At 47.7% G+C, this 56,232-nt stretch overlaps 1 protein-coding gene across 1 annotated transcript; it reads right to left on the bottom strand.

Annotated features, from left to right (window-relative positions):
• Positions 1-20,853: 20,853 nt before the first annotated feature.
• Positions 20,854-48,501, bottom strand: LOC147966536 (F-box protein PP2-B10-like). Its single transcript, XM_087528944.1, has 3 exons — positions 48,062-48,501; positions 47,846-47,964; positions 20,854-21,408 (listed from the first exon to the last, which is right to left on the bottom strand). Exons 1-3 carry the CDS (start codon positions 48,329-48,331, stop codon positions 20,949-20,951), a joined length of 849 nt encoding a protein of 282 aa, XP_087385070.1. The 5' UTR covers positions 48,332-48,501; the 3' UTR covers positions 20,854-20,948.
• Between the last annotated feature and the right edge of the window lie 7,731 nt (positions 48,502-56,232).

Raw genomic sequence — 56,232 nt, 5'->3', positions numbered from 1 at the left:
AATGGCGCACCACCCAGTGCGCCATCAGTATATAACACCATGCGCCATTAGTATGCCTCCCAGAGCCATATTTAAACATGTGCTTTGGCACACTAATGGCGCACTGCGGATGGATGCGCCATTAGTATACTTGGCATACTAATGGCGCACTCTTTAGTGATGCGCCATTAGTATGAATATTAGGTTTTTTTTACTTTTCTAATTTTTGCACAGGTTACAAAATATATTATTTGACAGAATATAGACAGTAGCACACAACAACAGCAGATTCATCGAATACAATAGAAGATTAGTCTCCGAATACAATTCATCATATTAGTCTCCGAATTCAAAAGACCGAACAAAGATAAAACATTACAAGTCTCGAGACCGCGAGTATCGAGTTTGTCGGAAGTAATACTAATCCTAACAAGTCCTACTAATCATCATCATACAACTTCTACTCGTTATTCATAACAAGTCATACGATCATCATCTTGATAGTCATCGAACCAACCCTACTTAATTGTTCTTAGCACATGATCATCAGTATTAGGCAAGACCTAAATACCCTATTTAAGCTAAAATAGCATAAAACAATATAGACCCTGACTCTCCATTATGGAGAATGGAGAACATCCTGTCTCCAATTCTTGCGCTTCGCTTCCTTTTGCTTCCAAGAAGCTCCTTATGACTGTTCATACATTTTTTCCATCCTTTGATTTTCATGTCTCCACTTCTTTTAGAAATCTCGTATGGACAGTTGAGATTCGTAGGACGACCTGACTCTATGTTCAAAACATTAACACTACCTTTCTGATACATCATATGAGGCACACAATTCTCTGGGATTATCTGTTGAAAAACATAGTAATAACTTCATAGTTAGCAATGATGTACTAGTTTTAGAAGTATGCAAAAGATGCACGGATGTCGTAATAGTAAAAATCTTACCAGGGTATCTCCATGGTAGTTACCATAGTTAAACACATGCACTAGTGGCACGTATTTACCATAATGTTGAGGAGTTTGATTGTGGATAATGTAATTCTCAATGTGAGTACAAAATCCGACCATATGATTTTTCTCCTTGTAAGTTGTTAATTCGGAGCCATCGGTGTAGTGTGTTTTGTCTACCATCTCCCGCACATTCTTTGAACAATAAAAATAAGCTGTCAATGGAAATAAGCTGTCAACTATTTTGAAATAAACAATATAAATTAGCTAATAACTATGTTTGAGAAACTCACATAGCGGTAGAACTGGAGGCGTATCAACAAGGACCCAAATGTCCATATTGTCTTGGTTGATGTCAGGATTACCAAGATCCATGGTGATAAGCATACCCTCATCAAACCATACATCTTGCGAAATGCTTCCCAATTTTTGCAACCAAAATGGGTTACGCTCTCATAATTATATAGATTTACTTCAAAGTCCAGATCGTGATGAGTCCTTAGGTGAATTTTCTTTGTTTCAGAAATTTCATGGTCTTCAAAATCCATCCTCTCCAAGACATAGCGTCTTGCATGGCATGGGATAAGCTATACTCGAATTGTAAAAGATGAAAATTACACGTTGAAATAGTTGAAGTCATGCTTAATTATGAAAATAACACTTGTCGTCGTTGTGTACCGTTTCAACTTCGAAGGTCTCCTCGAGCTTAATGCTGAAGCGTTGATCATCATCCATGTGAGGCATGTCGCACAGACCTCGATCGTCGTGGCACCAGTCGCACTCCGCCGGGAGACTTTCGTCGTCCCTTTCGTCGTCCGATGATGATGACGACATATCCTACATTCATAATTCAAAACTACATCATTTAGGGTTTGTTGACACCGAGGCATCCTAAAAGCTAAGCTTTTATCATTTAGGGTTTGTCGACGCTGAGGCACCCTAAAAGCCTAAGCTTTCATCATTTAGGTTCTTATCGACACCGAGGCACCCTAAAAGCCAAGGTTTTATCATTTAGGGTTTGTCGACGTCGAGTCACCCTAAAAGCCTAAGCTTTCATCATTTAGGTTTTGTCGACGCCGAGGCACCCTAAAAGCCTAAGCGTACATCATTTAGGTTCTCATCGACACCGAGGCACCCTATAGAAGCCAAGTTCAGTTTTCATCATTTAGGGTTTATCGATGCCGAGGCACCCTAGGTTGGGCCTAATCACTTGGCTCTATTGCCACCTATGTTGGGTTTATCATCTAGGGTTTAGGGCCTAATCACTTGGCTCTATTGCCACCTATGGTTTAATGCAACAAGAATGGCGGGGCAGTTGATCCTACTTAACTAAGTACTAAGATACCTCGGCCCATGCATTAGTCGCAAGTACCCCATATGTCCTATTTTTAGCAAAGTCATGCTAAAATTCACGGAAAATTTAAGCATGACCTTTGCTGAAAATAGGACATATGGAGTACCCGAATTTGCCGGAACGGAAGTTAATCGACATTCCGGCAAACTCAAGGCCTCTCGGGGTACCTGCAAATTCATCACGACACAATGGTCGGAGACAAAACCCAGCAACTTTAGAAGTCTTTCACAGATTTGCAAGTTCTGATATGTAATAAAGATGAGCCTCAAAGATGAGCCTCCAATGCTGATTTGTTTGCCTCAAGACAAGATGAACCTCCAATGCAACAAGTAATAAAATGTTTGCAAGTTCTGATATGTTTGCAAGATGAACCTCCAATGCAACAGTCTTAGACATTAGGACACTACAATGATCTACAACCTTATGTAAAGTGCCAACTCCACAGATTTCTTTTTCACAGCTTTTATATTATTTCTAGAAGCAACACAACAGGGTTAAACACCAGAATCTTGAGTCTAATTAAACCCTAAAATAAACATTTCTCTTTCCCCTCCCCCCTCCTATCCCTCTGTCTCTCTTTCCCAGCTCCAACCCCAAACACAAATTAAGTTAGCCATGGTTTAAACACCAGCTCATTCATTCTCACCTCTGGTCCAGGTGCTCTTCTCCTCCTCGTGCCTCTATCCTCTCCCTCAGCCCAGGAACACCTGCACATTCACAGCAAAAAGCAATAGCTTGTTCAGACACTTCTTTTTTACTGTGTTATTCCAGCTAGGAAAAAAAACTTTGCTTCAAAAGCAAATAAGAGCAGGAGTGCAAGCATCTAATGCTTGCTGCTCTTCTTCTTGCCACTTGCAGCACTGCAACTTGCCTCCTGATCCTCCTAATGCACCATCACAAAATTAAGTTCGGGTTACCTGAGAGGAGAGGAGGAAGAGAGGAGAAGAGAGGCAGAGGGAGGAGGGTTACCTGGCCACGATGAGGAGGCGCGGGGGCGGCGACAGAGACGGAGGCGCGGGGGCGGCGGCGGCGTGGGGGCGGCGACGGAGACAGAGGCGCGGGGCGGCGGCAGCGTGGGGCGGCGACGGAGACGGAGGAGCGGGGGCGGCGGCGGCGTGGGTTGGTGGCAGCGGGGGGAATTAGCTAGGGGCAGGGCGAGGGAGAGGGACGAAGGGGATCTGGCGAGAGGGAGGGAATTAGCTAGGGGGGAATCTTACTAATGGCGCACCTGCGGCTGGTGCTCCATTAGTAATCTTTTTTTTACATAGCAATGGCGCACCAGGCAGAGGTGCGCCATTAGTAATCTTTTTTTTACATAGCAATGGCGCACCAGGCAGAGGTGCGCCATTAGTAATCTTTTTTTTATATATAGCAATGGCGCACCAGCCAGAGGTGCGCCATAAGTAATTTTTTTTGTTGCATGTAATAATTTTTTAGAAAATGAATATGAATATGAAACAGTAATATTATTTTATAAAAACATTAATAATTGTTGTTTAACAACAATTGTAGTCTACACTTTTTATTATTATTTTTTTAAAAATGAAGAGGGGAAAGGAGGCGCTGGTGGGATCGAGATCGAGATGGAGGGGGATCGAGATCGAGTGTCCTCATGAATATTCAATATTTTATCATATTGAATATAAAAAAATATCGTCAAGTTTGGAAAAATATTCATGAATTCAAAAAGTGCCCATGAAATTTAAAAATATTCATGATATCAAAAAGTGCCCATGAAATACAACCGAGAAATGAAGACTACGATTTAAATACAATCGATTTTAGCTAGCTATCTGTTCATAATCTTCTTGCCCTTCTTTTTCACAAATGGAGTTCTTCTGTGGAACGGACGTCCTTTAGGTAGGGTGGTCCTGCTTCTTCTTGTGGTGTATGCTGCTACTTCGTCGTCGTCGTCATGTTCGATCTTCGGGTCGCCGTACTTGTCGAAGTCTTGCTCATTGGCTACTCCATCCATTCCGATGATCTTCCTTTTGCCTCTCCTTACGACAACACGACGGGGCTTTGACGGGTCGGTAATGAAGAAGCATTGGTCCACTTGGGAAGCCAGTACCCATGGCTCATTTTTCACGGTGACGTTTGTTGGGGAACGTTGCAGAAAACAAAAATTTTCCTACTCGTTTCACCAAGATCCATCTAGGAGTTCATCTAGCAACGAGCCATCGGATGCATCTACATACCTTTGTAGATCGCGTGCGGAAGCGTTCAAAGAACGGTGATGATGTAGTCGTACACGACGTGATCCAAATCACCGATGACCAAGCGCCGAACGGACGGCACCTCCGCGTTCAACACACGTACGGGACGGGAGACGTCTCCTCCTACTTGATCCAGCAAGGAGGAAGGAGAAGTTGATGAAGATCCAGCAGCACGACGGCGTGGTGGTGGATGCAGGGCGTCACAGTAGCAGGGCTTCGCCTATACTACGAGGAAGAGACGTAACGGGGAGAGAGGGAGGCGCCAAGGCTGAGGTATGAAGTCCCTCCCTCTCCTCAACTATATATAGGGGTGCCAAGGGGGGGGCTCCGGCCCTAGTAGATGGATCTACTAGGGGGGGCGGCGGCCAAGGGTGGGGGGCTTGCCCCCCAAGCAAGGGGGCGCCCCCTCTAGGGTTTCCCCCCAACCCTAGGCGCATGGGCCCTTGGGGGGTTGGCGCCCCAGCCCACTTTGGGCTGGGTCCCCTCCCACTTCAGCCCATGGGGCCCCCCGGGATAGGTGGCCCCACCCGGTGGACCCCCGGGACCCTTCCGGTGGTCCCGGTACAATACCGGTGACCCCGAAACTTGTCCCGATGGCCGAAATAGCACTTCCTATATATAATTCTTTACCTCCGGACCATTCAGGAACTCCTCGTGACGTCCGGGATCTCATCCGGGACTCCGAACAATATTCGGATTACTGCATATTCATATCTTCATAACCCTAGCGTCACCGAACCTTAAGTGTGTAGACCCTACGGGTTCGGGAGACAAGCAGACATGACCGAGACGACTCTCCGGTCAATAACCAACAGCGGGATCTGGATACCCATGTTGGCTCCCACATGCTCCACGATGATCTCATCGGATGAACCACGATGTCAAGGATTCAATCAACCCCGTATGCAATTCCCTTTGTCAATCGATATGTTACTTGCCCGAGATTCGATCGTCGGTATCCCAATACCTCGTTCAATCTCGTTACTGGCAAGTCACTTTACTCGTACCGTAATGCATGATCCCGTGACCAGACACTTGGTCACTTTGAGCTCATTATGATGATGCATTACCGAGTGGGCCCAGTGATACCTCTCCGTCATGCGGAGTGACAAATCCCAGTCTTGATCCATGTCAACCCAACAGACACTTTCGGAGATACCCGTAGTCTACCTTTATAGTCACCCAGTTACGTTGTGACGTTTGGTATACCCAAAGCACTCCTACGGTATCCGGGAGTTACACGATCTCATGGTCTAAGGAAAAGATACTTTGACATTGGAAAACTCTAGCAAACGAACTATACGATCTTGTGCTATGTTTAGGATTGGGTCTTGTCCATCACATCATTCTCCTAATGATGTGATCTCGTTATCAATGACATCCAATGTCCATAGTCAGGAAACCATGACTATCTGTTGATCAACGAGCTAGTCAACTAGAGGCTTACTAGGGACATGTTGGTGTCTGTTATTCACACATGTATTATGATTTCCGGATAACACAATTATAGCATGAATAAAGACAATTATCATGAACAAGGAAATATAATAATAATGCTTTTATTATTGCCTCTAGGGCATATTTCCAACAGTCTCCCACTTGCACTAGAGTCAATAATCTAGTTACATTGTGATGAATCGAACACCCATGGAATTCTGGTGTTGATCATGTTTTGCTCTAGGGAGAGGTTTAGTCAACGGATCCGCTACATTCAGGTCCGCATGTACTTTACAAATCTCTATGTCTCCATCTTGAACATTTTCACGAATGGAGCTGAAGCGACGCTTGATGTGCCTTGTCTTCTTGTGAAACCTGGGCTCCTTTGCAAGAGCAATAGCTCCAGTGTTGTCACAGAAGAGCTTGATCGGCCCCGACGCATTGGGTATGACTCCTAGGTCAGTGATGAACTCCTTCACCCATATTGCTTCATGTGCTGCCTCCGAGGCTGCCATGTACTCCGCTTCACATGTAGATCCCGCCACGACGCTTTGCTTGCAACTGCACCAGCTTACTGCCCCACCATTCAAAATATACACGTATCCGGTTTGTGACTTAGAGTCATCCAGATATGTGTCGAAGCTAGCGTCGACATAACCCTTTACGACGAGCTCTTCGTCACCTCCATAAACGAGAAACATTTCCTTAGTCCTTTTCAGGTACTTCAGGATATTCTTGACCGCTGTCCAGTGTTCCTTGCCGGGATTACTTTGGTACCTTCCTACCAAACTTACGGCAAGGTTTACATCAGGTCTGGTACACAGCATGGCATACATAATAGAACCGATGGCTGATGCATAGGGGATGACGCTCATCTCTTCTATATCTTCTGCCGTGGTCGGACATTGAGCTGAGCTCAATTTCATACCTTGTAACACAGGCAAGAACCCCTTCTTAGATTGATCCATATTGAACTTCTTCAATATCTTATCAAGATATGTGCTTTGTGAAAGACCTATGAGGCGTGTCGATCTATCTCTATAGATTTTGATGCCTAATATATAAGCAGCTTCTCCAAGGTCCTTCATTGAAAAACTCTTATTCAAGTAGGCCTTGATGCTGTCCAAGAGTTCTATATCATTTCCCATCAATAGTATGTCATCTACATATAATATGAGAAATGCTACAGAGCTCCCACTCACTTTCTTGTAAACGCAGGCTTCTCCATAAATCTGCGTAAACCCAAACGCTTTGATCATCTCATCAAAGCGAATGTTCCAACTCCGAGATGCTTGCACCAGCCCATAAATCGAGCGTTGGAGCTTGCACACCTTGTCAGCATTTTTAGGATCGACAAAACCTTCCGGCTGCATCATATACAATTCTTCCTTAAGGAAACCATTAAGGAATGCCGTTTTGACGTCCATTTGCCATATCTCATAATTGTAGAATGCGGCAATTGCTAACATGATTCGGACGGACTTTAGCTTCGCTACCGGTGAGAAAGTCTCATCGTAGTCAACCCCTTGAACTTGTCGATAACCCTTAGCGACAAGTCGAGCTTTATAGATGGTCACATTACCATCCGCGTCTGTCTTCTTCTTAAAGATCCATTTATTTTCTATGGCTCGCCGTTCAACGGGCAAGTCAGTCAAAGTCCATACTTCATTTTCATACATGGATCCTATCTCGGATTTCATGGCCTCCAGCCATTTGTCGGAATCCGGGCCCGCCATCGCTTCTTCATAGTTCGAAGGTTCACCGTTGTCTAACAACATTATTTCCAAGACAGGGTTGCCGTACCACTCTGGTGCGGAACGTGTCCTTGTGGACCTTCGAATTTCAGTAGGAGCTTGATCAGAAGTATCTTGATCATTATCATTAACTTCCTCTCTAGTCGGTGCAGGCACCTCAAGAACATTTTCTTGAGTTGCGCCATTTGCCGGTTCAAGAGGTAATACTTCATCAAGCTCTATTTTCCTCCCACTTACTTCTTTCGAGAGAAACTCTTTCTCTAGAAAGGACCCATTCTTGGCAACAAAGATCTTGCCTTCGGATTTGAGGTAGAAGGTATACCCAATAGTTTCTTTTGGGTATCCTATGAAGACGCATTTTTTCGACTTGGGTTCGAGCTTTTCAGGTTGAAGTTTCTTGACATAAGCATCGCATCCCCAAAATTTTAGAAACGACAGCTTAGGTTTCTTCCCAAACCATAATTCATACGGTGTCGTCTCAACGGATTTCGACGGAGCCCTATTTAAAGTGAATGCGGCAGTCTCTAAAGCATAGCCCCAAAAAGATAGCGGTAAATCGGTAAGAGACATCATAGATCGCACCATATCTAATAAAGTGCGATTACGACGTTCGGACACACCATTACGCTGAGGTGTTCCAGGCGGCGTGAGTTGTGAAACTATTCCACATTTTCTTAAGTGTGTGCCAAATTCGTGACTCAAGTATTCTCCTCCACGATCTGATCGTAGAAACTTGATCTTCCTGTCACGTTGATTCTCAACCTCACTCTGAAATTCCTTGAACTTTTCAAAGGTTTCAGACTTGTGTTTCATTAAGTAGATATACCCATATCTACTTAAATCATCAGTGAGCGTGAGAACATAACGATAGCCACCACGAGCCTCAACACTCATTGGACCGCACACATTAGTATGTATGATTTCCAATAAGTTGGTTGCTCGCTCCATTGTTCCTGAGAACGGAGTCTTGGTCATCTTACCCATGAGGCATGGTTCGCATGTGTCAAATGATTCATAATCAAGAGACTCTAAAAGTCCATCTGCATGGAGCTTCTTCATGCGTTTGACACCTATGTGACCAAGGCGGCAGTGCCACAAGTATGTGGGACTATCATTATCAACCTTACATCTTTTGGTACTCACATTATGAACATGTGTAGCATCACGTTCGATATTCATAAAGAATAAACCATTCACCATAGGAGCATGACCATAAAACATATCTCTCATATAAATGGAACAACCATTATTCTCAGATTTAAATGAGTAGCCATCTCGAATTAAACGAGATCCCGATACAATGTTCATGCTCAAAGCTGGCACTAAATAACAATTATTAAGGTTTAAAACTAATCCCGAAGGTAGATGCAGAGGTAGCGTGCCGACGGCGATCACATTGACCTTGGAACCATTCCCGACGCGCATCGTCACCTCGTCCTTTGCCAGTTTCCGCTTATTCCGCAGCCCCTGCTTTGAGTTACAAATGTGAGCAACTGCACCGGTATCAAATACCCAGGAGCTACTACGGGCACTAGTAAGGTACACATCAATTACATGTATATCACATATACCTTTTGTTTTGTCGGCCTTCTTGTCTGCTAAGTACTTAGGGCAGTTCCGCTTCCAGTGACCGCTTCCCTTGCAATAAAAGCACTCAGTCTCGGGCTTGGGTCCATTCTTTGGCTTCTTCCCGGCAGCTTGCTTGCCGGGCGCGGCAACCTCCTTGCCGTCCTTCTTGAAGTTCTTTTTACCCTTGCCTTTCTTGAACTTAGTGGTTTTATTGACCATCAACACTTGATGTTCCTTCTTGACTTCTACCTCCGCTGATTTCAGCATTGAGAACAACTCAGGAATGGTCTTTTGCATCCCCTGCATGTTGAAGTTCATCACAAAGCTCTTGTAGCTTGGTGGAAGCGACTGGAGGATTCTGTCAATGACCGCATCATCCGGGAGATTAACTCCCAGCTGAGACAAGCGGTTATGTAACCCAGACATAGTGAGTATGTGCTCACTGACAGAACTATTCTCCTCCATCTTACAGCTGAAGAACTTATCGGAGACTTCATATCTCTCGATCCGGGCATGAGCTTGAAAAACCATTTTCAGCTCTTCGAACATCTCATATGCTCCATGTCTCTCAAAACGCTTTTGGAGCCCCGGCTCTAAGCTGTAAAGCATGCCGCACTGAACGAGGGAGTAGTCGTCAACACGTGTCTGCCAAGCGTTCATAACGTCTTGGTTCTGTGGGACGGGAGGATCACCTAGCGGTGCTTGTAGGACATAATCTTTCTTGGCAGCTATGAGGATGATCCTCAGGTTCCGGACCCAGTCCGTATAGTTGCTGCCATCGTCTTTCAGCTTGGTTTTCTCTAGGAACGCGTTGAAGTTGAGGACTACGTTGGCCATTTGATCTATAAGACATATTGTAAAGATTTTAGACTAAGTTCATGATAATTAAGTTCATCTAATCAAATAATTAATGAACTCCCACTTAGATTAGACATCCCTCTAGTCATCTAAGTATTACATGATCCGAGTTAACTAGGCCGTGTCTGATCATCACGTGAGACGGACTAGTCACATCGGTGAACATCTTCATGTTGATCGTATCTTCTATACGACTCATGCTCGACTTTTCGGTCTTCTGTGTTCCGAGGCCATGTCTGTACATGCTAGGCTCGTCAAGTCAACCTAAGTGTTTGCATGTGTAAATCTGTCTTACACCCATTGTATGTGAACGTCTGAATAAAACACCCGATCATCACGTGGTGTTTTGAAACAGCGAACTGTCGCAACGGTGCACAGTTAGGGGGAACACTTCTTGAAATTATTATGAGGGATCATCTTATTTACTACCGTCGTTCTAAGTAAACAAGATGCAAAACATGATAAACATCACATGCAATCAAATAATAAACGTGACATGATATGGCCAATATCACATAGCTCCTTTGATCTCCATCTTGGGGCTCCATGATCATCTTGTCACCAGCTTGACACCATGATCTCCATCATCGTGTCTTCATGAAGTTGCTCGCCAACCATTACTTCTACTACTATGGCTAACGCGTTTAGCAATAAAGTAAAGTAATTTACATGGTGTTTCTCAATGACACGCAGGTCATATAAAAGAATAAAGACAACTCCTATGGCTCCTGCCGGTTGTCATACTCATCGACATGCAAGTCGTGATTCCTATTACAATAGCATGAACATCTCATACATCACATACAGATCATTCATCATTCATCACAACTTTGGCCATATCATATCACAAACCACTTGCTGCAAAAACAAGTTAGACGTCCTCTAATTGTTGTTGCAAGTTTTACGTGGCTGAATTAGGGTTCTAGCAAGAACGTCTTCTTACCTACGTTAAAGCCACAACGTGATTTGTCAATTTCTATTTACCCTTCATAAGGACCCTGTTCATCGAATCCGTTCCAACTAAAGTGGGAGAGACAGACACCCGCCAGCCACCTTATGCAACTAGTGCATGTTAGTCGGTGGAACCGGTCTCACGTAAGCGTACGTGTAAGGTTGGTCCGGGCCGCTTCATCCCACAATACCGCTGAAGCAAGATAAGACTAGTAGCGGCAAGAAAGTTGACAAATCTACGCCCACAACAAATTGTGTTCTACTCGCGCAAGAAGAACTACGCATAGACCTAGCTCATGATGCCATTGTTGGGGAACGTTTCAGAAAACAAAAATTTTCCTACTCGTTTCACCAAGATCCATCTAGGAGTTCATCTAGCAACGAGCCATCAGATGCATCTACATACCTTTGTAGATCGCGTGCGGAAGCGTTCAAAGAACGGTGATGATGTAGTCGTACACGACGTGATCCAAATCACCGATGACCAAGCGCCGAACGGACGGCACCTCCGCGTTCAACACACGTATGGGACGGGAGACGTCTCCTCCTACTTGATCCAGCAAGGAGGAAGGAGAAGTTGATGAAGATCCAGCAGCACGACGGCGTGGTGGTGGATGCAGGGCGTCACAGTAGCAGGGCTTCGCCTATACTACGAGGAAGAGACGTAACGGGGAGAGAGGGAGGCGCCAAGGCTGAGGTATGAAGTCCCTCCCTCTCCTAAACTATATATAGGGGTGCCAAGGGGGGGGCTCCGGCCCTAGTAGATGGATCTACTAGGGGGGGCGGCGGCCAAGGGTGGGGGGCTTGCCCCCCAAGCAAGGGGGCGCCCCCTCTAGGGTTTCCCCCCAACCCTAGGCGCATGGGCCCTTGGGGGGTTGGCGCCCCAGCCCACTTTGGGCTGGGTCCCCTCCCACTTCATCCCATGGGGCCCCCCGGGATAGGTGGCCCCACCCAGTGGACCCCCGGGACCCTTCCGGTGGTCCCGGTACAATACCGGTGACCCCGAAACTTGTCCCGATGGCCGAAATAGCACTTCCTATATATAATTCTTTACCTCCAGACCATTCAGGAACTCCTCGTGACATCCGGGATCTCATCCGGGACTCCGAACAATATTCGGGTTACTGCATATTCATATCTTCATAACCCTAGCGTCACCGAACCTTAAGTGTGTAGACCCTACGGGTTCGGGAGACAAGCAGACATGACCGAGACGACTCTCCGGTCAATAACCAACAGCGGGATCTGGATACCCATGTTGGCTCCCACATGCTCCACAATGATCTCATCGGATGAACCACGATGTCGAGGATTCAATCAACCCCGTATGCAATTCCCTTTGTCAATCGATATGTTACTTGCCCGAGATTCGATCGTCGGTATCCCAATACCTCGTTCAATCTCGTTACTGGCAAGTCACTTTACTCGTACCGTAATGCATGATCCCGTGACCAGACACTTGGTCACTTTGAGCTCATTATGATGATGCATTACCGAGTGGGCCCAGTGATACCTCTCCGTCATGCGGAGTGACAAATCCCAGTCTTGATCCATGTCAACCCAACAGACACTTTCGGAGATACCCGTAGTCTACCTTTATAGTCACCCAGTTACGTTGTGACGTTTGGTATACCCAAAGCACTCCTACGGTATCCGGGAGTTACACGATCTCATGGTCTAAGGAAAAGATACTTTGACATTGGAAAACTCTAGCAAACGAACTATACGATCTTGTGCTATGTTTAGGATTGGGTCTTGTCCATCACATCATTCTCCTAATGATGTGATCTCGTTATCAATGACATCCAATGTCCATAGTCAGGAAACCATGACTATCTGTTGATCAACGAGCTAGTCAACTAGAGGCTTACTAGGGACATGTTGGTGTCTGTTATTCACACATGTATTACGATTTCCGGATAACACAATTATAGCATGAATAAAGACAATTATCATGAACAAGGAAATATAATAATAATGCTTTTATTATTGCCTCTAGGGAATATTTCCAACAACGTGTGCGCCCGCGGTCTTGGATTTGGCTTCGGGTATAACCATGGTGGTGAAATACCGGTCTTCTTTTAGGACGCTCTTGGCCCATCTGACACGGAACATCGGGACCTTCTCTCCAGCGTAGCTCAGCTCCCAGATCTCCTCGATCCTTCCGTAGTATCTGTCCTTGTCGTTACCGGTGTAGGATTCCATCGTTACCCCGGAGTTCTGATAACCATCGCTCTTCATGTCCTTGTCCTCGGTGTAGAATGTGTAGCCGTTGATATCGTACGCCTCATAGGTCATCAGGTTGTGCTCGGCGCCCTGTGACAAGGCGAATATGAGTTGTTCTTCCGCGGAAGAATCCTCATGTAAAGGGTATGACAGAAGCTTCTGCTTGAACCAACGCGTGAAACATGAGTTGTGCTCTTTGATTATATCTCCGTCCGTCCTCTGTTGGCCTCGGTCATTGTACGTCTTCTCAATAAAGGTTTTGTGCTCTACCACCCAAGGATCGACCATGTCTATGTGTTGTAGCGCGACTAGGTTTGCTCTTTCAAAGTCGGCGAGTCGACCCTCGAAGTCGGCATGCATTTCGCGGCGACCCTCACGGTGACCCCATCCAGCGAGCCTGCCGAGGTGCCTGTTGACGGGCAGACCAACGGGGTTCTCGATGCCTAGATAATTCGTGCAGTAGGAGATGCACTCTTCGGTCAGAAAGCCCCTGGCTATACTTCCCTCTAGACGTGACATGTTGCGAACGTATCCTTTGATGACACCATTCATCCTTTTGAACAGCATCATGTTGTGCAGGAACGTCGGCCCGAGTTGGATGATACCCTCCACGATATGGACCAGCAGATGCACCATAACGTCGAAGAATGCGGGCGGGAAGTACATCTCAATCTCGCATAGTATCACCATGATCTCTTCATGTAGCCTTCTGAGTTGCCTCATGCCAACCGACTTCCGAGAGACGACGTCGAAAAAGTTGCATAGGACAAATAGCGTTTCACTGACGTGCGCGTCCGTGATCCCACGGATTGCAACTGGAAGTATCTGCGTCATCAGCACGTGACAGTCGTGAGACTTCATCCCGCTGAACTTCTGCTTCGCTGGGTCTAGGTATCTGCTTATCTTCCCCGCGTAACCGTAAGGAAGTTTTACTCCTACGAGGCAGGTGAAAAACTGCTCGATCTCCTCCTGACTTAGAGTGAAGCACGCGGGAGGGTAGTCATTTCCGGTCTTCTTGGCCTTTTTGCCTTTGCGGCGACTTTCTGTGTCCTGCTTCTCCTGCTTCGCCTCATCATCATCATCATCATTAGCGTGAAGCTCCTGCCTGATGCCCATTGATTTCAAGTCTGCCCTTGCTTTCGGCCCATCTTTGGTCCTCTCTGGCATGTTGAGCAGGGTACCAAGCAGACTCTCGCACACGTTCTTTGTGATATGCATGGCATCAAGGCTGTGAGGCACACGATGGATCTTCCAGTACGGCAAGTCCCAGAAAACAAACCTCGTTTTCCATACCTTCAGCAGCGGCTCTGGCGCCTTTCGCTTCTTTCCCGGCTCTGGCGCCTTTTGCTTCTTTCCCGGCAGTGGGCAATCTTTCCAATTTTTCAACAGCCCGTCTATTTCCTCGCCGCTCCTCGTATGCGGGCGTCTTTGGAGTTCGGTTTCACAATCAAACAGATCCTTGCGTTTCCTCCACGGGTCATCGTCACGAAGCCACCTTCGATGTCCCATGAACACGGTTTTCGAAGACCTGGGATCTCTATCTAGTCGGCGATACGTTGTGTCATCCATGCACCTGAAGCATCCAGAAAATCCGTGGACCACCTGCCCCGCGAGATATCCGTAACCGAGATAATCGTGCATCGTCGTGAGCAATGCGGCTCTCATAGGGAAATATTCTTTCTCTGCGGCGTCCCACGTATTGGCTGGCGTTTTCCACAGCGTGTCTAGCTCATCTTTCAGCAGCCCCAAATACAGATTGATGTCGTTCCCTGGTTGTTTCGGCCCTTCAATTAGCATACTCATGTGAATATACTTCCTCTTCATGCACAACCAGGGGGGAAGGTTGTACATCCACACAAACACAGGCCAGATGCTATGTGTGCTTCTCTGGCTGCCAAACGGATTGACTCCATCGGTGCTCGCGCCCAGCACGATGTTCCTTGGATCCTTCCCAAATTCTGGGTGTTCGAAGTTCAACGCTTGCCACTGGCTCCCATCCTTAGAGTGACTCAGCATCTTGTCTTTTTTATTTATCTCCGGATCATTTGCGTCATCTTCTCGCTTCTTCTCCTCCCTATCCGCGTGCCAACGCAGGAGCTTTGCTACCTTAGGGTCCGCGAAATACCGCTGCAGACAAGGAGTGATCGGAAAGTAGCACACCACTTTTCGAGGAGCTTTCTTCCTCTTCTTGTATCGAGTGACGCCGCACACCGGACATATGGTAGACTCCGCGTGCTCGCCCTGATAAATGATGCAATTGTTCTTGCACACATGGTATTTCACGTGCGGTAAATCCAGAGGACACACGACTTTCTTCGCCTCCTCGAAACTGGTCGGGCACTTGTTCCCCTTGGGAAGACGTTCGTGCCAGAATGACATGTTCTCGTCGAAGCATGCGTCGATCATTTTGTGTTTTACCTTCATCTCCAAAGCCATGAGCGTTACTTTCAGGCGGGTATCCTCGGGTCTGCATCCTTCATACAATGGAGTAACCGCGTCTATCTCCAGTTGATCCAGCTTGGCTTTCTCTCAGGCGGCAGCTCTTGCGTTATCCATCTGCTTGAGAAGCAGCTCTTGAATATGAGGGTCCTGCACCCAGCCCATTGATGGTCCATCGTCGTCTGCTCCTCCGGCATCTAGATCTTCATGATCATGCCCTTCGTCTGCTCCGGCATCTTCCTCATCATCATGTCCGGCATCTTCTACATGATGACTGTGTACAGCATCACCATCGTGATCATGTCCTGGAGATTCTTCGTCTTCTCGCTCGCCCGAGCCGCGGTGGTTGTCTTGCTGCCCTTCCTCATTTCTTGCCTGGCCCCCATGGACGACTTCATAGTCATCTTCATCACCTTGCCACCGATAGCCATCCATGAAACCACGCAAGAGCAGGTGGTCCCGCACCTGCCCGGAATCCGGGTCCGCAATAAGGCTCTTAAGCTTTCATCTTCGACACGGACATCTTATCTTCGTCTCGTTCTTTTGAAGCATCTCGGCCTTCGCGGAGCTCAAAAACCTATTCACGATGCCTTCGGTCATCGTGCGGACCATGGTCGCCTGCGGGGTTGAGCAAAACGATATTTTAGAACCAAGAAAAAATTTGGCATGACTTTCCCTAAAAATAGGACCAAAAAGAATGCATAGTGCCAAAATTCTCGCCGAAACGGAAATGAATCAACATTCCGGCAAAATATTGGCAACTATCGCATTTCAAATACCGGTACCTGCAAACACAAACATATATGCAACACCACAAACATATGCAACACCACAAACATACATAGATCTAGCTAGGCCACAAAAAGTGCATGTGCACGTTGTTGGAGCGAGCTAGGGAGAAAAAAAGTAGATCTACAACATGAAGATAGCTTTCCCCTTACTTACCTATCAAAAAAAGGTAATTTCAACACTTAATTTTGATGAATCTATGGTGCAAATGAGGTGAGGAGAAGGAGGCAGCCGACAAGCTTAGAGAAGGATGTGGGGAATGAAGTGGGGAAAGTGAGTGTGTAGGTGTGGCTGTTCAAAAATATCTAGCTGGTCCCAGGTTACTAATGGCGCACCACAGAGACATGCGCCATTAGTAACCCAACATACTAATGGCGCACCACAGACATGCGCCATTAGTAGTTTTGCAAAAAAGTAAAAAAATTATACTAATGGCGCACCGTGGCACAGTGCGCCATTACTAGTTTAAACTAGTAATGACGCACTATGCAACGGTGCGCCATTAGTAGTTTTGCAAAAAGGTAAAAAAAATACAGTAGTGGCGCACTCTATGGCTGGTGGGCCATTAGTAGTTCTAACTACTAATGGCGCACTCTGCCCGGATGCGCCATTAGCATGTTTGAAAAAATGAAAAAAACATTTTTGTTACTAGTGGCGCACCGTGTGCCTGGTGCGCCATTAGTGTCTTCCACACTAATGGCGCACCAATAGATGGTGCGCCATTAGTATATAGTAATGACGCACCACATGTCTGGTGCGTCATTAGTGTCATTTCCATCTATAGCCCTTTTCCTAGTAGTGTCGACTGTTGGAATCCAAATTGTTGGGCCCCAAATGCACGGGTTTGAGTTAGCAGACAAGTTTTCCAATATATCTTAATCAATCTGTTGAAGCAACACCCCTAGCTTCACTCAAGCAACACTTCAAAACAAATTAAGAGCTCCTTTCTGTCCTCAATGATTTAAAACAAATTAATAATTCACTTGTGCCCCCAATGGCTACTAGGTTTGCTAGTTGCGATAAGCTCTTAACATATATTTACTTGGAATTATTTCTATATTTTTGGATTAAATAGACACTGAAATATACAAGTGCTAATGGAAGTGTTTGGAAGAGGTTTCTTATGAAGAAAACTTCTATATTTCTATATTTTCATAGATTCACTAGCTAGCATCTCTTAAAGCATGTATGACACGCAAATATGAACATAGGTACACATAATTAGTGACCTAACAATCATGGTAAACTGTCACATATGTTTAGATTATATTATATAGGCATTACGCCCAATTTCTTCTTTTTTGAAAAGGAGGATAATCCCCGGCCTCTGAATCTGAATGATCCATGCGGCCATTTTATTAAAAAATCCAAACAGAACAAAGTGCCTAGTCCATTACAGCTTGCAAGAGGAACATAAAAATGAATGAAGATAAACAAAGCCACAACCAGCGAAAAACAGGACACGATGACTAAACACCTATCCTATTATTGGACCTTCATCCAAACCGATTATAGATATCCCGTGCCACCGTCTCCCATCTGTTGCATCCAGTAACCAAAAGCTCCCTGGAGTCTGTATGAGTGAGTAACGACTAACGACCACGTACGGATCCATGCTATAGCTCTGTAAATAACCTGCAAGAAGTTTATAATTTTTTTCTGTTAAATATCATATCATTTCTGCAGTTCCATATAGCCCAAATTAGTGCGCATATTCATAAATATTAATATAAATATAGAATAGTTTTAAATCATATATAATGTTTTTTGAAAGTAGGTTATTCATTTGTATGTACAATTTTTATAACACACAAATATTTAAAGATTATGTTTATTACTGAAATTATAATTTACATCTCAAATTTCTAAAATATCGAACAGGTGCAAAATGGGCTGCACGGGTGCCTTTGCCTTATTAAATTCATATCCTTCGCTAAAAAAGGAATTTAAATTCATATCTCGCTAGTTATCAATTATCGACATATACAGGTGCATGTTGTTGTGGCCAGGGTTTCTTTTGTGCTAGCCTCTGGTCGTGAGTTGGAGACTTGATAGCTACACTTATTTATATGAATTTTGATTATGTTAATTTCCATTCTATAATAACAGGTGGGACATGTACCAGCACATATAGACTTTTAGCAGGCATGTGAATGTGATTGGTGTAGTGTTTAGACTTGCTAGTGTGGTAATCCCCGGTAGTGCATTCCAGACCTTGTGCGCCCTATTTTTCGCGTTAATTTTCGTAATACAGTGTTTGACTTTCCTACAAATAAAAAACCATGAAGTGGTTTTGAGCAAAAATACATCGTGGTGGTCGACTTTTCCCATGAATAGAAAATTGCAAGGGTGTTTTGTGCAAAAAACTCTCGGTCAAGCACCTCCAATCAATGATAGGTGGGGCCATACACACCGATACATTAATATACGTATTTTGTGACCATATGTGCACGCTTGAGTCAAGTTGAGTGACTGCAATTTCGTATTTTCAAAGTTCTAGCACCAAACTGAACATCGAATGCAAGTTCTATGACTCCCCGTGATATTACCTTCAAATAAAAAGAATCTGTTAACAATCATAGCTTCAGGCGTCACTATAGACGTCACGTGAAGAACAGAGGCTCCACACCACACAATGGCGTGCGATCGCACGGCGCCTGACGCGGCTGACGAAGCCCCAAAATCATCCGGCTGTTTTTGAACATTTTTCCCTTTGATAACTGGGCTTCAATCGAAATGCTAGCCCATGCCACCAGTCGATGCCAATGTTTTTCATCAAAACTGTAAGAGTTGGCAGCTTCGAACTATTAAAACCCATATTTTCTCCTCAATTTTTTTAAATACCCATATTTAGTCATGTGTTTCCTTTTGCTAATTGCTTTATGCCTGACATTGGTAAGTTCGTGGCAACATGGTGACTATCCCGTCATGATTTTCCTGTTTGTTTAGTTCTTATGATTACCCGCTTGGCGCTAAAACAAAAGAGAATGATGAACACACATAAAACACGTGGAAAAAGACGTTGTACATATTTGGGAATTTGGAATTGACGCAGTAAGTAGAAGCCGTCTGGAAAAACAAAAGCAGTCCTTGTTGGGCGGTTGAGTGTGGCTATCCGACGGTGGTTACTAAGTTTTTTTGAACTTCAAATCGGAACGGATTTTATATCAGTTCTTGGTACAACATGCAACCTGGACTAGTGTAACTAGTACCTGAACGGTCATTCGCGTGGTGGTTCCATCTAGGAATCCAGTACCGGAGGTGTGCCAATACGACCGTCTGCAGGGGTGGAATACTGCCAGTATACTGCTAGTGTTTCAACAGCATATTTGCTATACATGGCATCTTAAATGCCGATTCATGATCCAGAATTCCAGATGCATATAAGTGGTGTGGATATGCATACAAGTGAACGCCGTGCGTAGAAGAAGCTTTTCTGCCTTTCCTAGCACCCAGGTCCAGTTAGTCACGGGATGAACAGTAAAATCATTTGGAATGGCAGAAAATTTTAAGAACTTCTGAAATATATTGTTGTGCAAGATGGTCGAATCGTGCCATATTTGGTGAAGTTTGGATATTCGTGGCAAAAAGGACAAATTTCAAAAATGTGAAAAAGTTTGAAAAACACACTGTTCTTAGTCGATTTCGTCATTTGTGGCACTAGCTCCTTGAATGTCATTTTCACATGAGCTTTTTTACCCACCAGGCACACTCAAGCATCTTGCGTGCAAAGAAGTTTCAGATTTTTTTTTAATTTTTTACTATTTATTGCGATTTTACTGTCGGGTGTAGATGAGCCCCGTTCTGAATTGAATTATCGGCTTTCCTAGTAAAATTCTGACCTTTTCGTTCCTTGTCTATTCCAGAAAAGCAGTGCATGAACTGTCGAACATGTAATCTATCTGTCCTTATAGGTACGCAACCCTTTTGTATATATTCTCAGTAAAAGGCATCCAGATGTGAGTGAAAACGTATGACATTTTAGCACTTCATCTATCTTTCTAGATAGAGAAGAACCTTCTGTGCATTGCGGACAAAAGAAACCAGATGCAAATTAGCCACAAGGATCTCAGCATAAACAGATGCCAAGTAGCCACCAGACACAAGCATCTCACATAACCAGATGATTCTTTTTTGCTTTTGTAAAGGAGGTTGACCTCCGGCCTCTGCATCAATCAATGCATGCAGCCATGTTATTAACCAGATGATGCAAATCTGCTTAACCAAGGCCTACGACGGCATGAGTCATCTAGCAAACCCTCATCACTTCATCAGCCATCTAGGTAGCATAGTATGTACAGATATATATGCTTTAGTAGCGAAAGGAGAGGTGTTCAAAAACACACATTACAGAAGATATGCTTTCCTTATTATTCACTTATATTGACCCGGGCGAGTTGACTCCTAGGGGCTCCTCACTCAGCCTGATTTCTTACGTCTGAACTCGATGCCCTGCACGATGAGGCCATGCTCCCAGATCCATCCGTTGGTCTCATTCATGGTGAAGGACACCTCGCCGTCGTCACCCCCCTCGTTGAAGAACTCGCCCAGCTCCAGCTCCATCCACCCGTCGGCTCTTTTCTGAGGAAACATGACATTCCCTTGATGAAGAACTACGCAGCGGTTCCTTATCTGGTTTATTAGCGGGATGGGCCGGTAGTTGTCAGCCACCCCACCCTCGTCCTCGTTGCCTTGGAGGCAAACCTTGGGGGGTAAGTTGGTTGCGTCCTGGACAGGAAAATAAATTCCATAGTAATTATCGGTCATCTTGAACACCATGTAGGCAGCATAGGTTGTGCCTTGGGAGAGCATCTTGCTATGTATCTTCCCGCGGATATATAAATAGCAAACATCCAGGAGTTGAGTACCATCGGAGAACCTGTCACAAGCATTTGGTCAGAATCTGTAACGAAGACAAAAACCAATCAACAGTGTAAGTATTTCCTTTCCAGAAAACGACGATCTAGCATTGCAGAAAAATCCCATAACTTATTCCGTAAGTTAGAATCAACCATGCACGCTTTTCATGACTAGTATCTTTTTACCCAGTTCAGTACGTCACTACCGGAAAACGGCCCTACCCCGACGGCCAAAACAATGCCGACGGCCGCCGTCGGCCTACTTTGAGCTATGCCGACAGCCACGTCCTGGCCGTCGGCGTATCTTGGCCGTCGGGCTACCACAAGCTAAGCCGACGGCACCCGTCGGCATAAAACTGTCGTCGGCCCAGCTGCGAACACGCCGACAGCAACCGTCGGCATACCCGTGGGCCCAGCGACCCCGTCCGTGATCAGCGGCTAACGTCGTCAAATCTATGCCGACGGCCGGGACGGGCGGCCGTCGGCATATATCCTCATGCCACGTCACCGATCCGCGGCGCACCGTCCAGCAGATATGCCGATGGCCGCCGTCGGCATACCCGCCATGTCAGCGATCCGCGGCACGCCGCCCACCTAAACCCTGTCGTTTATATGCCGGCGGCAATGCCGTCGGCATATTAACTGACATGTAGCATATGCTTTTTTTATGCTTTTTTATGTATTATAATATTAACTGACATGTAGCATATGCTTTTTTATGTATTATTATATGAATATATATGTCGTCTGTAATTTTTTCCATAGATTATGAATATATATATATGGTTTGTAATTTTTTTCATAGATTATGAATATATATATAGTTTGTATTTTTTTTAGCACAGTAATAATATGACGTCATGTTCTTTTGAATATAGGACATTATATTTTATTAAAATCAAAAATAGCTATGCCGACAGAAGTTTTGTGGCGGTTGCAAACTCCCGGCACCCGTCTCCGGAGTGTGACCCCCTCACGTCCGCGGTCTGCCCCCCTCATGGACAACGCCGACGCCGGCATCTGGAGGGCGGAAACAGCCACATCGGGTCTATACGGAGGGGACGTTGCTCCGAAGTGTTTCTATGGGATGACCTACCACAACCGGGTGGTGTTGTGGCATGTCCGAAGAGGCGGCACACATCTCCGGGGCGTGGTCCCCCTAACGGACGGCGCCGCCGCCGGCACCTGGAGGGGGGAAACGAACGCATCGGGTCTACACGGAGGGGATGTAGCTGTCGGTTTGGCCCCGAATGTTGCTCCCAGGTGTCCCTCTGTGCTGACCTGACACAACCGGGTGGAGAGGCCCACTGGTCAAAGCCCGTCCGTGGGAAGTCAAAGGGCTAGATCTCCTGGTCAACCGCTCCAGGGTTAGGCGGGACGGGGCCCTCGGGGGGTAGCAATGCCACTGGAGCGTCGCACCGGCCCCTCATACATGCGGGGTGGTGTGGTGGCATGTCCGAAGAGGCGGCACACGTCTCCGGGGTGTGCCCCCCCTCACGGACGGCGCCGCCGCCGGCACCTGGAGGGGGGAAACGGACGCGTCGGGTCTACACGGAGGGGATCTTGTTGTGGGTATGGCCCAGATGTTGCTCCAAAGTGTTCCTATGGGCTGACCTAACACAACCGGGTGGGGAGGTCCACTGGTCAAAGCCCGTCTGTGCAAAGTCAAAGGGCTAGATCCCGTGGTCAAACGCTACAGGGTTAGGCGGGACGGGGGGCCTGGGGGGGGGGGGGTAGCAATGCCACCGGAGCATCGCACCGGGCCCTCATACATGCGGGGTGGTGTGGTGGCATGTCCGAAGAGGCAGCACACGTCTCCGGGGTGTGCCTCCCCTCACGGACGGCGCCGCTGCCGGCACCTGGAGGGGGGGAAACAGACGCGTCGGGTCTACACGGAGGGGATCTTGTTGTGGGTCTGGCCCGGATGTTGCTCCAAAGTGTACCTATGGGCTGACCTAACACAACCGGGTGGGGAGGTCCGCTGGTCAAAGCCCGTCCGTGCAAAGTCAAAGAGCTAGATCCCGTGGTCAAACGCTACAGGGTTAGGCGGGACGGGGCCCCTGGGGGGTAGCAATGCCACCGGAGCGTCGAACCGGGCCCTCATACATGCGGGGTGGTGTAGTGGCATGTCCAAAGTGGCGGCACACGTGTCCGGGGTGTGCCCCCCCTCACGGACGGCGCCGCCGCCGGCACCTGGAGGGGGGAAACGGACGCGTCGGGTCTACACGGAGGGGATCTTGCTGTGGGTCTGGCCCGGTTGTTGCTCCAAAGTGTTCCTATGGGCTGACCTAACACAACCGGGCGGGGAGGTCCGCTGGTCAAAGCCCGTCCGTGCAAAGTCAAAGGGCTAGATCCCGCGGTCAAATGCTACAGGGTTAGGCGGGACGGGGGCCCTAGGGGGGGGTAGCAATGCCACCGGAGCGTCGCACCGGGCCCTCATACATGCGGGGTGGTGTGATGGCATGTCCGAAGAGGCGGCACGCGTCTCCGTGGCGTGGCCCCCCGTCATGGACAGCGATGACACGGTAGTAGACGTTCTGCGGTAACGATGCGGCATGAATATTATTAAATACTCGGAGCGCGATAAAATCATGAGTTTTTTTGCACGACGTGGGCACATGTGCTATAGGAACGATGGTATTTTTTTCATAATTTTTGGTGATGGAGAAGTATCCGAAAAATTCCCTCTACGCGGATTGCCCTTCGCACGTCTACGGCTGTGGCCGGCGGCCTCCGGGGGCTAGCATGCCGCCAAATCTTGCGAGGCGGCCTCTCACAAGTCTAGAAGTCTTGTGGCGGTTGCAAACGCCCGGCACGCGTGTCCGGGGTGTGCCCCCCTCACGGACGACGCCGCTGCCGGCACCTGGAAGGGGGAAACGGACGCGTCGGGTCTACACGGAGGGGATCTTACTGTGGGTCTGGCCCGGTTGTTGCTCCAAAGTGTTCCTATGGGCTGACCTAACACAACCGGGCGGGGAGGTCCGCTGGTCAAAGCCCGTCCGTGCAAAGTCAAAGGGCTAGATCCCGCGGTCAAACGCTACAGGGTTAGGCGGGACGGGGGCCCGGGGGGGGGGGTAGCAATGCCACCGGAGCATCGCACCGAGCCCTCATTCATGCGGTATGGTGTGATGGCATGTCCGAAGAGGCGGCACGCGTCTCCGGGGCGTGGCCCCCCCTCACGGACGGCGATGACACGGTAGTAGACGTTCTACGGTAACGATGGAGCGTGAATATTATTAAATACTTGGAGCGCGATAAAATCATGAGTTTTTTGCACGACGTGGGCACATGTGCTATAGGAACGATGGTATTTTTTCATAAATTTTGGTGATGGAGAAGTATCCGAAAAATTCCTTCTACGCGGATTGCCCTTCGCGCGTCTATGGCTGTGGCCGGCGGCCTCTGGGGGCTAGCATGCCGCCAAATCTTGCGAGGCGGCCTCTCACAAGTCTAGAAATGTTGTGGCGGTTGCAAACGCCCGGCACGCGTGTCCGGGGTGTGCCCCCCTCACGGACGGCGCCGCCGCCGGCACCTGGAGGGGGGAAACGGAGCCGTCGGGTCTACACGGAAGGGATCTTGCTGTGGGTCTGGCCCGGTTGTTGCTCCAAAGTGTTCCTATGGGCTGACCTAACACAACCGGGCGGGGAGGTACGCTGGTCAAAGCCCGTCCGTGCAAAGTCAAAGGGCTAGATCCCGTGGTCAAACGCTACAGGGTTAGGCGGGACGGGGGCCCTGGCGGGGGGGGGGGGGGTAGCAATGCCACCGGAGCGTCGCACCAGGCCCTCATTCATGCGGGGTGGTGTGATGGCATGTCCGAAGAGGCGGCACGCGTCTCCGGGGCGTGGCCCCCCCTCACGGACGGCGATGACACGGTAGTAGACGTTCTGCGGTAACGATGCGGCATGAATATTATTAAATACTCGGAGCGCGATAAAATCATGAGTTTTTTGCACGACATGGGCACATGTGCTATAGGAACGATGGTATTTTTTCATAATTTTTGGTGATGGAGAAGTATCCGAAAAATTCCCTCTACGCGGATTGCCCTTCGCGCGTCTACGGCTGTGGCCGGCGGCCTCCGGGGGCTAGCATGCCGCCAAATCTTGCGAGGCGGCCTCTCACAAGTCTAGAAGTGTTGTGGCGGTTGCAAACGCCCGGCACGCGTGTCCGGGGTGTGCCCCCCCTCACGTACGACTCCGCCGCCGGCACCTGGAGGGGGGAAATGTTGGGTAACGCAGCAGAAAACAAAAAATTTCTGACCTACGCACCAGCCCAGGACCACTATGGAGACTGCATACAAGGTTTGATCTGTTTTGTTACCGACTCGTAGCGCAGCGGGAAGTAGAGTCGATGATGATCGGCGGTGCAGATCCCCGCAGCTAGGATTTACAACCTCCCAACCGCGAGGATGTATACCCTCATCTGCTCCTCAGACAGCCCTCCGGGAGGCGGTCGAACAGTCCCCTGGACGGTGTTGCGGACAACCCTTCGGGAGGGCCTTCGAAACTCGGACGGTCACTTGGACAGCCCTTCGGGAGGCATTCTCGAACAGCCCCTCGGGCACTAAGATCGAAACTACGACCTCTCTACAGAGTTGCACACATACGGTGTCATCTATCCGGCAGGGCTTCGCCGTCCAGAACTAGTTCCTGCCGGAACCCAGACAGCCTTTCGGCTCTACGAAACTGTTTCGCTGGGAGGGAGAGAGAAGCCAGATCATGCATGGCACTTGTATGTGAGAAAGAGTGAGTGTGGAGGGCTGCCCCTCCACCTCTATTTATAGGAAATCCCAAGGGGTAGGGTAGTTTCACACAAAAAACCCAAAATGCACATGAATGAAGTCCTTCCACAAGGACCTAGGAGTGAAACCAAGGAACAAGAGGGTCCCCAAGGGGGGATACCCCATGTGGCCGGCCACACCCCCATGAGGGGCCCAAAAAATGGCTCCTATCCATCCATATCATCCCCAAGATCTTTTGGAGCAAAGCCCCAAAAGGTGGCTTTCCATAAAGTAACCATAAAGCTGATTTTCACTATTCACGACGACATTTTTCAGCATCCGTTCGAACTGAAAATATTTATGTGGGCTTAGAACATTTCCAGTACCCACCAAAATGATTTTCAATGCGTTCCGAAACAATTCCGGTTTAGTGATTTTCGTCTGCGAAAAGCATCTGAAGTGGTTCCGGCAGCTCCGGAGCATATCCGGTTTTTATCCCGGAAAATTCCAGAAAGCTTCCAGAATGATTTTGCACCCTCCAAGAATTATCAGGCATGTGCCGAAACCAATTTGACTTAATGGTATCCCCTGAAACAACTTTTCAGTTTCATCGAAACTCATCCGATGACCTCTCTCTGCGGAACCTTTTCCGCTGTCCGAAAAATTTTCCGGTGTCCGAAACTTTTTCGTGATTTTCTCTCAGACTCCTTGTCTAGTATTCAGCAGATGGATGACCCTTAAGCGTGTGACCCTATAGGTTCGGTGAAGTATAGACATGACCCGGAACCCCTTCCGATCAATGATCAACATCGGAGCCGTGGACACCCATATTGACCCCTATACCCACACGAATAAATATTCGAGTGAACCTCCAGTTGCAGTGAGCTATTCCTGTTGCTTCATGATATGTCACAAACACCCGAGGTGAGATTTTTTGCATCCCCGTGGACGAACCATTTGTCCACCATGCAAGTTACCTCGTTACCGGTTTTGTTCTCTTTTCTCATTTCCGTGTTACGGCATCCCAGTGATCAAATCACACTGTGTCTGGCCAGACGATGATGGATACCGTAATACCGAGAGGGCCTGAGAATATCTCTCCATCGTCGGAGGAGCAAATCCCAATCTTGAGCTATCAAGTTACTTGACACACTTTTCCATGAACCCGTAAGCCGCCGTAATAGCCACCCATTTACGGATGACGTTTAACAAACCCCAAAGTTCATGAAGCAAGCATGAAGAAACTCCATAATCTCATGGTCTAAGGAATCATGCAAACGTTAACCATCTCTGTGTTATGTACCATTAACTTGTGACGAATGAATCTCTTAGCATAACATCAATCCGGGTCGATTCAACACAAATGTTCTCTTAACATTGTGCCCTCAAGGTTGCTGGCATAGACATGCCCATGATCAGGAAAACAGAACCATCATGCAACACTTGAGCTAGTCTTAGAGGCCAGACTAGGAATACATTTTACAGTTTATTATTCCACACGTGCATATGAGTCTTCCTCCGAGCCTCGTGGTTATTGCAGACTCGAGAACCATATCAGTTATAGCATGGAACATAAACATAATTATGAACTCGGAGATAAATAATATCATTTATTATTGCCTCTAGGGCATATCTCCTACAGACTCCCACTTGCAGTAGAGTCAATAATCTAGTTAATGCAAATGCACTTTACACCTATGGCATACCGGTGTAAAAAAATGCTTCGTATGTGGTATCGCCTGATGTCCATCGGATCTGACAACTTCAGCTCGATGTGTATCTCTGCATATCCTCGTGTTTTCACGCTTTCACAAAATTCATATTTTGTGCGGACTTGGCTTTGTATATATGTGAATCATTGGTCGAAACCTGATTCCTCAGACTGAGTTATGGAGCAACTATCTGCAATAGTGTCCCATTGACCAAAGCCTTCTTGGAACCATACTAAGTTCATGAATGAACTATATGATTCAACATCTTGTTTGTCGCTTCTAAAGCGTCAACATACTTAGCCCTTGTTATAGAAATCGCCACAGTATATTGTTTGGAACAATTTCAAACTACCGTGCCACCATATTGTGTATCACAAAAAACCCTTAATTTAAATTGAAAATCGCATGGAGCATTGATGAAGACTGTATCGATGTAATTACTTACAACGAGCACTTTCATAATCTCTGCTTGCGAGAAAACATGTCATCAGTACTACTCTGGTACTAAATGAAATCTTTCACTATTGTCCTATGATCAATACTTTTGACCATTTTGGTATCTATACTCACAACACCTTTGGAGTATCGGACATATCTGGTTGTTTTACATACCATGGAATACATGATTAATCCAAAACACGAAGGTGTGTGGAATCTCCATCATGTATTTTACTCATCAGTGTTTTGGGACACCGAGTCTTGTAAAAACTCTTTCCATGTGACTTCAGCAAGAATCACTCCTTGGCGTTTTAAATGCTAAAAGGTTTTAGCATCTTGTCAATATGTATTCATTGCTTAGCCCCATTAGGTAAATCTATCTCCATAGATCATCATGCCTAATATTGAGGCTATTTTGCCTAAGCACTTCATCGAAAAACTATTTTCAAATGAAGTCCTAATTCGTGTCAAGGAATTTATTTCCAATTACCAATGTGTCAAGCACACAAGGTTTTTAGAAATATTATTGTGCTCCCACTTACTTTCTTGAATTACAAGCATCTTCATTACCCATTGATGAAGTCAAAACCCCTTTTGACCATTTCATCAAAACACGAAGATTCCAACTCCATTTTGCTCTCTTCTGTCCATCGCTGGAACTCTAAAGTTTGCATACCTACTAGCATCCTCTGGATCGACAAATTACTTTGGACTGTATCACATACAAGTCCTAGGTTTCATTTCCATCATGATGGAAATCCTTTTGTTATCCATGTATCATATCTCAAGATTGAAATATGTATTAATTGCTAGTTCAACCCGAACCGACTTTAAGCATCGCTACGGTGAAAACAACCTCATCGTAGTCAACTCTTGAACTTGTTATTTCAACAAGTCGAGCTTTATGGATAAAACATTTTTATCCGTATCAGTTTTAAGTTCCATAAATATTCGTTAGACTCTAAGTCTTCCGAAAGGTGTATCAAGGTTTTAATCTTGAATCACTTATATGGAAACTAACTCGGGTTGTATTGGCATTTAGCCAATTCCGGAGTCAGGGCCCATCAACGCTTCCTTGTGTATCGTAGGTATAATGTTGTCTAACAACAATATCTCGTTTGCGCACCTGAGAGGTTTGCACGAGCCTTGCCTACGTGGTTCAGCTGCAAGTTCGACCGAAGTTCATACATTTTATTGTAGAGACTTCCGTATCAGTCGTAGTAGAAAACTCTGGAATTACTTCCAAGGTCTCTTTCCTTTGCTCTGATGACGAAGATACTGTTTATCTCGTCGAGTTGCACTATTCTCCCACTCACCTTTTTGAAAGAACCATTCTCTTTAAAAGCACACCGTTTCGAGGCAAAACTATTTGCCTCGGTATAGTGAGGGAGGAATATCCAACATTTTGGTATAACCTACAAAGTAGCACTTGTCTGATTTGGAATAGGTTTGTAACATTTTACACAAGCCCCATATTCCAAATGTTAAGAAAAGATATAACAAGGTTGGGCGTACCATACCATGGCTTCATTTCAACAGACCCGATGTAGCTCTTTTCAGTGTAAAAGCCGTAGTCTCTAAAGCATCACTTTAAAAGGGATAATGGCAAATTTATTTATGTCATCTTTGACCTTACCATGTCATAAATGGTTTGATTACATCTTCACAGACATTCCACTCATAGTGGTGTTCCGGAAGGTGTAAGTTATGAAACTCTTTTCACAACTCATCAGACATTCGCTAAACTTGTAACTCAGATATTCCTTCCTGCAATCAAATTGTAGAAACATAATTTCCTTGTTACAATAACTTCTACTTCATTTTTGAAAACCTTTCGAATGATTTCAAAAGTTCCAGACTTACGTCCCATCCAGCAAATATCCATATATCTACTTGAGTCATTTCTGAAGATATATAAATCCACTACTTGCAACAACATTTATTGAACTACACACATCAAAATGTATGATCACCAATATGTTTGTTGCTCATTCCTTATGGCCTGTGAACAGTATTTCAGTCACTTCACTTTTCGGAGGAAAGTTGAAGTGTCAGATGATTCAAAATCAAAAAGACTTTAAAATCCATCATAATGGAATTTTCCATGCGGGTTTCTCCAATGTGAACAAATGTAGTGCCACACTTGTGTGGTATTCTTTTAGTCTTGCGACATTTAGCGTCAGTGTTAAGGATGTATCATATTACCATCAATATTCATAACATACATCCCATCTTGGATGGAAGCATGGCCCTTCATGTTATGCATAATACTTAACAACAATTGTTGTTTTTATGAACAACTCTTTTGCAACAAACAATGTGCAATGGGCTAGAGTGTATGAAACTCTAAAATGAATTATGAAAGTAAACCTAGAGGTATTGTATTATTATCAATATTCATAACATACATCTCATTCATAATGAAAGTATGGCCCTTGTGTTATTCATAACATCGAACATAAAAAGTTCTCTTATGAACAGCCTTCTTGCAAGAGGCTAGAGTTTGCAAAACTCTAAATGAATTATGAAAATAAATACAGACGGCAATACACCGATGGAAGGTATAGTAACATTTACTATGTTCCCTGTGTATACCTAAACCTCATTTCTGGCTAGTCTTTTAGGCCATAGTAGTTCTTACATCGAGTTGCAACAGAATGCAATCGAGCGGGTATCTTTATTATTTAACTCACAATACCCAAGAATCAGTGATCAACAATTTAATCATAATTCCCAAGGACTATATCTTTGACCAGCCTTCTATACATCAAAAACTTGTATGACATTCATACATGAGCTGGATATTCCAGTCATCTTTCCTTCTGCCTTTATACTTCTAACAGTTTAACTTTTAGTATTTCTCCTACTCGCAAAAGAAGCACCCAACTTAAGAGTGGCGTTAGCCCCGGACTTCCTAGGCGTGTAAGTCATACTAACACCCTTTGGACACTTCCTTTCTCTTTAAATTGTTGTTTTATTCACCATTCATTATATGACATGCGTTCTTCTGGATCCCCTTCTCAACAGTCAAATGCATAGTAAACACTTTTACTAATACTTGCAAACAAACATTGCTTTGTTTGTATCTGAAAATAATTTTCAGTTCCATGAATATCACATAACTATCCCAAACTTTCGAAGTTCGAGTTTCATGGAAGCAAACATATTGCACTTGACCGCAATGGAATTCTAGCTTCTGGATCGAAGGACGAGAGTCTCATCATCCATTGCATTTAGCGGGAGTATACGGAAAGCATGCGATAGGACAAAGTCCTTCTCGGCACTTTTGAGGACAATCCTCACATTACGTTACCAATCGTAAAGTTTTAACCAGATATTTAACAACTATTCAATTGTAACAGGGAAGGTGGAAACGCGAGCCATTATTCTACAACTATTTTGCAAGAAACACTTAGACAGTGTTCATAATTAATTGCACTGAGAATTAAACGAGTTAATTCTATAGTGCGCTCCCACTCAAATCAATATCTCTCATAATTGATCGTGAGTGATTCAAGATCCACATTTCAATTCAACGCCATTGGTGTAACACCACTGATGACGAAAATCTCAACCGGTAGGCCAACTTGCCAATCACATCTCTATGTGACTCTTGTTCATCTTTCGATGCGTGTGTTCCGAGCTCATGACGGTCATGCCTGAACGTCAAGACAACCAAGTGATCTCGCTGCGAGGTCTCAACTCACCCGCCTCACACTTCTCTAATCGTTCGTACCCGTGTGACACGGTGCAGCCCGAAAAGATAGGTGCCGTGACAGTGCTACACTTGGGAGAACACTAAATACTTGATATTTTTGTGAGAGATCACCCTAATAAAAAGCGACTACGGCGCAATCTAGAAGGGTGCATCAAAGGGATAAACATCTCAGGCAATTCATAATTAGCATGATATGGTATAGCCCTTTCTGACGGAGAAGTCTTTCATTTCTTCGTCTTCGGCACTCGCGTCGGTGTTCACCTTCGTGAAGATTGCCACCACCTTGTCGATGCACCAGATAATATTGCTATCTCTATAGCTAATAAAATAATGCATTACAACAAGGTTGCACGCAGGTCATTAAAGTGAAAATCATATGGCTCCAGCCATCATGCCGAATCATGACACGCAGGTCATGTTAATAACATCATATAGTCATCTCATACATAATCAAATTGAATATGAGCATTGCTATACCACATCACATGCACATCCTGCAAAACCAAGTTAGACGCCTCTAATCGGTTTATGCAAAAATTTATTTTTACGTGGCTTCTAAGGTTTTGACTTAAACCGCATCTACCAACGTTTTATCAACAAGTATGATTATTCAAGTTGCTAGATTAACATCTCGAGGTGTATGAAACACGAGATAATTAAATCTCGAGCCCCATACTAAACTCCGTCATACGCATGACCCCCCTGCAGATCATATCTGCAATGCCCTTTCATCAGCGAATTTCATCTTTCTTTTGACTATGGCGGAACCCAAAGAACTGATAGCACTTCCATGATCAATCAGGATCACGGATTGCCAGAACTTTGTCAAATTCCACCATGCTGTCTCGAGATTGAGCAAACGCAAATTCTAGGGAAGCAACAAGAATGTCGGGTAACAGATTTCATCTGTCACCCGCATAAATAATTTTCAGCAATAGATCTCATCTACAACCTAATTATATTATGCAATACCCATACATCTCCATGTATTCTAGATCGAAACCTGCATCTACGCATAGTACAGCTCTTGATGCCACTGTTGGGTAACGCAGCAGAAAACAAAAAATTTCCGACCTACGCACCAGCCCAGGACCACTATGGAGACTGCATACAAGGTTTGATCTGTTTTGTTACCGACTCGTAGCGCAGCGGGAAGTAGAGTCGATGACGATCGGCGGTGCAGATCCCCGCAGCTAGGATTTACAACCTCCCAACCGCGAGGATGTATACCCTCATCTGCTCCTCAAACAGCCCTCCGGGAGGCGGTCGAACAGTCCCCCGGACGGTGTTGCGGACAGCCCTTCGGGAGGGCCTCCGAAACTCGAACGGTCACTCGGACAGCCCTTCGGGAGGCATTCTCGAACAGCCCCTCGGGCACTAAGATCGAAACTATGACCTCTCTACAGAGTTGCACACATACGGTGTCATCTATCCGACAGGGCTTCGCCGTCCAGAACTAGTTCCTGCCGGAACCCAGACAGCCTTTCGGCTCTATGAAACTATTTCGCTGGGAGGGAGAGAGAAGCCAGATCATGCATGGCACTTGTATGTGAGAAAGAGTGAGTGTGGAGGGCTGCCCCTCCACCTCTATTTATAGGAAATCCCAAGGGGTAGGGTAGTTTCACACAAAAAACCCAAAATGCACATGAATGAAGTCCTTCCACAAGGACCTAGGAGTGAAACCAAGGAACAAGAGGGTCCCCAAGGGGGGATACCCCATGTGGCTGGCCACACCCCCATGAGGGGCCCAAAAAATGGCTCCTATCCATCCATGTCATCCCCAAGATCTTTTGGAGCAAAGCCCCAAAAGGTGGCTTTCCATAAAGTAACCATAAAGCTGATTTTCACTATTCACGACGACATTTTTCAGCGTCCGTTTGAACTGAAAATATTTATGTGGGCTTAGAACGTTTCCAGTACCCACCAAAATGATTTTCAATGCGTTCCGAAACAATTCCGATTTAGTGATTTTCATCTGCGAAAAGCATCTGAAGTGGTTCCGGCAGCTCCGGAGCATATCCGGTTTTTATCCCGGAAAATTCCAGAAAGCTTCCAGAATGATTTTGGCACCCTTCAAGAATTATCAGGCATGTGCCGAAACCAATTTGACTTAATGGTATCCCCTGAAACAACTTTTCAGTTTCATCGAAACTCATCCGATGACCTCTCTCTGCGGAACCTTTTCCGCTGTCCGAAAAATTTTCCGGTGTCCGAAACTTCTTCGGTGATTTTCTCTCAGATCCTTGTCTAGTATTCAGCAGATAGATGACCCTTAAGCGTGTGACCCTATAGGTTCGGTGAAGTATAGACATGACACGAAACCCCTTCCGATCAATGATCAACATCGGAGCCGTGGACACCCATATTGACCCCTATACCCACACGAATAAATATTCGAGTGAACCTCCAGTTGCAGTGAGCTATTCCTGTTGCTTCGTGATATGTCACAAACACCCGAGGTGAGATTTGTTGCATCCCCGTGGACGAACCATTTGTCCACCATGCAAGTTACCTCGTTACCGGTTTTGTTCTCTTTTCTCATTTCCGTGTTACGGCATCCTAGCGATCAAATCACACTGTGTCTGGCCAGACGATGATGGATACCGTAATACCGAGAGGGCCCGAGAATATCTCTCCATCGTCGGAGGAAAAAATCCCAATCTTGAGCTATCAAGTTACTTGACACACTTTTCCATGAACCCGTAAGCCGCCGTAATAGCCACCCATTTACGGATGACGTTTAACAAACCCCAAAGTTCATGAAGCAAGCATGAAGAAACTCGATACTCTCATGGTCTAAGGAATCATGCAAACGTTAACCATCTCTGTGTTATGTACCATTAACTTGTGACAAATGAATCTCTTAGCATAACATCAATCCGGGTCGATTCAACACAAATGTTCTCTTAACATTGTGCCCTCAAGGTTGCTGGCATAGACATGCCCATGATCAGGAAAACAGAACCATCATGCAACACTTGAGCTAGTCTTAGAGGCCAGACTAGGAATACATTTTACCGTTTATTATTCCACACGTGCATATGAGTCTTCCTCCGAGCCTCGTGGTTATTGCAGACTCGAGAACCATATCAGTTATAGCATGGAACATAAACATAATTATGAACTCGGAGATAAATAATATCATTTATTATTGCCTCTAGGGCATATCTCCTACAGGAAACGGACGTGTCGGGTCTACACGGAGGGGATCTTGCTGTGGGTCTAGCCCGGTTGTTGCTCCAAAGTGTTCCTATGGGCTGACCTAACACAACCGGGCAGGGAGGTCCGCTGGTCCAAGCCCGTCCGTGCAAAGTCAAAGGGCTAGATCCCGTGGTCAAACGCTACAGGGTTAGGCGGGACGGGGGCCCTGGGGGGCTAGCAATGCCACTGGAGCGTCGCACCGGGCCCTCATACATGTGGGGTGGTGTGATGGCTTGTCCGAAGAGGCGGCACGTGTTTCCAGGGCGTGGCCCCCCCCTCATGGACGACGATGACACGGTAGTAGACGTTCTGCGGTAACGATGCGGCGTGAATATTATTAAATACTCGGAGCGCGATAAAATCATGAGTTTTTTTGCACGACGTGGGCACATCTGCTATAGGAACGATGGTATTTTTTCATAATTTTTGGTGATGGAGAAGTATCCGAAAAATTCCCTCTACGCGGATTGCCTTTCACGCGTCTACGGCTGTGGCCGGCGGCCTCCGGGGGCTAGCATGCCGCCAAATCTTGCGTAGGCAGCCTCTCACAAGTCTAGAAGTGTTGTGGCAGTTGCAAACGCCCGGCACGCGTGTCCGGGGTGTGCCCCCCCTCACGGACGGCGCCGCCGCCGGCACCTGGAGGGGGGAAACGGACGCGTTGGGTTTACACGGAGGGGATCTTGCTGGAGGTCTGGCCAGGTTGTTGCTCCAAAGTGTTCCTATGGGCTGACCTAACACAACCGGGCGGGGAGGTCTGCTGGTCAAAGCCCGTCCGTGCAAAGTCAAAGGGCTAGATCCCGTGGTCAAACGCTACAGGGTTAGGCGGGACGGGGGCCCTGGGGGGTAGCAATGCCACCGGAGGGTTGCACCGGGCCCTCATACATGCGGGGTGGTGTGATGGCATGTCCGAAGAGGCGGCACGCGTCTCCGGGGCATGGCCCCCCCTCACGGACGGCGATGAGACGGTAGTAGACGTTCTGCGGTAACGATGCGGCGTGAATATTATTAAATACTCGGAGCGCGATAAAATCATGAGTTTTTTTGCACGACATGGGCACATGTGCTATAGGAACGATGGTATTTTTTCATAATTTTTGGTGATGGAGAAGTATCTGAAAAATTCCCTCTACGCGGATTGCCCTTCGCGCGTCTACGGCTGTGGCCGGCGGCCTCCGGGGGCTAGCATGCCGCCAAATCTTGCGAGGCGGCCTCTCACAAGTCTAGAAGTGTTGTGGCGGTTGCAAACGCCCGGCATGCGTGTCCGGGGTGTGCCCCCCACACAGACGGCGCCGCCGCCGGCACCTGGAGGGAGGAAACGGACGCGTCGGTTCTACATGGAGGGGATCTTGCTGTGGGTCTGGCCCGGTTGTTGCTCCAAAGTGTTCCTATGGGCTGACCTAACACAACCGGGCCGGGAGGTCCGCTGGTCAAAGCCCGTCCGTGCAAAGTCAAAGGGCTAGATCCCGTGGTCAAACGCTATAGGGTTAGGCGGGACGGGGGCCCTGGGGGGTAGCAATGCCACCGGAGCGTCGCACCGGGCCCTCATACTTGTGGGGTGGTGTGATGGCATGTCCGAAGAGGCGGCACGCGTCTCCAGGGCGTGGCCCCCGCTCACGGACGGCGATGACATGGTAGCAGACGTTCTGCGGTAACGATGCAGCGTGAATATTATTAAATACTCGGAGAGCGATAAAGTCATGAGTTTTTTTGCACGACGTGGGCACATGTGCAATAGGAACGATGGTATTTTTTCATAATTTTTGGTGATGGAGAAGTATCCGAAAAATTCCCTCTACGCGGATTGCCTTTCGCGCGTCTACGGCTGTGGCCGGCGTCCTCCGGGGGCTAGCATGCCGCCAAATCTTGCGTAGGCGGCCTCTCACAAGTCTAGAAGTGTTGTGGCGGTTGCAAATGCCCGGCACGCGTGTCCGGGGTGTGCCCCCCCTCACGGACGGCGCCGCCGCCGGCACCTGGAGGGGGGAAACGGATGCGTCGGGTCTACACGGAGGGGATCTTGCTGTGGGTCTGGACCGGTTGTTGCTCCAAAGTGTTCCTATGGGCTGACCTAACACAACCGGGCGGGGAGGTCTGCTGGTCAAAGCCCGTCCGTGCAAAGTCAAAGGGCTAGATCCCGTGGTCAAACGCTACAGGGTTAGGCGGGACGGGGGCCCTGGGGGGGGTAGCAATGCCACCGGAGCGTCGCACCGGGCCCTCATACATGCGGGGTGGTGTGATGGCATGTCCGAAGAGGCGGCACGCGTCTCCGGGGCGTGGCCCCCCCTCACGGACGGTGATGACACGGTAGTAGACGTTCTGCGGTAACGATGCGGCATGAATATTATTAAATATTCGGAGCGCGATAAAATCATGAGTTTTTTTGCATGACGTGGGCACATGTGCTATAGGAATGATGGTATTTTTTCATAATTTTTGGTGATGGAGAAGTATCCGAAAAATTCCCTCTACGCGGATTGCCCTTCGCGCGTCTATGGCTGTGGCCGGCGGCCTCCGGGGGCTAGCATGCCGCCAAATCTTGCGTGGGCGGCCTCTCACAAGTCTAGAAGTGTTGTGGCGGTTGCAAACGCCCGGCACGCGTGTCCGGGGTGTGCCTCCCTCACGAACGGCGCCGCCGCCGGCACCTGGAGGGGGGAAACGGACGCGTCGGGTCTACACGGAGGGGATCTTGCTGTGGGTCTGGCCCGGTTGTTGCTCCAAAGTGTTCCTATGGGCTAACCTAACACAACCGGGTGGAGAGGTCCGCTGGTAAAGCCCGTCCGTGCAAAGTCAAAGGGCTAGATCCCGTGGTCAAACGCTACAGGGTTAGGCGGGACTGGGCCCTGGGGGGTACAATGCCACCGGAGCGTCGCACCGGGCCCTCATACATGCGGGGTGGTATGGTGGCATGTCCGAAGAGGCGGCACACGTCTTCGGGGTGTGGCCCCCCTTACGGACGGCGCCGCCGCCGGCATCCGGAGGGGGGAAACGGACGCGTCGGGTCTAGATGGAGGGTATGTAGTTGTGGGTTTGGCCCGGATGTTGCTCCCAGTTGTCTGGGAGCGCCAACCATCTCCCTCCGACGGACTTGGATCTGCCGCCGCCCCCACCCCCCACTGTCGACGACCGCCGCCCCCTTCACTCACCTGACCAACTAAGCTCCAAATCGAGCTTGCAAGGCGGTGGCCATGGCGCTCCCGGACCCGCGACCAAGCCACGACCTCGGCGGACGAAGCTACTCGAGTTCGGCGCCTCCCCTTCCCTCCTCTATGTGTGGTTCCGGGAGAGGAGAGGGCCGAGCGGTTAAAAGAATTAAAAAATCTATATGAAATAGTAATACATAAAAACATAAAATGGAAAAATATTACTATAAAAAAATCTAAAAAATTAACTATAAGAAAATATTAAAAAATCTAAAAAAATGGAAAAATATAACTATAAGAAAATATTAAAAATCTAAAAAAATATATGCCTACGGCTAAGCCGTCGGCATAGGTGCCACGTGGCATCGTCAGATATGCCGACGACTTAGCCGTCGGCATACTTCCCCTTATCCACTCACGGGCTCGCCCCCTCCACCCATTCCCCATCGCGCCCCCGACTCCCCACCCGCCACGCTGCGCCGCCTCCTCCTCCACACCCGCGCCGCCGCCGCCGTCCAACCCGACCGAGCCCCGCCCCGGCCTCTCCAACCCCGCGCCGCCTCGCCTCCACCCCGGCCCAGCCCCGTCCCCGCCTCTCTAGTCCGGCGCCGCCGCGACCCCGCCCCTGCCCTCTCCACCCCCGTGCGCCCTGACCTCCCCGCCGGCCACACCGCCCTGGTCCTCCCGTTGGCCGTGCTTCTCTGGCCGGCCCAGCCACGCCCCGGCCCTCCTGTCCCCTTCACCGCCGGCCCCAAGTCCACAGCCGACACCCCTCTCCTCGCTGAGCTAGCACTCCTTTGTCTTTTTTTCTTCATTTTTTTGCATGATTTAGCTACTATTGGATGTATGAATGGATGGATGTTGGATGTATGAATGGATGGATGTTGGATGTTGTTAGGTTGTTAGATGGATGAATGTTCTATGTGTCTTAGATGGATGGATGAATCTCGGCAAAATGAATGGATGCATGATTTAGTTTTTATTTTCAGTTTGTGATGTTGTTAAGTAGCTATGTGAGATGTGCTTCAAATTTGGGATATGATAAGTGGTTATTTCATCATGATGATCTTGCTAAAAAATGATATGTTAGTGCTTAATGTGAGGTGATTACCTAAATTGGGATATGATAAGTGCTTCCAAAATTGACACTTGAGAAAATATGATTTTTTTTTTCATAGTTTAATGTGTCAATGCTTAATGTGAGGTGATGACCTGATTTTTTCACTCGGTGGAATTAACAGGATTTGTGGTGTTCCATCTTCGTGGAGTGATCGTCGACGTTGGAGGTGTTGGTCCACGATCGTCCGTCCTTTGATCGACTACATCCTCTACATCGGAGGGTGAGCAACAATTCCATGACCTCGTCCGATTTTTTTCCATGTCACTAGATTTCATTTTCATGTCAAGTCGGGTAAACCTAGGCGTCTCCCGTCCGAAAGGGTTGCATCAATAAATATGCATTCAATTGCATATTTATCACCACAGCTCTTTCGGATTGTCCAGCGCTTTCCACGGACAGGCCGAGGATGTGTAGATTGGGTACGTTGTTCATGCTCTACCCCGTTCCGAGACAAGATTTCAGCGGCGCCTCCCTGTTGTTCTCCGGATGCACATTCTCTCGGCATTTTGCCGAGACGTGTATTTGGAGAACAGCGGGGAGGTGCTGCCGAAATTTTGTCTCGGAATGGGGTAGAGCATGGACAACGTACTCAATCTACACATTCTCGGGTGGGATTAGGACCCATCTTTACCTATTAGAGATGTAGGTGGATTAAAAATAAAATATTGATGTGAGTAATTGAAATGAATCCTTAATTTTGTTGTGTGGCTTCCAATAAAGCAGAGATGGCAGATAATCAGTAGATGTATAGTGGGTTTTTCCGTCGGAATCAAGTAACAACAGAGTGGGTCAAGAAAACTGATGTGTTTTTGAAAGAGATATTCCGTAGTCCAATGAGGATGGTGCCAGAATGCCCGTGTGCCAGATGTAAGAGACGTATCCGCAGAGATAAGAGTGAGATGACTAAGCACCTTCGCACGCATGGATTTATGCCCAACTTTAATATGCCGATAAACTTTGCCCAGCGGGACCATGGTAGAGAGGATGTGATACGACAACGCGTCGCTGGTTATGAGGACGATGGGGTTAGAGACATGCTAGATGATGTCTTTGCTGCATAGCCGACACCTCCGTCACATTCTGCGAATGAACCGGAGGTGCCGGAGGAAACCGCAAAGGCCTTCCTGGAAATCTCGGCCTCCTCAAAGAAACCTCTCTATGAGGGTGCCAAGCTGTCTGTGTTGGATGCCATCTCGCAACTGATGGCAGTCAAGGCTGAGTACGGCTGTAGCCGAGGTTGCTTCGAAGCATTTCTAGGAGTATGGGCTAACAGCCTGCCTGAGGGCCATGAACTGCCGAAAACCATGTACGCTATGAAGAAAATCATGAAGGCGCTCTCCATGGATTATGAGAAAATACATGTTTGTCCAAAGAATTGCCTTTTGTTTAGGCATGAGTATGCGGATGACAAGTACTGTAGGAAGTGCGGTTCCTCTCGGTATATTGAGGTGTTCGATAAGCATGGTCAGAAGCAGCAGCTAAAAATCCATGTGAAGGTTCTTCAGTATCTTGATTTTATAAAAATACTACAGCGCCTTTTCATCACCGAGGAGTCTGCCAAAATGATGAAGTGGCACAAGGAAGGGAAAAGGTACAATCCAAAAAAAAATTGTACATCCATCAGGAGGTGAAGCATGGAAGTCATTCGATATAGAGTACCCGGAGGAAGCAGCCGACGCTGGGAATGTCAGAATTGCTATAACAGGTGATGGGTTCAATCCATATGGTATGTCGTCTAATCCATACAGCTGTTGGCCCGTATTTGTTATTCCGCTCAATCTCCCTCCCAGCGCCATAATGCAACGCAAGACCATGTTCCTGTCGCTTATAATTCCGGGGCCTGAATATCCGGGGAAGAATTTGAGTGTGTTTATGCAGCCGTTGGTGGATGATTTGCACCATTCTTGGTACTTCCCGAGGTTGACATACGACCGACATCTGCAGAAAAATTTCTTGATGAAAGTTTGGCTACAATATTGCATGCATGACTTTCCCGGTTATGCCCTGTTCTGCGGATGGTGTACAAGTGGAAAGATGCCTTGCCCAGTGTGCATGCAGGCCTTGATTTTCATTTGGCTGAAGAAGGGTGGCAAGTATGTTGCATTTGACCTGCATCGACAGTTCCTCCCTCCAGACCATCCTGATAGGGAAGACAAGAATAACTTCAAAAAAGTCAAAGTTGTCCATGAAGTAAACGAGATTCCAACGTTTTCTGGTGCGGATGTGCTTGCTCAGCTGAAAGCTCTTAAGCCTGCCGGTGAAGGGAAAGGCAAAGGCAAAGGCAAAGGCAAAGCCACAGGCGAAGACGAGGGCGAGGGCAAAGGAAAAGGTAAAGGGAATTTTTTTTGAAGGATATGGTGAGACGCAGAACTGGACTCACATTACCCCCTTCACGCAGCTTCCCTATTTTAAGAACCTCAAACTTCCATACAACATAGACGTGATGCACACCGAAAAGAATGTCGCAGAGTCCCTTTTTCACACGATCCTCAACATTCCTGATAAGACAAAGGATAATGTTAATGCTAGAGTTGATCAACAGAATATTTTTGATAGACCACGTCTACACATGCAGCCTCCCACAGGCAGTCGAAAATCTTGGTTCAAGCCAGATGCTGACTTCGTACTTAAAAAGGATCATAAGATGGAGGCATTCAAGTGGCTGAAACACGTCGTGAAGTTCACTGATGGTTATGCGTCGAATATAAGTAAGGGGGTCAATCTTTCAACGGGCAAAGTGACCGGGCTCAAGAGTCATGACTATCATGTATGGATTGAGCGGATTATGCCGGTGATGGTTCGGGGCTATGTTCCCGAGCGTGTCTGGCGTGTGCTTGCGGAGTTAAGCCATTTCTTCCGCATGCTTTGTGCTAAAGAAGTATGTCCTGAGAAGATAAAAGAAATGCATAAGAAGGCGCCGGAGTTGATATGCAAGCTAGAGAAGATCTTCCCGCCAGGCTTCTTTACTCTGATGACACATCTCATTTTGCACCTCCCGAACGAGGTATTGTTGGGGGGCCCTGTGCAGAATCGTTGGCAGTACGGCCCTGAGAGACAGAACAAGCATCTGAGATAGAAATGTGGAAACAAAGCTAAGATTGAAGCTTCCATAGGTGAGGCAGTTATCCTAGAGGAGGTGGCAGACCTCAGGACAGCCTACTATCCGGACCATGTTCCCACGTTGCATAATAAGGTGTCTCGATACAATACAGAAGAACCCAAGTATAAACCCAAGTTGCCTCTATTCATCGGGCAAGGTGGTAGGGCTGGATGCTCGAAACCTTATCTCATGCCACGAGATGAGTGGGAGGATGTCATGTTCTATATCTTGCACAACATCAAGGAAGTTGAGGATGAGTGGATGAGGTAATACCTTTGCACCATTCTTTTAGTCAATTCGTTATGTTCACTTTTCCTAGTTCTTATACCGCTTTTCTTATTGTAGTCGATTTGTTGAAGAAGAATGGACGGGAATGCTGCCTCCTACTGAAGCGGAGGCACTTGCTCTTCTCCGAAAGGGTGCTGATGGAAGGAAAAATTTCGTTGCGTGGTTCATGGAGAAAGTAATTTTTCACACTTTCAATTAAACTCATGCACCCTATAATTTCAATTAAACTCATGCACCCTATAATTTCAATTAAACTTGTAGGGAAATGATCCAACCGAATCAATGGATGAAGAATTGAGATGGGTTTCCATGGGTTTTGACCATGTCGTCATGACATGCCAAAAGTATGATGTGAATGGGTATCGCTTCCATACAGAGGAGCACCAGAACAGTCGGCCTGATCCCAAAACCATAAATACCGGAGTCTTCACTGAAGGAGATAATAAAGTAGATTACTATGGAAGGGTAGGAAAAATATACGAGCTTACATTCAAACGTGGCCGTGAACACCTAAGTCTCACTGTGTTCAAATGCCGATGGTTCGACCCCAAAAAGGGTCTGAGACATACGCCTTCTGTTGGTTTAGTTGAAGTTAAACCATCAACCGTCTATGCCGGAGCTGATCTCTTTATCGCCGCTACCCAGGCCACACAAGTATATTATCTGCCTTACCCATGCCAGAAAGAGTACCTAAAGGGTTGGGAAGTTGTGTTCAAGGTGTCGCCGCATGGTAAGCTACCGGACCCGAACGATGATGATTACTACAACATAAACCCCATGACATACGAGGGAGTGTTCTATCAAGAGGAACATGATGACGTGGTCCGAAACAACGAGGATGATGACTTGGGTTATGTTGACCTGGACCCAAACGACGACGACGCACGGATTGATGGTGAGGCAGTTGTGAATCAAAGAGACATAATTATGCTTGAAAAGTTAAATGAAGACGCTGACGATGAGGAAGAGCCTCCACCTCCATCAGACAATGAAGAAGATATGAGTGATAGTGATGATGAGACCGGTCCACGAATAGATTACAATAGTGATGGTTCATATGGGTTCTAGAAAATGTAAGTTCTTTTAACGATCATTACAATAGTATGCTTAATGTGGTCTTCTGGTATTAATGTTTTTCCTGTATGCTTGTTTAATTGATATCCTTACTAATTGTTTATTCTCTTCTCAATGCAGGTTTGCTAATCATGGGCAAGTCCAGCGGTGCCAGTTTCCTCAGTAAATTCAAAGGACTTACTCGGAGTGGACAAGCCCACAAGGTTCCCTCCCGACTACGCGAGGATGACACCTCACAGGGAGGTGGAGGGGTCGGGGGAGGAGACCCTAGAGGACGAGGCGGTGGGGGGAGAGCCCCTAGAGGAGGAGGAGGTGGGGGGAGAGCCCCTAGAGGAGGAGGAGGTGGGGGGAGAGGCAGCCGGGGCAAAAAACTCCGGGCCGTGTCCGAAATAGGAGGGTCTTCTTCGATGCCCTCCTATACAGAGGCACCTTCTGAGTCTGAGGAGGAGGAGTATGTTCCTGATGGCGAGGAGGAGGAGGGTGAGGAGGAGGAGGGCGAGGAGGAGGGCGAGGAGGAGGAGGCCGAGGAGGAGGGTGAGGAGGAGGGCGAGGAGGGTGGAGGGGATGTTGATCCCGAGTTGTGGGGTGACTTGCCACCGGGTGCTCCGCAGGGATGACTGTGTGGTAATGCCGGACTACCTACACCACCTTCTATCGAGGAGCACAAGTGGCTCATTGAACCTGTGGGACAGAGTAAGTGCCTCTCAATCATATTTTCAACACATGACAACATTTTCTTATTGTACAGATGGCAATCATTTGATTCTTTTGCAGAAACTGGATCCTTCGCGGAAAGGGCCGTAAACCGAACGGCCTTATCACTGTCCTGTTGAAGGAGTTTTGGCCTGGCCTATTCTGCCCGTGGCCAGACAGGGACCCACAGCTGCGGGTTTTGGCCACGAGCTGGGCCCACTACGAGGCTTGCAGCAACGTGGAGTACGGGACAGCCGCTAAGGCCGTGATCACCAAATTTTGGGTAAGTTCTCTTCTAAATCACTTGTCTTCAGTTTCGTTCATAGTTTATCATTGAATCACTCAACTCATGCCTTGTTTGCTTCTGGTTTATGCATGATTGCAGCAACTCTATAGAGTTCTTGACGAGCACAAGGCCAGAGCCGACGTGGTCTTGCTTGCGGCTGCGAAGAAGAAAGCTCGTCAGTTGCAGTACGAGGTGCGCTGGGTTGCCATCTCGCTGTACTACCACACTTACCTGCAACAAAAGATGACCAAAACTCAAGCGCAGAGGCAACGACTTACCTTGAACAGGGAGCAGTTCATGATGGTAACTATTACTGACTTTTCATTGTTTCAAGCAGTCAACTTATGTTTCGTGCTCACATGTCATGCTTCCATAATTTGCTTAGGTTGTTCCTCGTTGGTGCTATGGAAGGCATGACGGATGGGCGAGTTTGGTGGATAGGTGGCTCGGCGCCGATGCAGAGTTTGCTGCCAAGAGCATCAAGGCCCGGGCTAACCGTGGAGCCGACGGGACACACGGCCAAGGAAACAGGAACCACTGGGGCTTCAAGGCCATGAAGGTATATCTATGTGCATGATGCATTTTTGTTCTTCTTTACCGTCATGTTCTTATGTATGGCTAACTTCTATTTGACGTTGTAGGAGGACAAGTTGAAGAGGCCGCTCTCAGACATGGAGTCGTGGAAGCTGGCCCGCGAGCGGAGTCATCGCAAGGAGGGCGAGAGCCAGTACTACGGCAAGACCGAGGAGCACCTGGGGTCTTACATTCATCACTATCAGGAGTTGCATCCGGATGTTCCTGTTGCTGAGGTCGCCCAGTCTCAGATCGACGACACGGCGGTGGTGGCCATCCAGGGGAAGAAGAATGGCCGGTATCCGTGTTTCGACGGCTTGATCACTCCTTCGATCTCGTACACACGGCTTCGGGCTACCAACCCGAGCCAGTTAGAGAGTATGGGGCGTTCACAGACTCCCTTAGCCCGCCAGCATGCTGTAAGTACTTCCTCTTTATCTTTTTCTATCTAGCATTCTAAGTTTATTTTCAGCATTGCTCACTTAGAAACAACCTAAATTATGTAGGCATATAAGGAGTTTGTCGAGCATAGGAATCTCGAGGTGCGGGAGTACTTGAAACGAGTGAAGGCAAACGATGATTACAACCGTCAGATGATGACGGTTAGTTTTGCCCTCTTAAAACCAAGCTAAATTTTTGCACTTTCATTCCTTCTGATCTTCTAGTTTGCTTGTTTAACTAACATTCAGGCTATGTTGGCATCTTGGAGTAACCGCACGGATCCACCACAAATGGGACCCCCACCACCACCTGCGGGAGAACCCCCACACGTGCCCACGCTCGATGAATGGGTGGCACTAGGCAGTGATGGTCCGGTTAGTACATTTGCCTAACTACTGGCAAACTAGTTCTCGTTCATTCAACACTATCATATCATATTTACCGTTAGAATCTTTTCTGAAACATGTAGGGGACCGGTGGCTCGACTACTGCTCCGTCGACCCCAGTCACTCCGATCTGGCAGAGTGGTGGTGGTCGCGATGGCGGTTTTGGTGGAGGTGGTGGTTTTGGCGGAGGTGGTGGTTTGGCGGAGGTGGTCTTGCTTGATGATTCCGTGCATGTGGCCATCGTGCCATGCCTTTCATATTCCTACTTTTATGATGTTTCATGTCTTGCACTACTTTTATGTTCATGAACTTCCGTCGGTGATGATCTTTAGATGATGTGATGAATTTGAGTATGTTTAGATGATGATGGTGAACTTGAGTATGTTTAGATGAACGTAAGTATGTTTAGGTGATGAATTGTCATATTTCTGCATAATTTCATATTGTTCTGTTTTGAAATGTTGTCAAATGAATTGGAAAAGAGAAAACAGGGAAAAAAAACTATGCCTACGGCAAAGCCGTCGGCATATATACGCCCAGGAGTTACCAGGGCTCGCCACGTAGGCATAGCCCTGCTGCCAGGAGTAACCAGGAAACGACACGTGGCAGAGCTATGCCTATGGTAAAGCCGTCGACATAGATTCATCTATGCCTACGGCTTTGCCGTAGGCATAGCCCTGCCACCAGGAGTACCACGGGTTGCCACGTGGCAAAGATATGCCGACGGCAAAGCCGTCGGCTTACCTCTGCCACGTGGCGTTGCACGATTCGTCAACGCTTTTGACGGCGCCGTCCGTTGCCGTCAGACGCAAAACACTGCCGACGGCTGACGCCAGGCCGTCGGCATAGGCCCCTATGCCGACGGCTATACTATGCCGACGGTCTGACAAGACTACGCTGACGACATCTACGCCGACGGGTCTATGCCGACGGCCCGTGGCCGTAGGCATAGACCGCAAGTCCTGTAGTGCGTGTAGTTGACTGGAATAAGGACGCAAAATACACAAAAGAAGTCTACAGTGAACACGGTACACCGTAGAATCGCATTCGTTATGCAAAGTTCCACTATATATGACTCTAGTTGTAAAGGGCTTTGCATCTGAAAGTAATGAAAATAGAAGTAGCTGCTAATGAGTGAAGCTACAAGGACTTATAATGTACTCTGTCTGGTCTCCAAATGAAATTGACTGCGACCTGGTTTGTTTCAAATAGTTTGTAGATCATCAAAAAACCGATTTCAAGTATTATTCCAACATTTGCTTGTGAGGAACCAAGTTGAAATCCCCATTCTGGGTTTTGATCCACAGGGTAGTTTGATCTGATCCATCCTACCACTTACACCGTTGAAGATTGCACGAATTTAACCTCTAAATTAATTACAATCTCTAAGTTGGTTTATGTGTGAAGCAACAAGAAGTTAGCATGCGCAACATCATCCTAATAATCTCGAAATGAAATTGATCTCTATTTAGTCTCTTTGAAACAGTTTCTAGATTAATTACCAAAAAGTGATTTCAAGTAGGAGTAGTAGCAGTATTGTGCATGGAGATGGAGGAGCGAATGAACCAACCTAGAGTCCTCGCATGGGACCCGTCTCGGGTAATCGGAGTCCCCCGACCAGATGGCCTCCAGGTCCCAGGCGGACAGCACGTAGCACTTGCTGCCGGCCTCCCTGTCCAGCCACATGCTCTTCAGATTGCGCCCACGCACGCGCACCACCATCAAAACTCATCAGAGATGGGCCGAGGAGCTAGGCAGGGGGCAGCGTACAGGTACTCCTACGTACCACGAGCCTGTCCTGGAGGAGGACGCCGGCGGAGAGGCGGAGGAAGAGCTCCTTCTTGGACGAGGGCGGGGCGGGGGCCAGCTCCCCGTCGGCGAGCGGCGGGAGGCCGCCGGGGGGCAGGAAGCTGGCCCAGACGCCGTCGGAGCCGGCCGCGGCGCGGAAGGCCGGGGAGACGGCGGCCGCGCGGAAGGCGTCGCGCGGGGACGTGCGGGCCAGCGCCGCGGAGAGGAGCTCCTCCGGCAGGCGCGCGATCTCGCAGGCCTCCTCCATGGGATCCGATCCCCCGTCCGTCGGCGTCGGCGTCGGCCGGCCGCTGCTTTGTCCGGTTCGAGATTCGCCGGGGTAGGAGGAGGAGAGCTGCAACTGGTTTGGCGGTCTGGGGATGGGGATCGGATTCTTTAGGGTGTTGTTGTGCACAAGGAACGCGGCCGGAGGCTTTAGCGACGAAGCAAAGTGAACGGAGACGGTGGCCATGCACGCTTCCGAGCCGTGTTTGGTTGACGTGGACTACGGCTTGACCATTTGATCAGCCACGCAAGCAGAAGTTCATGTTGTTGCCTTTTGTTGTTATGTGATATATGTATGTGTATATGATACCTGATTATATTAGTATTTTTTTTTCATTTATTAGTAAAGCCGCTAAATGAGGTCAGCTTTGCTATAGTCTCTTTTAGCTGCTGGCCGAGCCGCCACTAAATGGCGTAGCCCGCTATTTAAAACATGTTCGTTACCTGAAGGCTGTTGTGCGGGACCTCGCCCTCCATCATGATCCTTGCATCTCATCCGCTGTGTCGATCGATCTCGCCCTTAACGTCCGGCAGCCACACCCTCCGATATCCTTAGTACCCATCGGCCAGTCCGCCCGTTCGCCGCGATCTTCCTCCATTGACCGGTAGAATTGACACCAAGCGAGCATCAATCACTGCATGGGCAGCCCAACAGGTCGAGGTGGACTCGAGCACGGTGAGACCTGACCAATGACACCCTGAAGGCCGAGCTGTTGTAGTAGTAATAGAAGAAGGTGCATCGGACTGAAGTGGTGGTGTGCATCGCCCACAATGGACACGCCTCTCGGCAGGTTGAGCTGGGCGACGTCGCACTGACAACTAACATGGCCAGCACTACGAGGGACTGGTGCAACATCCAAGTTCTGTCCTAGGATTTTTCCTGTGCGTCCTTCCATTATATGTGTGTGCTTGCTTGCTTGTTGTCTTTGGTTAGTGTTCAAACTTTTTCCACACTCAACATACGCTATTACATGTGACATGCCAAAATTTGGCATTGCTTCGGGTATGTTTGCTATATTTAAGTCTTTAAGTGGATTTACCTTCATTAAATACCTAGAAATCTATTCGATATTCTAAAAATAGCTAATTTACACTAAAAAGGGTCAAACTCTTACGTGAAACTTCAAATGATGTAACTTTAATGTAGAAAAATAATTGCCCCGTAAGACTAAACCAAAAACACTAAAAGCATTGCATTACAAAAAATGGTAGAAAAAATACCAGTGACGGGCACAAAATATGCGCCTACCACAGGTCAGAAAAGGTTAGCAGCGAAAAGCAAAAAAAGATAATAGTAGCGGGTGCAAAACCACGCCCACCATTGCTACTTGCGTTACCAGTGCGTGCCGTGCGTATTAAGAGCAACTCTAGCAGAATCCGCATCCCGCCCTAACCCGTAAAATAACCGTTAAAATGCGGGTCGGGGCGAAAAAACCAACCCGATCAGACCCCGCATCCCGCCCTGGCCCGCAAAAAGTTTTAGGGGACGCGGCAAAATCCCGACCCTAACCCGGGAAAATGCGGGTTTCGCCCCCGCCGCTGCGGTGCCCTGCATATAAACGGAAGCGGTTGATGGGAGGACATTTCATCCCGCGCTTTCTCCCACCAACCACCTCTCCTGCCCCCCCCCCCTCGCGCCGCCGCCCAAGATTTAGGCGAACGCAGCTGGCAGGAGCACGCCGGAAGGCCGCCACGTGCACGAGGCCTCCCCTCCCCCCTTGCGTCGGCGGGCCGCCGGATTTGGCTTTTTCCGGCCGCCTGTTGCGGCCTCAAGCGATGGAGTGGTCGGGGAGCCTCTCCCGCAGCCCAGGTAAGGGCGCATCGCCGCATGCAGGTACGGGTTCGTCCGCCCACCGCCGCCGAAGGTTTGCGGGCATGGACTCGTCCGGCCGTCCACCGGGAAGGCGTCGCGCGGGGACGTTCGGGCCAGCGCCGCCGAGAGGAGCTCCTCCGGCAGGCGCGCGATCTCGCAGGCCTCCTCCATGGGATCCCCCGTCCGTCGGCGTCGGTGTCGGCGTCGGCCGACCGCTGCTTTGTCCGGTTCGAGATTCGCCGGAGTAGGAGGAGGAGAGCTGCAACTGGTTTGGCGGTCTGGGGATGGGGATCGGATTCTTTAGGGTGTTGTTGTGCAGAAGGAACGCGGCCGGAGGCTTTAGCGACGAAGCAAAGTGAACAGAGTCGGTTTGGCCTCTCTGTTTCTTTCCACGTGCTTGCTTGTTGTCCTTACAATTTCCGAATCTCTAAACTTTTTCCAAGTCCACGTTATTTATGCATTGAACCTCTCTGAGCTTTTCCTGTGTACCAAATGTTGATTGATCTGCAGAGTTTTTTGTTTCCCTTGAGTTGAGTTTGTATTTCGTAGTGGACTAAACATTGTTGTTTTAGTAGAGCCGATGCTATGGTCAATCTCTGTTTTGCTAACTTACTTCTTTTTTTGTTTCAATAGGTGCAGGTATCTCCAGCATCGCCTCCGTACCATAAACAGCAGCAGCTCATGTTGTTGCCTTTTGTTGTTAGTATGATATATGTATGTATATATGATACCTGATTATATTATTTATTATTTATTCTTTTTTTCATTTATTAGTAAAGCCGCTAAATGAGGTCAGCTTCGCTATAGCCTGTTTTAGCTGCTGGCCAAGCCGCCACTAAATGGCGTAGCCCGCTATTTAAAACATTGATTACGCTGTTACCAAAGAAGCCGGATGCCTGCCAGGTCAAGAATTTCCGGCCGATCAGTCTTGTTCACAGTGCGCCCAAGCTTACTTCCAAGCTACTTGCATCTAGAATGAGTAGCGGATGGGAGAAATAGTGAGTGTCAATGAGTCTGCGTTTATCAAGGGCAGAAGCATCCATGACAATTTCTTGCTCGTTAGACAAATGGCTCGCAAACTTCATCAGAGGAAAACCAAAGGTGTGCTACTGAAACTTGACATATCGAGAGCTTTTGACACCCTATCCTGGCCGTTTCTTTTCGAGGTGCTTCGAGCTAAGGGGTTCTCTGCCCGCTGGATCTCTTGGATTGCAACTCTGCTCACTTCGGCAAGCTCCAGAATTGTGGTCAATGGATGTGCGAGAGAGAAGTTTATGCATGCGCAAGGGCTGCACTAAGGAGAGTCCATGTCCCCTCTCCTCTTTGTTATTGCTATGGATGTGCTTACAGCGATGATGATCAAGGCTCAAGAGCTGCAGGTGCTTAGCAAGATTCCTGGTTGCACGCCTCTGCAGCGGCTGTCTCTCTACGCGGATGATGTTGTCCTCTTCATTAGGCCGATAAGATCGGATCTATTTTTTGTGAAGGAAGCTCTTGGAATCTTCGGAGAGGCATCGGGGCTGGTCATAAACTTTGCCAAGTCCTCGGCTATCATGATCAGAGCCTCCGAGGAAGAGGAGGAACTGGTGACGGAGGCGCTTCCTTGGACAATGGAGAAATCTCCGATCAAATACCTAGGGTTGTAGCTGAGTATCAAGCATCTCAAGAGATCTGACTGGCAACCGATCATTGACATAGTGCTTAAACTGATGCCGGGATGGCAAAGAGGGCTTATCACCAGGCCTGGACAACTTGCTATGATCAATCACGTGGTTCGAGCGCGGCCTACACACCACCTGATCGTCGCGGAGGCTCCTAAGTGGGCGTTAGAAAAAATTGACAAAGGATGCAGAAAGTTCTTCTGGGCTGGGACAGAGGAGGTCCATGGAGGCAAGTGCCTAGTCGCATGGGAGCGTGTGTGCAAGCCGAAATACCTAGGAGGTCTCGGGGTGCTGAATCTTTACAAGCAAGGGATCACGCTCCGTTTGCGTTGGGAATGGCTCAAGCGCACGGACGATCTCCGGCCATGGCAAGGGCTGAACCTGATGGCCGACAAACAAGTGACCATGGAGTTCAACAGCTTGGTCAAATGGGAGGTTGGCAATGGGAGACGTGTGTTGTTTTGGAAGGACAGATGGATCAATGGAAGCTCCATCGCTGAGGTGGCTCCGATGATCAGAGCCATGATCAAGACACGGGTCACCAATAGGAGAATGGTTAAGGATGCTTTACATCTTCATACTTGGACATCTGACATTGTTGGGGATATGAGCACGGATGCCCTGGTGCAATTCATCCGGCTTTGGGATCTGGTCATTGGTATGAGCCTGGTCCCTGACTCTGAAGACAAACCACTTTGGCAATGGAGCTCTAATGGTATCTACTCAGCCCGCACCGCCTATAAAATGCTATGCGAGGGAGGCATCAGATTTCAATGCTCTTCGGCAATATGGAAATGTTGGGCGTTGTTGACCTGCAAGATATTCATATGCTGGCGCTGCAATACCGTGTTTGGACATCTGATAGGAGGCAACGGCATGGCCTTCAAGATCATAGCTCGCCATGTTTCTTGTGTGAGCAGGAAGAGGACACGGTGGATCACATCTTGCTGCAATGCGTCTATGCTCGCCAAGTTTGGTTCATTTGCTTCAGGCGACTAGGCATTGAGCTTTCTATACTCCCAACACAGCAAGATCGTTTGGAGGCATGGTGGTCAGTTTCCAGGAAACGCATCATCAAGCCTCACCGTAAGGGATTTGACGCGCTCGTCATCTTGATATGCTGGAATCTTTGGAAGCAAAGAAACAGCAGAGTGTTCTCGCACTCCAACAATGCCAATGAGTGGGGGGCCGCGAACATTATTGCTCGAGAACTAAGACTTTGGATAGCGGCTCGAAGGAGAGGAGTTCAACAGCTTGCCGAGTAGTTGCTTAGTGTGTGGAGTGGAGTGGAGTTTGGGTTGGCTCCCGCTGTGGGATTAGCCACCCGTTGTAATTCTTGTAATTAACCCTCTGCCTTCTATAAAGCTAAGGTACGCATTTTGCGTACTCTCGAAAAAGATTGTTACTTGAAGGTTGTTGTGCGATCTCATCCGTCGTGTTGTCCGATCTCGCCCTCAACGTCCGGTCGCCACGCCATCCGATATTCTCAGTACCCGTCTGTCAGCGATCAAGGCATCGGTACAGTGCAACCTGAAAGGCGTGAAGGAAAGGAATTGACTCATGGGCCGGTGGGCCCACTCGCGACCGGAATCTTCCCCAGTGGCTTGCAGGCCCGAACTGGGCCCGCTAAGGGTGTACGCGTTGATATAACCGTTGGGAACAGTAGCGTGTGGATCTGGGAATTGACTGGTGGCTTCGGCCGAACCTCGCGAGTCGTGTGTGAGATTGTATAGCCAGTAATGGCGGATCTCTTCCCCTAAATTTGATATCCATTGTCGGTTGTTTACATCTGGTATCAAAGCCGTTTCGTCCTGGAGTTTCCCCGCCACCCACACCACACCAGATTCCGCGAATTTCGCCGACGAGAGGCCATGGAGAAGCTGTCGGCGGAGGGCCGCAACATCCACGACTTCGTCAAGACCGCCGTCGTCGACGATCTCGAGCAGCGCCTAAAGTCCCACAACGACGAGCTCCTCAGGTCCATGACCAAGCTGCTTCAGGAGTCGACCAAAACCTTGGACGGCCTCATCACCACCCACGTCGATGGCGTCCGTTTCAAGCTCCACCTTGACATCGAACAGATCCGTTCGGATCTGGAGCGTGGAGACAAGGTCGACTACGACGGGCGAGCGGGAGGACCATCTACTAGTCGAGAAGCAAGGAACCACAACATCTAGGTCCCTCCCCCGACCAGAGGTATGCGTGAACTGTCCTCTCCGCGCGATATTCAGTCTCCGCGTGAATTGGTGGCCCTGGATTGGGAGGATCAGCTCAATTCAGGCCCTCAGGTCGAATTGTCGCGATTTGATGACTCTAATCCACGGCTGTGGCAAACGAGATGTGAGGATTATTTCAAGCTGTGGGGTACGCATCATAGTAGGTGGATTTCGTATGCTACTGCTCAGTTTGAAGGTGAAGTCGCTCACTGGTTGGAGTCAGTGCAGAGGAGGACAGCAGATTTGCACTGGGTTGAATTTTGCAATCTGTTGCAAGGCAAGTTTGGCCATAATCAACATCAGAACCTGCTGCGTAAGATGTTCAGAATCAACCAAACTGGAACTGTGGAGGAATATGTGGAGCAGTTTGCAGAGTTGTATGACCAGCTCACAGCTTATGAAAACAACCCTGATCCCATGCATTATACCACTCGATTCATAGATGGGTTGAAACCCGGTGTTCGAATGGCCATAGCTATGCAAAAACCACGGGATCTAGATACTGCTTATGAGTTGGCTCTACTCCATGAAGAACTGGGAGAACTGCAGTACAACACTGTCAGAAAGAACACAACTACAACAGGTCAGTATCAGTACAAGGCCAAATCTGTGGAAGAAACCTTCTAAGGCTCAAAGGGCTGTGTCAACGGAAGACAAATGGACTTCATTGAGAAACTACAGAAAGGCTAAGGGGTTGTGTTTCATTTTTGGGGAGAAATGGTCCAAGGATCATCAGTGCAAGTCCACGGTTCAGTTACACGTGGTACAAGAACTCATTGAACAGTTGCAGAGCTCTTCTACGTTCCTTGAGGAATCAGACAGTGACTCTGATAATTTAATGCTGTTGTCTACAGCTGCTACTGGTGATACAGTCTCTGTGTTATCCCTGTCTTTACCTGTCATCATCAGGAATGCAGAGTTTAAGTTTCTGGTTGACTCGGGCAGCACTCACTCTTTTTTGGATAATTCCCTGCATCACATTCTTCCAGAAGTTACTGACATAAAGGCAGTCACTGTCAAGGTAGCAGGTGGAGGAAAATTGATATGTTCTCAACAAGCGAAGCAGTGTCAATGGGGTTGTCAAGGGCGGGAATTCTATCATGATTTCACGCTTTTGTCCCTGGGTGGTTATGATGGTATTCTGGGCCCAGATTGGCTAGCAAAACACAGTCCCATGTATATTGACTGGGACCAAAAGTGGCTTTCATTCCAATACAGAGGTGCTATAGTTACTTTGCAAGGAGAACTACCCGAGGAGTGTGCTTTCACTGTCATGGCTATTTTCCAACACAACAGTTCTGAACAAAAGAAGCAACTGCCTGAAATTCAGGCCTTATTGGACAAATATGCAGTGGTTTTTTCTCCACCCACTGGGTTGCCTCCCAGAAGGAAATTTGATCACAGTATACCCTTAATTCCTGGGGCACAACCTGTGTCAATCAGACCCTAGAGAATTCATCCCCACTTGAAAGTTGAGATGGAAAAACAAGTGCAAGCAATGCTGCAAGAAGGTCTGATCTAGGTGACTAATAGCCAATTTTCTTCTTCTGCTCTGATGGTCAAGAAAAAAGAAGAGGGAGATTGGAGGCTGGTCATTGATTTCAGACATGTCAATGCACTTACACTGAAAAAGTAAATATACTATTCCTGTCATAGATGAGTTACTAGATGAACTTGCTGGGGCTTGTTGGTTTTCTAAGTTGGATCTTAGAGATGGATACCATCAAATCAGATTGGCACCAGGAGAGGAATTTAAAACTGTCTTCCAAACACATTCTTGGCACTATGAGTTCACTGTAGTGGCTATGGGTCTGACTGGAGCACCTAACACATTCCAAGGGGCAATGAACACATATTTAGCTCCAGTCCCGAGAGGAGAGGACCAGTGTGCAGTATGTTTCTTTGATGACATTCTTATATTCAGCAAAACCCTCAAGGATCATTTCATACATCTGGAAAAATTGCTGAGCATTCTGTTGGAAAAACAATGGAGAGTCAAGTTGAGCAAGTGTGACTTTGCTAAGCAATAAATTGCTTATGTAGGCCATGTCATTAGTGACAAGGGAGTTTCTATTGATGCCACTAAGATTGCAACTGTCAAGAATTGGCCAGTGCCTATGGATGTCAAACAGATCAGAGGATTCCTGGGTTTAACTGGATACTACAGGAAGTTTATCAAAAATTATGGAATGAT

This window comes from Triticum urartu, chromosome 6A (assembly GCF_056163025.1).
Source record: "Triticum urartu cultivar PI428250 chromosome 6A, HENAU_Tu73, whole genome shotgun sequence".
In the NCBI taxonomy this organism is placed as follows: domain Eukaryota; kingdom Viridiplantae; phylum Streptophyta; class Magnoliopsida; order Poales; family Poaceae; genus Triticum; species Triticum urartu.
Note: the sequence above shows the minus strand (reverse complement) of the source record. Positions and strands in the feature narration are given on the sequence as shown.

Excerpts from the sequence above, each read along its gene's own strand:
- LOC147966536 (XM_087528944.1), bottom strand. The coding sequence starts at position 48,331 with ATGGAGGAGGCCTGCGAGATCGCGCGCCTGCCGGAGGAGCTCCTCTCC. Across the intron at positions 47,965-48,061 it reads TCCTCCAGGACAGGCTCGTG|AGCATGTGGCTGGACAGGGA; the intron begins GTACGTAGGAGT and ends CGCAATCTGAAG. Across the intron at positions 21,409-47,845 it reads GTCCCATGCGAGGACTCTAG|GTTCTCCGATGGTACTCAAC; the intron begins GTTGGTTCATTC and ends TGCTTGTGACAG.